Source organism: Hydra vulgaris, chromosome 08, assembly GCF_038396675.1.
Source record: "Hydra vulgaris chromosome 08, alternate assembly HydraT2T_AEP".
NCBI lineage: Eukaryota > Metazoa > Cnidaria > Hydrozoa > Anthoathecata > Hydridae > Hydra > Hydra vulgaris.
Window position 1 is genome coordinate 40901624 of NC_088927.1, and position 72089 is coordinate 40973712.

The 72089-nt window shown below is 28.3% G+C and overlaps 3 protein-coding genes across 4 annotated transcripts; 1 reads left to right on the plus strand and 2 right to left on the minus strand.

Moving 5' to 3' along the window:
• The first annotated feature begins 26659 nt into the window (after positions 1-26659).
• On the plus strand, positions 26660-30642 carry LOC136083842 (muscarinic acetylcholine receptor M3-like). Of its 2 annotated transcripts, none has more exons than XM_065803721.1 (2): positions 26660-26818; positions 29214-30642. In XM_065803721.1, the coding sequence occupies exon 2, from the start codon at positions 29230-29232 to the stop codon at positions 30445-30447; it is 1218 nt and encodes a 405-aa protein (XP_065659793.1). In that variant the 5' UTR covers positions 26660-26818; positions 29214-29229; the 3' UTR covers positions 30448-30642. The 2 variants fall into 2 exon arrangements, with proteins under 2 accessions (XP_065659793.1, XP_065659792.1); XM_065803720.1 differs by lacking the exon at positions 26660-26818 and adding an exon at positions 27415-27513.
• Positions 30643-31437: 795 nt separating this feature from the next.
• Positions 31438-33192, minus strand: LOC136083297 (zinc finger MYM-type protein 1-like). The gene has a single exon (XM_065802699.1). The coding sequence runs from the start codon at positions 33190-33192 to the stop codon at positions 31438-31440; it is 1755 nt and encodes a 584-aa protein (XP_065658771.1).
• Positions 33193-65579: 32387 nt separating this feature from the next.
• Positions 65580-67062, minus strand: LOC105847122 (muscarinic acetylcholine receptor M3). Its single transcript, XM_065803723.1, has one exon. It carries the CDS (start codon positions 67006-67008, stop codon positions 65782-65784), a length of 1227 nt encoding a protein of 408 aa, XP_065659795.1. The 5' UTR covers positions 67009-67062; the 3' UTR covers positions 65580-65781.
• Between the last annotated feature and the right edge of the window lie 5027 nt (positions 67063-72089).

The window sequence follows — 72089 nt, forward strand, 5'->3', positions numbered from 1 at the left end:
TTTCCTTTAACGTGTCATTTGTTAAAACCGTATCCTGAAAATTTGGAGCTTAGTGAAGTTCAAAAAAGCTACATTAAAATACTTTGCGGAGCTAGAAGAGTAGTTGAAAATGCTTTGTAAGGTATGTATTTATTTTTTTTAAACTAAACTTTCTTTACTTGAATTTATCAAATGTGTCTAAATAAATAAATTTTAAATATGCATGAATACAAAATTAGAATAGTTTTAAATGGTTCGGATAGCTTAACAATGTATAATATGTTTATTCAGCACTATACCACTGACGGACTACTATTCTGTGTCGTCAAGCTTTATAAGAAACGGGATAACAAAATTTCCGGGTTGGGTTTCTATTGTCTAAACCTGAGCTAGCTTGACGCTCAGCGTTATTTGCATTTAGTTTTACCTCTCGTAAAATAATAAATATTAAAAATTAATAAATTATATAAAAAATGTGCATATCCAAAACTATTTGTCTCTAATTTTTATTTGAGTTTTACTTACTGTTTGTTTTTCTTTTATGTACCCTCAAGCTAATTTTACATGTGAGCGCTACAAGGACATTATGAGGAACATTTTGTTCCAGGAACATTTGTTCTGGAACAATGTTCCGCCAAACATCGCTAGTGTGAACATGGTATTAGGCGAGATGAAATTAATAATCGACAAAATGCTAGAAATGCTGCTAGATACGAAAGAATGCATTGTATAGCAAGAAGTAATACTATTCCAGATTATAATTATTTAGGAGAAATGAGTTACATTTGTCAGCATTGTGGTGCTTAGAAATTCCCTGATGAAATACATTTTTTATGTTGCCATAATGGAAAGGTAGCTTTGTTGCAACCTTCACCGTTTCCACAAAATTTATTGAAAAGAAATCATGCAGATGAAATGCCAATCTAAATTTTTTAATCTAATGTTTTTATCTAAATTTTTTAATCTAATGTTCAACCCATAAATCATGGGCCGCCATGTATTAGAATATGTGGTCAAGTTTTTCATAGTATAGGTAATCTTTGGCCAAATCAAGATGTTCCGCTGACATAGTCAACTATACATCTATGACCCACTTGCTGCAGTAAATTTTAGAATGCAACAATGTGGTAATGAACTTTGCTTAAATGATTTAATGTTTCGATTGCAAACTATTATTATTGAAGAGAACCCATATGCTCTTGCATTAAAAAACATGGCTGAAGTGGAAGATGAAAAAATTTGTCGAGCAGCTATAGAAGGTTGCTCAGTGTCAGTTGTAAAAATGTCTTTACTTGAAGGGCAAGATAGACATCGCTATAATTTCCCTTCACATAATGAAGTTGCAGTAGTGTTTGTTGGTGAAGATGGTGCACCAACTGCTTCCAGGAAAGCTGTTATTTACCCAAGAAGTCATCCTCTTAAAACTATATCAAGTATGTCTGCCAACTTAGATCCTATGGTTTATCCTCTAATTTTTCCAAGGGGTGGTGCTGGTTTGCATAATCAATTGGTTTACAACCCTGAATGTGCTACATTGGTTAGAAATCTTGTTACATTAACTCAGTATTACAATTATAAACTTTTAATTGGACAATTTTTTTCTTCACTCTTTTATGTCAAAAAACTGTTTCAGCAATATGCTGTTGATGCGTATCTTACAATTAAAGGCCAGCGCTTTGCTTTCAACAGAAATAACCAAAAAAAACAGAGAAGCGAGCAGTATGATGCCTTACACAACATTGAAATAACCTTAGAAATGATCATAATGTTAGACCAAGGCGTGTTGTAGTTTTGCCATCAAGTTATGTAGGAAGTCCTGGAGCTTTCAAAGAAAACTTTGAAGATGCAATGGCTATAATTAAAAAGTATGGTAAACCAGATCTTTTTATTACTTTCACTTGCAACCCAAAATGGCGCAAGATAACTGAAAATTTATATCCAGGTCAGACAGCAAATGGTAGCCCGACTTGGTTACTCGAGTATTTAAACTCAAATTAATTAACCTTCTCTATGACACTTTTAAGCACGGTGTATTAGGGAAAGTTGTAACACGTGTTGGATGGTCGATATTAGGCTTAAATAAGTTATTAGAAGAAATACTATCAACTTAAAAATAATTGATAATTTAGTGAAATGATTAGAACTAGGCAAGCTGAAATTAATTGTCATCAAAATATAAGAAATGCTGCTTGGTAAGAAGATTTACAGGATGTTGTATGATAATTCCAAAATCAATTTCCTGTCTTTATTTGCTTAATTTACTGATAATGTGGTTTAACCTAGAATCATAGGCTTCCATGATTTAAAACATGCTGTCAAATTTTTCATTGTGTAGGTAATCTAAGGCCAGATCAAGATATTCTTCCAACTCCATCAACTGTATATCTTTGCAGCAGTGAATTTTAGAAAGCAATAACAACGCAATCAACTTTGCTTACATAGTTTAGTGTTTCATTTGCAAACAATATTTAGTAAAGTTGCAGTTGTATTCCTGGTGCTGCACCTGATTCAAGGAAAGTTATTTACCCAAAAGGTCATTTAGAAGTATTATTGAGAATATAAGCTAGCTAAGATCCTACGGTTTTTTTTTTTTTTTTTTTTAAGAAATGGCATATAATTGGGGCGTAATCCTGAACATGCAACATTGGTTAGAAATCGTGTATCTCAGTTTTACTATAGTTTTTTAGTCTTTAGTTAGAAAAGATCACAATTTGTAAGATTCTTTAACGTTTATTTGTTATGTTGTAAGATTGTAATATTATTGGTAATATGTTTAATGATAATAGTGAAATTGAAATGGATAATATTATGCTCGAAAAAGTTATTAGTGTAAATGGTAATAAGCGACTTGAAAATAAATGTTGTCAAATAAAAAAGATTTTGAGTAGGATAAAATAGAGTAGGATAAAATTAATCGTTGTTGAAATGTAAGAAATGCTGCTCAGCGAGCAAATAAATTACTTGCAAGATTTCAATGTCAAGCAGTGTTAATGTCTGTTAATTTGATATTACTTTAGATACTTGAGAACAAAGCAAAGTGTGGTTTTATTTATTTATAGTAACACATATGTATTTATAGTAATATATTGAGTTATTTATAGTATGTATATTCATAGTAATATTTTGATTGATAACAGTTTATAACAACAATTTATAAACAAACAATTAATAACGTAAATGATTTTAAATTTTTTTATTATTTCAAATATGATTATGTTCTTTTTTTTTTTTTTTTTTTAGTTGCCTTTGTCACTCACTTGATTAGTTTGCTTACTGTTGAAACATTGTTTTAATTTTGTAAATTTAATATGATGTGAAATTTACTCTATTAATCATAGTCAACAGTGAGAGAAGCCGGAACTTAATTAAGAAAAGATGAGAATTTATCTTTTAATCAAGATAAAAATAATTTTGTTTACTGGTAACACAATAAAACCAGTTACTATTGCATGTTTTTTTTACTTTTTTAACATGCTACTTTGAAACAATTTCTTTCTTTTTTCCCCCTCTCTCTCTAAGATGAGAGGGAGAATTAATAAAACTTATGTAATTACTGAGATCTTACGTATTTTTTAAATCCACAATCGATAATGACCATTTATAAGAAATATCTTACGAGTTGCTTGCTATTTTATGATATAATTGTTCAAATTAATAACTATAATTGTCCCTTGATTGTTCAAATATTGTAACAAATAAAATCTTTTTAGTTTAAATTTTTTAGTTAATAAGATTACTTATTAAGTTGTGGTGTTATTACGTTGTGTTGTTTATCCTTTTTGTAATTTTCTCTTTTTTAATTATTTTGGAGACACATAGTAGTGTATGCTTTCAAATATCTTATGCTATGCGCTACTGTTACTGTGTTTTGTGTTGATAGAACTAGGCTGTTATAGCCTTTTTTTTGTTCTTTATATTTTCTGTAATATTATTATCCTAATTCTACTAGCAATAAAATGCAAATAATACTTTTGTAATTAAAAATTGTAACTTTTAATTGATTTCTTTTTTTAGGTATTTGCAGGCTTTACTTAACTTTTCTTTACTGGTACCTGCTGTGTTGAGATTTTATGAAGAACTTAATTGATGTTAATGCAGCCTTTATGTCTAACTATAAAAAATGACATTGCTGGTAGGGAATCAAACTTGAAATATTATTTATTGATAAATTTGTATTTAATTTTTTAGAGAACATATCAAGTTATTAATGTGTTTTTATTGTTATAAATGATTTAATTACTAATAACCCGTTATACGGGTTGCTTATTGCTAGCAATATATTTAAAAAAATTATTTTATATGATAAACATATTAAATTATTTATCTATTGCAAGTTATTATAAGAAAATAAGTATAAACGGTTTAAATAAATTTAAATAATTCGGGTCTTGATTTTACAAAAAACCCGAAACCTGGATTTGCTCACTGGAATTTAGTTTCAACCTTTTAACGATAGATTTAACCAACCTAATGGAAGCTTTACCCCTTACCGTGACGCTTACGCAGAACTGATTGTCTACTTAGGGTAAAGCGACCAAATTCCAGCCACATTTTAAATTAAATATTTCTGTCTTGGTTTCTGCGTTATGTTTATGTTGTAAATGCGACTTTTTTGAGACTGTTGTGAACTCAGCCAATAAAAAAAACATTTTAGTTGACGGGTATTTATAATAGAAGAAACACCATAACAAATACTTATCTCAAAAAAAAATTATTTTAACTTTAAAATATCATAAAGCATCCAGTTTAAAGCTTATAAACATTAAATATCTATTACTTAACGAAATGTTATTTATTTTAAACTAGAAATATATTTCTTAAAAAGGCAATTTTAGCTTTATAGTTATGCTGAGTCACTTTTATAGATTATATTTCTGAATTAAATGCACCTGGTAGAAAGACCAAAATCCGGCCAAGTATAAAACTTATTCTGGCCAAGGCCGAAATTAGGTTCACGAGTGTCTAAAAGTAACTCATACTTGTAAGATATTTATATTATTAGATTTTATTCTTTTAATATAAGTACTTTATGTTACATGTGTGTCCTAAAAGTTATCAATCTTAAATATATGCATTTATTTAGTTAAATATTTATATAATATTTTTGAAATATGAGGATGATGACTTAAAAATAAACAAAAGTCTAATTAATTGAAAGATATCATATTGTTTCGTGTAGATTATTGCTTATAAATGAAATTATATTAAAAAATAATCTTTAAATGAAAATTTTAATAATTTATAACATTAACTTTTCATTTTAGAACCGCTGACAATAAAAAAAAAAATCATAATAAGAAACAATGTCATCTAACTCGAGGTAAATATGTAAAATATAAAGAGGAAGTATTACTTGAAGCTATAAATAGTGTTATTTGTTTACCTAAAATGTCTGTTAGAGCTGCTGCTAAATTTTTTAAAGTACCCCGAGCAACTTTGCAGAGCAGGGTAAATGGAAAAGTTAGGACTGGTGCAAAAACAGGAAGAAAAGGTTTAACACCATTTGATCTTTAAAAAAAAGTTACTTGATTTTTCAGATAAAAGAGCTAGGATGGGCTTTGGTTTTGGAAAAGAACAATTTATAGTGCATGCGGGCAAGCTTGCCAAAAAAATATAGATATTCTATTAAGAATGGCAAACCATCTAATAAATGGTGGCGACTACTCATAAATTGACATAACCAAAAAAGTAACTCTTCGACAACCAGAATCAACAGCATCAGTTTGTCATCAATGCATGAATCCGTTAAAGGTGACGATTATTTTACCACACTTAAAGAAGTTATTAAAGACTGTCAGCATGAAGTAAATGGAACATGGATGAGACAGGGCTGCAGCTAGACTTTAAGACGCACAAAATTGTTGCTGCAAAAGGTACTAAATATTTACATATGAGAACAAGTGGAAATCGAGAAATGATTACTATAATTGCTTGTGTGAATGCAGCATGAAGAGTCTTACCACCTCGTGTAATTCCAAAAGGGAAGGCAGTAAAATCCCTTCAAAGTTTTCAAGTTCTAGATGCCCCTGAAGGAACTAATAGTCTGGATATAGACTGGAGTCCAAGTGAATCTGGATGGGCTAAACAAGGGACTACAAAACTATAGTCTGGATATAGACTGGAGTCCAAGTGAATCTGGATGGGCTAAACAAGGGACTACAAAACTATAGTTTGAGCAAGTTTGAGCTTATATTTTTAAAAAACATTGGACCACAACGTCCACAAGTTTTAATTTTAGATGCCCACAATTTTGTAAAGTTAATAGATATGGCCAAGCAAAATGGAATTGAAATTGTTGAATTACCAGCTCATACTAGCAATTGGCTTCAACCCTGTGATCAAACTGTACTTAAGCCATTCAAAGTTTCATATAATAAAGCAGCCTAGGATATGATGTCTATTTACCCTGCGGTTATAATAAGACCGATTTTACAGGACTTTTAACCAAAGCCTGGAATTAAAGTATGACAAAAGCTAATACTGAATCTGGCATCATGTGGAATCTTTCCATATAATCCTTCAATTATTCCGGCTGAAGCTTACTTGCCAAACTATGTGTATTCTGAAGACAGGTTTGCGACAAATCTCTTTGATTAAATTAAAACAATGGATAATACAACAACAGTTAAGTAGAATAATCAAACAACAGGCAACAAAAAAGTACCAAATATTGAGTTAATACAACATCTAATTCCCAACCCAAAATTTGCTATAGAAAATGATCATCACTATTTACCTGAAACAATAACCGCAGTATAAATTCCAGAACATAGAAGTGATGGTTTAGTGGTACTAAGTATGAAAACCATAGAACTAAAAGCTGCAAGTAATGAAGCTGCATTTACTAGTAAGTTTTAAGGCAGCTTTAGGATTATGTCTGACTCTGAAATTGAACACTATATTGATCAGCATGAAATTGATTTTACAGTTTCAACTCCTTTAAAAACTAGATCTTTTGCCCCAAATTTCCCTTTTAAAAATTCATCTTATCCAGGAGATGGAGATAATGATATTTTGCCATATTCAGATCTAATTTTAAAAAGTGCAAAAAAGCTGAGAATTCAGACAAGTTTTTTGTGCTTATATCTAAGGAAGCGTATGAGTCACATTAAAGCAGATGCAAAATAACGCTCAAAATGAAACGGAAAAAGAAATGCGTAAACTGAAAAGACTACAAAACTTAAAAAAAAAGTAAGCATAGGTATTGTCAAAATATAATCCTAGAAAAAAACTGTTGCTATAAAAACGAACCAATAAAAGTATAAAAAAACAGTGTAATTTGATTATGTTGTTATGAATTTTTGTTCTTAGTGTTTAAAAAAGTCTTTTATAGAGCTCACTGAATTCTTTTTTTTAATGTAGACATTATATTCTTTGCAAATCTTTTAAAACAGTAGTATAGGTTTCCGGTGGGCACGGTACGTTTTTAAAACGTTTTTTAGACCTTTTTATACGGTTTAAACCTAATAAAAACGTTCAAAGAACGTTTTAAAAACGTACTGTGCCCACTGGGTTATTACATTGACATTAATTATTACATTGACATTAATTATCCTGATTTACACATAATAGGTTCTTATTTAAAATATTAAACCTAGTTTTGTGTTTGGTTTTTATTTGCATTAAAACAATTTACTTTTATTTGTTAACAATATTTATACGTTTATTTTTTCTTGCCGATGGACAAGGTGGTGCAAATCCTGAAAGCATTTTTTTTTTTAGGTTAAGGCATCTTTATTAAGTTTAGCCAAGTTTATTTATTGATGTATACTTAGTATTAAGTTAAGCAATCATTTTCTAACTGATGTTTAAGAACATGTTTATTTTAACTTTAAACTAAACAAACTTTAAGTAAGTTCAATTTTGCTAAAACTGTTTTACTTATTGCTTATCTGTCAACCGGCTAAATTTGTAGGATTATAAAAAATAATGAATCAATATTTACTAATACAATTAATTTTTAAATATTTTAAATGCCAACCCATAAAAGTATTGTTAAAAAGCTTGTTTTTTATATTGGCTGTAATTAGGTTCATTCCGCATACGTCTGGCTGATATTTGGTCATAGGGGATGTATTTTCATCTAATTTATATACTTTTTTTCACCATTGTTTTTTCAAACGATTTTCATTTAAAATAATTGCTGTAATTATATCCTAAATGCTGAAAGATTTATCTTTCTAGAAATGCATAATTTTCATATAGATCATTTTGTTAATATGTCTGTAAAAACAATTTTGTAAAGATACGGCTGGAATTTGGTCACTTTACCCTATTTAACGCGATTAATCTTAAAATTTAAAAACAAAAGAAGCCATTTAACCACTGACGTCAATAGTAACAATTTTATATAAACTATAACCAGGGTTCGCAAAAGCCCAGATTTTTTTTAAAAAACCCGGCCCAATGGGTTTTTTTTGGGTACTTTTGGGTTTTACTGGGTAAATTTGAGTTTTTTTTTTTTTTTAATTTGACATCTGTTAAATTTCTTTTTTGTTTAATGATATTGAAAGTTAGTGTAATTTTCTACTTTATCTAAAATATATTTTATATAATGTTATTCAATAATTTATAACAAGAGTTTTTTAGATTATTTTGGAAAAGATTTTTAAACGTAACTTAAAACTGTCATAACCAATGAATTGGTTTTAGTTCATGGTGACCAAGCTCCAAAATATAGTACAGTTTTCAAGTGGGTTACTTTATATAGAGATGGTAGAGAGAGTCTTGAAGATGATCCTCGCTCAGGGCACCATCAAACTACGTATACAGTGAATATTGAACGTATGCGAGCCATTATTAAGAAAAATTCGCATGCAACACATGATATAATTGCAGCCCTGACATCGATAAATCGTTTTACAATTAACAAAATTATTCACAACGTACTTAAAAAAAGAATATTAACATCACGTTGGATACCCCACGAGTTAACCAATCAAAATCGCAAGAATAGAGTTGATGCATGTAAGGAAAATTGAGCCCTTTACATAAACGGCCCATGGAAACTATGTGATATTATTACAAGGGATGAATTGTGGTTTTATTTAAGACAATTTGGACGCAAGTTGGCTAACACTAGTTGGGTCGGTGAAGGTGAAAGTCCAAGAACTATAGTAAGTTGCGAGAGGTTTCAGCCAGAAAACATATTCTACATCTTCCTCAAAACAACAGGTGTTGTTCATTTGGGTTGTGTTGAAAAGGGAGACTCCATTACTAGCGAGTATTATATAAAAAATTGTTTGAAACCTCTTATATGCGAAATAAAAAAGCAGAGACCTAAAACAGGCATTCAAAATTTCAAATTTCTCTATAATAACGCTCGACCCCATGTAAACTCAAACCGTCACAAACTGTCTAAACTAAGCTGGAATTACAATAATTCGCCACCCACCATACTCACCAGACTTAGCTTCATTCGATTATTGGCTATTCGACTTGATAAAAAAAAATCTTGATGACGATACTGACGTCGAAAGTCAAAAAACTCGCATAACGAAGCTACTTCAAAGTACACCCAAAGAAGAGTGTAAAAAAACGTTTAACAAATGGCTTGAAAGGATGCAACTTTGTATAGATTCAAAATAATGATGAACATTATTTTGAACATTTAATAAAATAAAATTAAAAAAACTCTTTTTTTCATAGGGGAGTTGTATGAACTTTCCCAACGACTTAAGTATTTTAAGTTGCTTTTTAATAAACAACTACATTTACACTTGAGTCACAAATTCAAATTATGCAAATTAAAGTGTAAACTCGATGTCCATAAATATTCTTTCTCCCTCAGGTTTGTTAACTGATGAGTTAACATTATTTAGAATTACTTGCCGCCTGACGTCGTTAACGCCAAAAACATCAAGAGCTTTAAAATTAACTTTATAAACTTTGAAAAATTTTCTTGTGAAAAATTTTCTCACACAATAAAAAGAAGCTATTCAAATACGGATATTATAAATCTGTTTCCTTTTGCAATATATTCTGATTGTTTGGCAAAAGTATATTCTAACAAATATTTTAAGTGAGACATCTATATTGAGTAAATAGGGCTTTGTGGTTATCAACTCCATAACAATTATAACAAGAAGTTTATTGGTTAAAGTTTAAACAAAAAGCAATCCTATTAACAATATTTCAAGAAATTAACAATTACTGTAACAAAATGGCCGATTTAGGATTGGGGAGACCGGGGCTAGTTGGTCGCAGGGGTAAGTTGACGAACTGTGTTAACCTTCAAAGCCTTTTATCAGAAAGTGACAAAAATTTCACAGAACCGTCTTAATTGATCATTTCATCATTCATTATAGTATTGTTAGGATTAGCGCATGGACAAAAACGTAACTTTTGGAACATCGCTTCCTTTTTACTTTACAAATAAAATAGTAAGTCGTATGAAAAAAAAATTATTCTAAAAGTTCCAGTCACAATTAGTTTACGAAATCCACTCAGATTTTTTTTAAAGTTGCCGTTTTTCAAGATCTATAGACTGTTTATTGAAAAAAAGTCTTTTGGGATAAGTTAGCAAAAAATTTCACGGGGTAAGTTGGCTCATAGCATTAACTATAAAAAAAAAAAATTTTATAAAATTAAATTCTATTTTTTTTTAATTTTAACAATATTGAAAAAATTTATTCTTACAAAAAAATTGAAAAAAAATTTTTTTTAAGTTTTTTTTTCGCAGATAAAAAGTGGGCAGCTGTTTTGGCTGTTATACGGACTAATATTTGATACCAGCTAAAAGTATTATTATACTTTGGGATAAAACTGTTGCCAAAATTAATAGTAAAAAAAGTTTCTATTAATTTTGCACTTAATAGTACATTAATAATCATTTTCATAGTTTGTGCCAACTTACCCCGAGGTGGGGTAAGTTGGCGCAACTTTTTTTTTTTTTGAGGGCCTAAAAAGGCCCCAAGAACTTTTTTTGTAAATGAATGCAAATTTCATAAGTTACCCAAATTCATACTCTTTAAGACTACACTTTAATATTTTCAAAAAAATGTACTGTTAAGGCTACAGAGCTCATTGAGTAAAAACCGTGCCAACTAGCCCCGGTCTCCCCTACTCGGTAAAACAGCCGAAATACCAGTTCCCGGGGCCAATCCGGGTACCCTACACATCAATAATTGATTTATTTTATATTATTATTAAGTATTTTTTTTATATATATATGAAAATGTTAATAAGAAATGGGAAAAAGAAAGCTGAAAATGCGAGAAAGTAACTGACGTTTCAATTGAACTTAAAAATTTGAACTTAAAATTCAAATGAGCAAACTGTTTCAGTTATAAAGAGTTGAGAGAGGCTTGTAACCACAATAAAGTAGCCTCTTTAACTGTAGTGGCCTTCTCAGCCTTGGGAGGTAAGTAACATAAAAGATAAAAAGTGACTCAATCTGTAAATATATTTGAATAAAAATTGTGACAATGTATTTCCGAATAATGATTTAAATGTTAGTAAATCTGCTCTGATAGCTGTTATTGTTGGTTATAATAGTAAATAATAGTTTAGTTAATAATTAATTTAGTTAGTAATGTCATAGTTATAATGTTAATGTTAGTTATAATAGTTCATAAAATTGTAAAATATCTTTACAAAAACCTAATAAAACCCAGATTGCCCGGGTTTTATTGAGTTTTTTTAGGTGGATTTTAATAAGTTTTATTGGGCGGGTTTTTTAATGCCAACCCTCACTATAACGGTTAAAAATTATTGTAATATTTGACAAGCTGGTGATGCTGGTATCCATAACCCAGCAAAAGTTTATATAATAAAATTATTAGTAATGAGAGAAACTTTATTTATTGATGTTTTAAAAGTAAAAAAATACATACGTTTCAAAAATATAGTGATAAATAAAAAATATAAGAACCAATGATTAACACAGTCTGCAATACTGTATCGATGTGCTAAGTAAATACTTTTCCAAGGAAATAATTTTTGTGACGTAATCGGCAGTCTATTTCAACTTTAATTTTTCTACAAAGTACCAAGGTATTATGGTTCATCAAGGAATTCCAAATATCTCTTGATACCTGGCTTTTTGTAATAATTTGTCACATTGACAACCTGAAAATAAAATGACAGAATTGATCATTCTTTTTATTGTTATAATTTTTATAATAATGATTCATAAAAAAGTGAGACTTAAAAAAAAAAAAAATGCTGTTTTGCAAATATTTGCAAAATACATTTAAACTAGTAAAATATACACATTCTGTTCTGTACGGACATTCAAACCTATTGCTGTCTTGAATAATCACATATTCACCTCTGTACCAATGATTAAACTTCTGTAATAACAATAATAAAAATAATAATAATCATAACAATAATAGAAACAAAAATAATCACAATAATAGTAATAACAATAACAATAATAGTATCAAACTATTATTATAATTAGTAAAATAAATATATACATCTAATTTTGTTCAATTTAATCTTTGAAAAGAATTTTAAGTGAAATTAGAGAATATTTGTTACAATAACAAATAAGACTATTTAATTGTTACTTTTTGATTTTCTTTTGTATCAATATACTTTTGATTAACATTAGAATCCCAATCAATACCTTGATGAGAGTCAAACCATTTTGATGACAAAACAATGTAAGGAGTATTAAAAAATTCTGGGCATGTTTCCCATAACACTGTGTGCTTGTGGGAAAATATATCTAAAAAACGAAACAAAGTTATTCAAAAATGTATTTATATATTATTAATTTCATTAAGCTTTGAGCAGTTGAAAACAAATTTTTAAAGAGAGTGGAATCATGAGGGCATCTGTCTGAAATGTCACTAAGAATTTCTGCAATAAACTAGCAATGTAACCTAAAAAGTTTAACAAGTTTATTAATCTTTAGTTCCCTCTAAGACTCTCATATCTTTTGAATTTGAGTTGCTTACTTTTAAGAAGAGTTTCCGAATACTTGTTGCTCAACTGCTTTTTAATAAGATTAAGAGATTACCAGTCTTATCTCATCCATACACTGTTTAGTCTTTTTTTAAATAATTTTCAAAAATAAATTTTGGTCTTTGACCCAGCATAATGAGCATAATGTAAAGAAAAGTTTTTAGATTTAGTGAAAAAATGTAGCATAATCAGCTCTTTTGGCAGGAAAACCATAGAAAAAGTCATTCAAAGGTTTCATGAACTTTCCTGATTGAAAAACCAGTTTTAAAAGCAGCTTGGATTACATGGAGGTTGCAACTTTTAGTTTTAAGAAGTTTAGGAAGTTTGCTCATGCAGCTTTTTAATAAGATCAAGAGGTAACCAGTTTACTTACTACCAACCATACACATTTTCCATTCAATTAAGGCCACCCATACATAGTTTTTCAGATTTATGCAATTAATTGTTGCCAAAATCATATAATTAGATCCATTTGAAAATTTTGAAAGGAATCATTCAGGCGTTTATCAAATAAAAAGGCACAAAAAGAGATGACCTGATAATTTCTGTTAAAAGTGTAAATAATGCTCAAGACTAAAATTAATAACCAAGTTTTTTTCAGAATATAACTTAAATTTTTTTTATAATGATTAAACAATAATATATTTGAACAATCTTTTGAGTTAAATGATTTTTAAAATGGCAACCTAAAAAAGAATTTCTGTTTTTAATTTTATGATTTAAACGTTTTAAATTTTAATCATTTTAAAACAAAAAAATAAATTAGTACAAAATTAAAAATTCCTTGACTTTCCTCGATTTTAAACTAAACCAAGCTTTCCCCCGATCATATTTAAGTTTTCCAAACTTTTCCTGACCTTAACCCCGAAAAAAAAATTTGTTTGTCAAAATATTTTGGCCAAATAAGTAAAAACAGAAGTTTTATTTGAATTCTATTTTTTTTTTCTTTATTTAATTTTGTTGTTCTCAATGAAAATAAAATTGTAAATCATTTAAAAATTTTTTTTTTTTTAATACTTAAAATTTGCTTCTTAATTTGCTTAGAAACAATTGTATTTGTTTTCAATTTGTTATTGCTTTCGTATTTGCTTTCGATTTGTTAAATTTATTAAATTGATTTAAATTTATAAATGATTTGTTAAATTTGTTAAATTTATTCTTTGTTTTTAAAATCTGTAACTAAAATACAAAATTTAGTTGATTACTAGTTAAAAAGAAAATAAAAATTTATCTTATAATTTAGTTACGAAATAACGTAGCAAAAAAACAATTGAAAAAGAAATTACATATCCTATGCTCACTGAGTTCTGCATGTATATGTTTCAAATCATACAGTTATGAAGACATTTTATGTTTTTTATATAACAAGGAATTTTATTACTTTCCATTGCTCATTAGAGGTTTTTTTTCTAATTATCTTAATGTTAAAAAACAAAAATGTTTTGATTATCGAAATGTAAGTTTAATTAGCAATCGATCTTTTATACTTCCTGTTTACTTTCTAAAGTTTTAAACATTTGATATGCATAGAAGTATAATATTTGTGCGGTTTAAGAGGCAGATTACTTCGGTACAAAGTTTACTATGCGGTTTAAGAGGCGGACTACTTCGGTACAAAGGAAACTCGTATCAAATAGCACTGCTGTTACAATGTTTCCTTTTCGACTTGTAAATACATTAATTTAGTCGGTTATAAGCATCGGCGTTACCGCACCGGCGGTAAAAAAATTTCGGTAAAATACGGAAAAACGCGTAATACTCATTTTTACCGCCCTGAAGTAAAAATGAACTTTACCGCTTTTTATCCTATTTAACTGCACTGATGCAAGGTAGTACCAGTGGAGTTAAAGTTCACTTAAAGTAAGTGATTTACTCTTAATATAATTAAGTATATTTTAAACCACTGATCTCAAAATATAACTGGATAGCGTATTCTATTGTTTTTTTGAGAAAAAAATTGAAGCCAAAATTGGCCTCCCAAGATGGCGGCGATCAAAGCTTTTAGCGGTGAACGATGTACACCTTATAAGACTTTACAGTAATATGAAAGAAAATAAATAAACAGAGTTTTGAAAGAAAAACAAAACAATGAAACAAATTTATAAAAAGTTTAAAGAAACGGTATGATTAAAAAAAAATTAGACAATTAAAAAAATTATTAAATTAAATATTAAAGTTCAAAATATTTGATATACTTTTTAAGTGCAATTTACGATTAGATTAATATTTTTGTATAATTTATGTACCTTTTAGTTTTTAGTTACCCAATGCAGTATGCTAGAAGGTTAATGCAGTTGTGTTATTAACCTTCTTGCACAAGTAAAGACTAAAATGTCCTACCACCTTATGCAAATACAAGCTGCCAACAATTTATCACAATCTAAGACGCGATGTAAAAATGCAAATTGAGAGAGACATCCCGCTTTGCGAAATGGCAGCTTTCACGACAGATGGATTGCAAGAAATGGTGATCCCTTCGTCTCCCTTACATTGCATTATGTTACCAAAGACTTAGAACTCAAAAACTTGTCTTTAAATTGCCAACACTTTATTGGGAGACATACAGGGGTTTTGTTTGCAGAAGGAATAGACCACATAATTTCTTAATTTCCTGGTCTTCAGAGGGAAACCTTTACAAATTGAGTGTTACTGATGCTGCAGCCAACATCAAGGAAAACAATCACGGAAAGCAAAGAGATCAGTGATTATCTAACCTGTGCCGATCATTTGCTCAACATTTGCTTAACAAAAATCAGAAAAATCAGAAGGAATTAATGCTATAATTAAGAAATGTAAAGGGCTTGCTCAAAGGACCCAACAAAGTTCATTGGACTGGCAGGACATCAAGATCATTCAGCCAATAGTAACAAAATGGAATTTTAACTTTATGATGCTCAAGTCAATCCTCAGATTGAAGGCTGGTTTACTGGTTGCTTTCGAAACTCTAAACAAACCAGATCTTCAAAGTTTGATTTCAGATGATTTTTGTTGATAATTATCCAACCACAATCCAGTTCTACGAGTCATTGGTTGATGTTCATACTTTGCTAGAAACATCAGATCTTGACGAAACTATGGATCCAGTGGACCTTGAGTTTTTGAAAAACAGGATTCAGGTTTCAGCGCAACGCCCTGGGACTTCACAGTCAAGCCAATCAAAGCTCAAGCCACCCTTGATGCTTGAATTTGAAAAGTATCAGATTATGACCTTAACTGAAAGAGATGTGGATGCTTTAGAACGGTGGAAGCAAAATAAAAATGAGTTACCTTTTCTAGCTGGTCTGCCAAGAAGTTACTTGCCTAAACCTGTGACTTTTGCTTCATTAGAAAGAATGTTTTCAGTAGGAGGTCGATTAAATAAAAATTATTTTTATCAGTATCATTTAAGAAGACCTTAATATTTAAAGAAGTTTGAGTTGAATATTTAAGTAAAAACAGGAAATAAATTTTTTACTTCTTTATTAATTTATTAAAAGTATCAGTAAAAAAAAATATTAAAATAGTAATTTTGTTATTAGTTATTTTTGAAAACATAAAAAAAATTTAATAATTCAAATTTAACCCTTCAAAATAGTGATAAAAATAAACAATAAGTTAGAAAAAAAATAGGTTTATCAATTAGGTAGAAAATTATTTGATCGAGGAAAAAAGGTAATAAATTTATTAGTTCTGATGGGGAGTATCTGATGCAAACCCCAACGCCTGATACCAACGCCTATGCGTGTATATTTGCATTTCAAATATGTTTCATGCAAACTTTCTAATAAATTCAGTTTTTAAATCAAACATAAAAATTGCTTATACGGATTCTACTTGCAAGTAAACACTCTCTTCAAAGTCTCATTTTATTTGCAAAATAATTTTCTGTTGCTAAAGCTTTTGTAAATGAGATTTGAAGGAGACTTTGTTTAAATATTGATACACTTTTTTACAGCTACGCATATAAAAGATAACAATCGTTACAATAACTTTATTTGTTAACTTTACAATAAGAACGCGAATACTCGCAGAAGATCATGAGATTATCGAGAATTTTATTATCAAGAACTGCCTTTATTTATCTTGTTATCGAGAGCTGCCTAAACAGAGTTTAAAATAAAAAATAGTAGTTTAATAATACATAAATAATTTTTTACACACATATAAACATACAAACATTTAAATATATATAATTACATATACATATATACATATCGTGTATATATATGTGTGTGTGTATGTGTGTGTACATGCAAAAACACTTACATACAAATAAACATAGATATAAATAATATACATAAATTATATATACCATTGCAAACTTATCATTATTATACATATAATTCACATGAATATAACAGATAGATACATAACATTTGTTCTACAAAGTAATACATAAACCAGTCAAATTCAAGTTTACATAAAAGAATTTGAATGTATAAAGTAAATATTTATATATACAATTATGAAATAAGGACTCGCTTGTATAAAATATAAGATGTACCTAAAATAATACATCCATGCGTCCTAAATATATATTACAAAATCAAAAGTTAAGTAAAGAAAGTAAATTTATATATTAGTTAAGATAAAAGATTTCGTATATATAAATTATGATAAAAGATTTTTTAAGAGTATTATTACGGAAGCGATAAAATAAACTTAGCCATAATTCAATATTTTATAGTTCTATATTTTTCTACATAAGAAATACCAAAAATATTTTTATGACAATTAAATGTCTATAAATTACGTTTTTTTCCATAAACTGTTAAAAATGATCCTAAATCTGGAAAAAATGTCTAGTTTTTTTGTGAATACAATTGAGGATTTTTGTTAAAAAAATTTTAGTTTAATGATAAATGCAGTATATTTTAGGCTGAGATTAAAAAAATAAAAATCAATAATAGTTAAATTTTATTAAATATGATAATATGAGATAATACATAAAATACTTTTTTAAATGTTGCAAAGCCTCATCTCAAGTTCTTTGCTGAGAGGAAGGGTTTCAGCTATTTTTTATGGGTCATCTCAGCAAATGCTTTTACTTCCTGTTCAAAATGTTTACTTCCTGCTTGAAAATCATCACTAATTTCTTATTTTGTTAAAGCTTTATATAATTTGAGTTTATTTTTCTCTACAGCTGCTCTCTTTTCTTGGAACTCGATTCCTTCAACAACCATTAAAATAACAAACAGAAGATTTTGTGAAAGATTTTTAGTTTTTTCTAATCATATTCAATAAAGTTATCCGTTTTGCTTATGTAATATAATTGGCATTTTAAATGTAGTTTTGGATGATTTTTGAATTTTGTCAAGACATTTTTCTTTTAATGTAATTATGTTAGCGCAGTTTTATTTTCTAGGTAAATGTGACTTTTTACCAGGGTTGGCACCCAAAAACCCAAACCCAAAAACCCACCTTAAAACCCACCAAAAACCCAAGAGCAAAAACCCACCAAAAACCCAACCTAATGGGTTTTTGGTCTTAAATTTTTTTTTTAATTATTATAGTTATAAATTGATTTCCATTCGCACTCAATATTTGATGCTGCTCAAAAATTGTTCTAAAAATAAGAAGTTTAGTGAATTGTAAATGAGAATTTATTTTATTTTGAGCAGTAATATTCAAACTTTGAGGTTTAAAACAAAGTTATTTAACAATTTAGTTATCAGCAGTTGTGCATCTTGACCTTAATGTATGCAAATTCGTACAAGCACTGTTGCTTTTCCTCTTCCAAAAAGATTCCTAATAATTGCTCCAAATAAATCTAAAGGATGAAAAAAATCTTATAAATGACTAGTTAGACAAATGTGCAACTGTCGTTATAATCTTGAAAAACTTGCAGGCAATTTGGGAAGTTTACCTTTGTTTCTATAACTCTCCACCAATTTGTTCCTGATTTTGTGCTTTTTACACTATCATTGAATAAATGTGTTGGATAACAAATCTTTTTTTAGTTAAAACGTTTAGTAGCCTGGAATAAATTTAGAATAGGCTTCATTCAACCACTCCTCAGCTTCTTCTTCTTGAATTCTATCCAATATTTTTTCTAAGTAAATAAGTAAATAAGTAAAGTTATAAGAGTAGTAAACTTAAAATAAAATCTTTTATATGTATTTATTTTAATTTAATCAGGTGCAAGTTTTTAATTTTTTTCACAGTTTTACTGTTACCTTTATTATTTTTAGTTATATTGTGGATCTGTTAAATTGGCCAGAAAATGATACGAAACCATTGCTATTTGAAAACCTTTTTAAAATATCATCTTTGTATCATCTTGGATACTATACGCAATCATGAAATCATTACTGTACTCCAATCATTTTTAATTAGGGTAACATCACAATCATCATCAAGATAATCTTTCATTATATTGACTACTTCTTTATTTATCTTTACTAAGAGTTCTAAGATATCTGTTTTCTATTGGGGGGCTTGCGCTCATGTCTAAATATTTTAAACAGCTTGGTAGTCAAGTCAAGATTTTCTACTATGTTAAATGGTATGCTTATTAAAAAAACAACTTGCAATTTGCAAATCCAGTTTATTCCTTTGATTACTTGTTGTTGTAGTAACAAATTCAGAAATGGATGTTTGCCATTGCATCGTCATTGCAGTTGAATGAACAATTGACGAATAAGAAGAATCACTAATAAAGCTTAAACAATCTTGATCATTATTTTCCGACTGGTTAGACTTGTTTGATGCTCTAGATGTAGATGGTCTTGACTCTGAAACTGATATATCACTAAATACTTCTTCGGAATTATTAGCGCATTTTTTTCTTTCTTCTAAATTAATCAAAATGGATCTTGACTCACTCTTTTTTTTAATTATGCTTTCTTTGCAATAATTAAATATTACTCAATTTGGTTGATCACTTAATACGGTCACTTCATTCCACCCACTAGCCTGATTTCTTCCATCTGATTGATACTTTGACACGTTAATGTTAAATGAAGACCTATAATCTACTTATACTTTAAATTTAACTAGAAAGATAACTCAATTTAAAAATAGCTTTATATTAGAAAAAAATGCAATCTGATTATTAATTAAGCTTTTGTATAAGACAGTATAACTTTAAAAAATGAAAAACTGCTTAAACAACTTATCAAACTTTGTTCTAAAGATTTATACCAAACTGCAGTTAAAACCCAAAAACCCAATAACCACTCAAAAACCCAGTTGGGTTGGGTTTTTGCTAACCCTGCTTTTTATTAACCATTTTGCAGTTTCTCTTGCCAAACCATGTAACAAATAACTCATTATCGTTTTTATACTTCACCGCGTTATAAGATTTAAAATGACTCGCATATCTTTTCTTAAATGGTGTTTTATTTAAAACGGATGGAACTTTTTTCACACCTAATTAGTAATGCTGCTTAATTTACTAATTTAAAAGATTTTAAATGATTTGTTCTGAAAATTTTCTGGTAAAGTTGTAAGTGTTATCTATTCTACTTTCAAAGTATTAAATGTGCAAGCAATTACACTTCTGTTATTAGGATACCACAAAGTATGATCTCTTATGTACAAGCAACAGAGATAATTTCAACAGAGCAAAATTATAACGAGCAATTAAATAGAAGTAAAACATGCATGTTCAAATGATTCTTTATGCTAAAAAGCAAAAGTTTAATTATCTTCGCTTATTTTTCGTTACTATTTCTTAATTCTGATCACTTTTATTAGCTTTAAATAGTTTTACTGTTTAAAAAAGTAAACAAAGAGTTCACTACAATTTCAACAAAGAGTTCATTTCAATTCCTTTCATGTTATAGTCAAATTTAACGAACAGTTTTAGTTTCAGTTTGTTTCTTGCATTTGTTTACATTTGTTTTTCTTTTAAAATAACTTTGACATTTTTATGTTTATAAATTGTTTTTGGTGATTGCTTTTATTTCGACCTCTAAGATTTGTCGCGTTCATTTACAAAATGTTTTCTTGCAGAAATTTAGTAACTGTATATTTTACTTGATTGAAGTAGAGTTTATCATTGTTATCAACGGAATGGTTTAATCAGTAAGTATTTTGGTAAAAAGATCCATTTAATTAACTTCCTTTTTTTAAACATATTTTATTGCTATTTTTTATATTTTACATATGAATTGCTTATATACATTCCGAATTATTAAAAAAATAATGGATACACTTTTTCAATGTATATAAGCAATTCATATGTAAAATATAAAAAATAGCAATAAAATATGTTTAAAAAAAGGAAGTTAATTAAATGGATCTTTTTACCAAAATACTTACTGATTAAACCATTCCGTTGATAACAATGATAAACTCTACTTTTTAAAATTTAATCTAAAATTTCCAGTCTAAAATTTCCATCTTCACCATTTCTAAGCTCTAGGCATCTTTCACGCCAACGATAAGTAAGGAGGCGTTAACTATTTATATATATATATTTATATATATATACCATGAAAATTTACAATTGTTTCAATTAAATATATATATATATATATAATATATATATATATATATAATATATATATATATATATAATATATATATATATATATATATATATATATATATATATATATATATATATATATATATATATATATATATATATATATATATATATATATATATATATATATATATATATATATATATATATATATATATATATATATATATATATATATATAGTAATACAATCTTAACTAAAGATATAAGTCAGTATAAAATAAAACAAACTTTTAAAAACGACAAATTTTGCAAACGCAATTATTACCATACCAATTCTTGAAATGTTTTTTGAACACCTCAAGACTTTTTGCGGGCATGGTCTCATTATTTCGAGTGTTCCAGAGCGAGGTGGCTCTATATAACGTACAGCATGAATCATTATATATGGAGCCTTTAGAAGGTAGAATGAGTTTTTTGCTACAATGGAGTTTATACGTAAGATTTTTTATAGTAAAAAAGTTTTTCATAACTATTGGTTTCAGACGATTAATGGATTTAAAAGTTTCGATCATAAGAAATCTCAAATTTCTTACATGGATTCTTGAACTACTATCAAAATTTAGTTATTCATCCAGGGACAAATCAATTCTTTTATAGACTATATGTAGAGTTTTTTTATGAATTCAATTTATTTGTTTGTCATCTTTTTTTAAACAAAACATTCAAATTAGAGGACAATAAAAAAAGTTAGACAAAATAAAAGCATTAAACAGCAAAATAGATTTACCACGGGATAAAAAACTTCTTATACGTGAAAGAGCAAAACATTTACCATTAGCTTTACTGCATAACTGTTTAATGTGTTCCCAAAACTTTAGATCTTTATCAATTGTTATACTAAGTAGTTTTACCTTATCGGAGGCAAAAACCCTTATATTCCCTATTTTTAGCGATAGAGTTTTTGTGTGTTTCTAGCCAACTAAAAGAAATTGGAACTTATCTGGGTTAGCAACCATCAAGTTTAACTGAAACCAATTGATGGTTTATCAAACCCAGGCTCAATAAAAATCAAATTTTTTTAATATAAAATAGTTTCAAAAACTTTAGAAAGGGCTGGTAAAATACTAATTGACGGTAATTCGACTTATCAGTTGGGTCATTCTTCTTAAAACATGGTATAACATCAGCCATTTTAAGAAAAGTGGGGAGTTTACCATCATGGATACTATTATTTATGCAATCTGTAAGACTATCCCTAAATTGAACAATATAAGGTTTTAACATAAAAGTTGGTCTATCACCACTAGTCTTTTTCTTATTATTCATTGACCCTATAATTTTTGTAATATCATCAAATGTGGTTTGACGGAACTGGAAACTATGTGTACACGTACTTATTTTTTTCTTTATGTTTATTATACTAGGATGATCAATATACTTTTTGATAGCTGCATCAACTGGGTCTATAGAGCCAGAGAATAAAGACGAATATATGGAGTCTGTACTACTAGATGGCACTGCAACGTTTATGAAATAGTTATCAAAAATATTAGTCAATAAAGAGTTGTCAGAAATGAGCTAAATATTTTCAAATAAATCTATGGTAGCTCCACGGAAGAGTCTAACTTTAACTTTTCCTAACTTATGCATTTTTATTTCGTTAATTCCCATTAAAACAGAGTCTCTACATAACAAGGTTGTTCCTGCTGGCCATTTATAATCGTCAGTTATAGTAAGGATAATCTTTATCAACATTGCTTACTTGTTTTTTATTGTTATCGTAAGGATAAACTTTAACAATATTGCTTACTTGTTTTTTTATAATTTAAAAAATCGGAATGCATTTTTTTTCTGATCGAGAAATGTTGGTTTTAATATTTTTAAACTTATAATTTGATTGAAAATTTATTTCATTATAAATAGAAACTGTTGGTTTAGCTGGTTCAGAAAATATTAGAATTTTTAAAATTTGACTATTTAGAGTTTAACTGATGACGAACTTTAACTAACTCGTTACATAAACGATTTTTAACATCAATTGTATTATTAACATGTTCATTTTGAAGGAAGTCATTAATAGTTCATATCGTCATTTCTTAAATTAATTAAATTTTTATTTAATGGGTCGTTAAAACTAATATCGTCTAAAAAGTTTATCTCATGAATCAATTTATGAATTAGACACGGTTAATTTGACATCAAACTTATTAACAAAGACACCAATAATTTTCCTTAATTCTGATAACTCTTCTTTTAGAAACGAACTTCCTTCTCTTAAATTTTCTTCTCTTAAATTGAAAGACTATATTCACTACTTTTCAAGTTTTTAAATTCGTAGTTCAAAATTTTAAGCTCAGATTCTAATGTTTTGATTTTTTTATAGTTGGTAATACAAAGATCAGACGCAGATTTTTCTACAGGAGTTTTAAGAGCTGTATAAGACTCCTTGCCGTTTTTAAAAGAGCAACTTAAAATATTTTAAGATACCAGTATATTTAGAAAGTCACTCACTTGTAATTTATCTAGTCGGTTGTTGAAATTTTTTAATACTTCATCATAAATAGTATCCATATTTGCTCTTTTTTTCCTTTAATGAATAACATTTATTGGATTTTATTAAAATTGTCGCATGTTCCATTCTCAAGATTACTTTTGGTTCCGAAAAATCTTGTAAAAAACTTTCAAAATCGCTAAGAAACTTATAAGACTCTTTTACCTTATCAATATCATTAAATATTTGTTTATTTTCTTTAAATAATTTTTCCTCTATAAACTTAGCTGCCATCTTTAAGCGGTCTACATTAAGTTATGTGACAGTCTGTGACAATACCGTTAGGTCTTCTTGGGGACAAAACCTAAGACAAAAACTAAAATTTAAAAAAAAGATTTTGGAACGTTTAGTTTTAAAATGCAATACTCTGTATGTCAAAAATTAATCGTCTATAGTAATCACACAAATGTTTTTAAGATTTTTTATACATTATAAAACTTACGCAATGAAACATAAAACTCAGACACAAAGATTATGTAAAAAAAAATTTTCTATATTCATCTAAAAGTTTATTTTACCAAACAAAGTTGTAAAATATGGGGCACCCAAAATCCAAGAATAATTGTTGAAGATCAAATGCACCTACTTCTAAGCGCAGTATGATAAGAAATAACTTCAGAAAGTATTATTGGACTACTTTTTTGTTTAAAAACAACAAACAAGTTACAGTTAATGTGAATTACAATGAATTTAAAATGAATTGGTATTGAAAGGAAATTTTTTACAACCAGAGGTAGAGAACAGTTCAAAATTATGGATCCAACAAGATGAAGCCTTACCTCACACAGCTTGTGAAACTATGGATTTTCTGCGCAAAATATTTTGAGATCTAATAATATTGTGTTTTTCTGATTTTAATTAGCCATCTCGTTTGCCGATTTATTTTTTGGGGCTACCTAAAGAGGTCACCTATTTCAATATGCCAAGAACTATCAAAGGCTACCTATGTCAAAATACCAAGAACTATCAAAGAGCCTAAGGCTAAAATTATAGAAGAATTAAGGGCAATGAGACCTAAAATACAAAAAAATATATATATAGAAAATGTTTTAGAAAGAGTAGATCATATCAAGTTTTAAGTTCACTCCATTTCTCAAAAGCCAAATATAAGGCTACTGCAATTCTTGCTACTATGTATACATATTATGACTATGATTATGTATACAAAAGGTTTAACTAACGAGACAAGATCTTGTCCCGTGTTCTTTTATATGTTTAATAAAGTAATGAGAAACTATTAGAGATTCCCGTAACAATTATAGCCTTTTATTTGGTGGTACCAAAAAAATTGTTGGTGACAAAAAAAATAAAAAGTTTAAATTCCGGGTTGAGCTTTTTTTAAATATGAACTAGAACAGACTATCGATAGCAAACAAAAATTCTTAGTTTTTTTGCAAAACTGTCAGTCATAATGCCATAATATTTTTTCAGTAAGTTTTATCATGCATCACAAAAAAAATATCTCTAAAATAGTTACGCGTCATAAACACCACCCATTAGCAATAACCATGACCGTAATATCTTTTTTAGGTGTAAAAAAAACGTATACATATAAAATTACGTTACCTATATTTAAAAAATCAATCGGTATTTTAAAATACAAGCTATATACTTGTACCAAATTTATACTTGTACCTAATTTATACTTGTACCAAATTTATACTTGTACCAAATTTAGCACAACATAAAACATATTCACAACGAACGCAAAAGTAACATATAAATGGAAAAAAAGTTATTTTGTAAAAGCAAATTTTATCCATTTGAGGTATACTAGACTAAATAAAGGAAGAAGGAATCAGATAATGGTTTTAAACCGTATTACAGTTTTTGAAGTATATTTCCAGCGACAAGTCAAAATAGCGCCTTTGCGGTCAAAATGGAAAAATTTGAAATATAGTTGCTAACCCGAACCATCATCAGCCTTAACAGAATCTATGTTACTAAAAAATTTATTCCGTGAAAAAGAACATAATTTGACTTTGTTTTATATATGTTCGGTTTAACCTAAAAGCTAACTTTATAAAAAAATCTAAAGGAGAACAAGTTTCGCTTCTAAATAACTATTTATTTTTATTATACTTTTAAATACAGTATATATATTTATTTAGCTCTTTATAATTATTTATTATAAATAATAATAATTACTAAGTAATTTATGACAAACAATTATACTAATAATTGTTATAACTAGTTATACCAATAGTTGATATAATCAAGTCTGTTAAGTAAATAGTTTTTTATATTTTATTTAAAAGTGTTATTTTTACAATACTTAATTTTTTAAAAATAAATTAGGAGATTTTTACAACACTTTCTACAACAACTGTTTACTCCATCGGAAATGACGCCTTTAAATTCCTCAACAAAATTTATTACTACGCAAAAATAACCGATTTTTGCGTAGTAATAAATTTACCGATTTATGTTCAAGTTAAAAGTGAAGAATCGGCGAATTCAGCTTTAGGATTTTTTTTCTTCAGATAAACAAAGTTTGCATGTAACAAAAAAGAAAATTAGACAAATGGAGAAAACCTTTATCTGATAAAGAAGTTTATAAAGCAAACTTTTAAAATTTTGGTAGCACCATCAATAAACTATTTAGGTTAAACTGACCAATCAAACCTCTGTTGATTTATATTTTTCGAAGCGGCATTTTTTTTAAATACTTATTTCGATTGTAACTTTGTTTATAAATAAATATTTATAACCGAACTATTTTTTTGTTGCATTTTTAAATTAGTTTTTAAACATGGTAATAGTTGTTTAAATATGCTCTATTAAATAATTTTAAGCAATATACAAATACCTTTTAAATTATATATTTCATCGTAATTTTAATCATGATGGCTTAATTATTAAATTTTTATTAACTGGGAACAAGTAATAATTATAACAAGTGTTATAAGCGCTAAAGATAACACTATTTAGGATCCTGTTTTGGATTCAGGATTTGAGGTAAAAATCTCGTCAGTCCTGACTAGTAAAATATATATTTGTTTTTTATAATTATGTTTACTGTGTTCTTAAAATATTTTAATATTTTTATATTGAATTTAATATATCTAAAATATTTAAATATAGCATAGCAATTTTTTTTAAATAAATTTTCATTAAAAAATTTAGCTAAAAATATAAATCCGAATTTTTTTAACATATGAATTCACGTAATCTTATTATATCAGATTTACGGTAATAACAGATAATTTTTCTAGCGTTTTTTCATTAAAGTTGCACAAACATTTCACTTATCTCCCTATAGTATGATACTTATTAATAACATTCGTTAAAATGACCTTAGTACTGTAAAAAATCTACTTTAGTATTTTTTGCATCAAACTATTTAATGGTATCGATGTAATAATGTATAGAATTGATAACACATAGCAAAATACTATTATATCTTTTGTATATGCAGTAGAAAGTGGAAAGAAGTTTTTATAGTTTTATAAAATAAAGAAAATAAATGTCGCGACAACTTGTTATAACACAGTTTGTATAAGATTTTATATATATATTTTTTTTCATAAATTCTTCATAACAATAGTTTAATTCAATCATTTAAAGACAATCCTTTTTGCATAAACATTAGGCTGTCTAAGATTAGAAATCAAAAAGTTGTCTACGATAATGTTAAAGTAAAAGATTTTAACGTAAGAATGTTTCTTAGATATACCAACAGTACTTAAGTATCAAAACAACTAGTTGTAGTAACTTACACAAAAATATTTTAATAAATATTAATTCTTATAAAACCGTAAGTTTATGCAAGCTTTTTTTTCCGGATTAAAATTACTTGGCTCGATGTTTCATAAAACAAACCTGTTTAACCGAACAGGTCTTTTTAGTTAATTATTATTTTTATTTGTCTAATAAATATGTTTTGATTGCTTTAGAGAAATTTATCAAAAAACTTTGTTGAGCGCTTTAATATATGTTTTGTTTTGTTTTAATTGATTAAAGCTAATTACAAGCAACTAATGATTCGTAGTTAAATATTAAAATTTTACTTCGAAAAAAATTTTCAAAAAAAGTTTAAAATTTTTTTTATTATCGAGTTTTTTTAATGCTTGTTTTAGCAGCTGCTATGGTTACAAACTTTATTTTGACAGCTGACAAAATTTTAATTGTTTGCAAAAAATTTATTGCTTTACACTTATTCTATATTTACATAAACAGTGGTGTTGCGAGGGTTAGTAGCGCCCGGGGCCTAAATAAAAAAAGTCGTCTTTTTAACGTAAAAAATTAATTTTTTTGAGAAATTACTTTTTTATAAAAATAGGCTTTTTTTCTTTTTTGCATTTTTTTTCTGGATGCAAACAATTAAAGGGCCTTTAATTGTTTGCATGCAGAACAAAAGCCCCATTGGCCCCCGTCTTGCCACGCTACTGTTCACATATTTAATTATTTTATACAAAACATGGTTTCTTTAAATCCTTTATTAAAATTTGTTTTAAAAATTTTATTTTTGTTGTATTCCTAATAAATATAATGCTACTATCATTTTAAACAACTTAATTGTGAACGCCGAATTTAAGTTTCATCGTTTTAAATAAGTTTTAGCATAATTGACATTAGTTGTTATTTCTAGATTTCATGTGATTTGTAATCCGAGCATTTGAAATCAGATATAACTTTTGCTTCTTAAACTCCGTAAAAAGTAGACGCTTTTATCCCACATCTTAGCGTATTTTTTTTCAGTATTTTTGTATTTTAACTGCGCGCAAAATAACTTGAATAGGGAGGAGTATAAGTAAACTTTAAAAATTAAAAAATTTTAAAAAATAATTAGTAAACAATTAGAAAATTAGTTGAATAAAGACAACTGTTTTTTGGTCATAAAAATAAAGTTTAATTATAACATTTTTCATTTTTATTTTTCGATTCAAAGACATAAATTGTTTTTGAGTGTTTTTTGAGAACTTTTCAAGTTTGAAGAGAAAAAAAAAATTTCTATGTGAACATTTTTTAAGTTTAGCTTCCTGTTTTCTTTTTAATGCTAGATTAAAAACTATGTTCTTGTTTTTCTGTTTTTAGTTAAAATTTGAATAGAAGTAAAGGTAATGGGGTGAGGAGGGGGGGGGGGGGGATGTTTATGAGTAAAACTTGAATACTTAGTTAAATAATAAACTTTTAGTCTATGCAATATTTATTAACGTCTGACTTTTGATGTTTAGACGTTGACAATAAGTTCCAATGTTTGTCGTCATGACGTAGCTTTTATATTATTTTACGTTTTAATTTATTTTTTATTGCATAGTTTTCAAATAAGTATCTTTTCAAATAATTGTTATTCTAAGTTAACATTATTTAGTTATATAACACTATAGTAAAAATTTTCCCTTTTTTTTAGATAATTTGATCCAACAATGAAATCTTCATTGTACACGTTGTTAAACAATGCCTTTTATACTGCTAGACCAACATCATTTTTTAATAGTACTACACCTAGTTTTGTCAGCTCATTGCCATCAGTTGAACCGATGTCATATTTTATACCCGCAATTATTGGTGGCGCATTTCTTAGCATTATAACAATAGCTGGAAATCTTTTGATTATTTTGGCTTATTTTAGAAACGAGAAAATTAGAAGCATATCAAACGTTCCAATTCTTTCATTGGCATTTACAGACATGTTTATTGGATTTTTACCAGTGAACATGAACATTATGGAAATGTCTTTGGGGTTCTGGCCTCTTGGAAAAGAATTTTGCAATGTGGCACTTGTTTTAGACTACGTTTCAATCCAGTCTTCAATAAATCATATTGTTTTAATTAATTTTGATCGGTATCTTTCAATAAAATCTCCAATGAAACATCGATTACACCAAAAAACATCAAAAGTCATTATTAAATTATTTACAGTGTGGTTAATAGCTGTAATAATATGGGTACCATATATTAACATTTATAAACATAAGGTTAGAATCAGCAATTTAGACGATAAACAATGCTACAAGCAGTTTTCCAAAGTTCAAGATTTTAACTTTAAAAGATACGCTTCTATAACAACATCAGTAATAGGATACTTTTTACCGCTCGGTATTGTAATTATAACGTACTGGAAAATGTATTTTATTGTACGACAACAACTCTATGAAGTGCCTAAATTTTGTCATGCTCTAAATGCAGAAAATAAATTTTCTGCAGAAACGACTAAATGGAAACAGTCACCTCCATTGTCCGATGAAATTCCAGATAATGCTGCCGATATGCAAAAAAATCTAGATTTAATAAAGAAACGAAAGAGAATACTTAGACATAAAAAAGCTTTACGTATGATTGCAAGCATAATATCAGCTTTTGTAATTACTGGGTTACCTCTCAATGCACAATGGCTTTTGGTTGGCATGTGCCCAACATGTTATAACAAAACATTATTTGACATTTGTAACTTTTTAACATATCCAAATTCTACAGTTAATCCGTTTCTTTACGCATACGTAAGTCGAACATTTCGTCTTGAGTTCAAGAAGATATTACTCTGTAGCTTTTTTAGAAATTATTTTTCTGAATCTGAGGAAAAACACGTCAATTATCGTGTAAACTACAATGCAAAGGAACTATCAAGAAGCGAATCGACGTAACTTACGTGAGTGTATTCATGTGAAAGGAACAATCACACGACGAATCGACTTAACTTACATGAGTGCATTTATGTTATAGCATGAAATTTAATTGAGCAAGCAATTCAATTTAACTCACGTTATAGCATGCAACTTAAACGAAAACAATAACTCATAAATGTATAAACATTTTCTGAAACGAATCAAAAAGTGTTTTACTTTTTCTCAAAAAGATTAATTGATTTTGTTTTTGAATTATAAATATTTTATAATTTTTTTTCATTAAAATTTAGTTTTTAGTTTTAAACTTTTTAAAAAGATTAAATATAGTTTTCAAGATTTTTTTCTTCCTTTTTTTTTTTTACTTAAATGTCAAATTTTACATTTAACTAGATATTGTAATTTTAATTTATGGCAAGTCTTTAGAAATTGGATATTGTGTTTAAAAAAAAGTTGAGAAGTAACTATCGTTTGTTGGTGAAGTTAAAGAGTAAAATATTTAAAAAATTTTTTAAAATAATTAATACATTTAAACAAACTTAAGTTTGAATTTAAAATTATTTAAACTTAAATTTAAATTAGTTTAAATTTAAAAAAAAAGGCAAAATAACACTCAATGGAGCCTAAGAGGCATAAAACGTGCTCACAATCTACAACACAAACAGGCCCGCCGTGAGCCTTTGCGGCGCCCAGGGTCAAAATTTCCCAAGCGCCCTACTGAAAGTGAAAGCTGATCTAATGATCCATAATTCAATGCATATAATAAGCCATTTGATAACAAATCAAAGAGGATAAAAGAATATAGAATTTTTTAATTTTAATTAATGAACATTTGAACAGTTTATTTCTAGATAATTGCAATGGTCTTTTGACTTGGTTATACACTCATACATAAAATGATAAAGTCGACACAAGAACATGATAGAAACAGACCAAAGACAATCATTAAACACTATTGGATGTTAAGAGCAAAAATTTGTCTAGAATATAACAGCTATTGTTGTTTCAACTTCAGAGGAAATTGATCTTTCGAGCTTTACTCATGGCGAATTTGGAAATCACTTCACCGTAGCACAACTTTTTGGCAAGATCATGCTCAATGGAAATAACCAGAAGATTCGTGAGTTGTTCTTGGCTCATTGTAGACCTTAAAGCTGTCTTAACTAGAGCAAGCTTACTAAAAGATCTCTCGCCTTCCGCAACAGAAACAGGGATGGTGTTGAAGATGCGCAGCAAAATGCAGACTGATTTGAAGAGCGGCTGAAGACCTTTCTGGTATATTCCATTCAATAACGTCATGGAAGTGAGAGATTCTTTTGGACCAAAAAGATTGGATCGCTTCAGAGCATTGAGGTGGCGGACCTGTTCAATAAGTTTCTCTTCCTCAACATCGGTCGCGTAGATTTGTGCCAAGACCTTGCACTTCTCCTCCAATTGGATAGGTGCTTCAACACTTTCTTCTGATTCTTCTTCATTTAACATAACAAGAGATTTCAATGACCACAAGAACGAAAACATATTCTTCGTCTTCTCAGCAGCTTGGAATCTATCGCTGACCTGCTGAATAAGAGTATCAAGAGCGGTATTGAATACGCTCACCTCAAACTCTTTTGCTTCGTCTTCATGGAAATGAGCGGTGTTCCTCACCTCTTCGTGAAAGGTCTTCCTTTTTTTCGTCCTCTTCTTCACAAATTCTGATTGAAAACCAAAAGAAGCAAGACCAGATGCTATCAAACGTGCCTCATTAAGGATGCTGGTCCAAGATGATCTCAGTCGATTTAGATCTTCAATAAGAGTCTTAATGAGTTTCATCTCGTCGTCCAAGGAGATATTTTCTGATTGGAGTGCAAGGCTCACGTAGTTGATTGATTGAAGAGTATTATGCCAAAAGGTTGTCATTACGATGAACTCGAATGAATGAACCCACTTCTCCAGAGATTTTACTTCATTCAATTGATCAGCTGTGAGATCAAAATCGCGGAGCTTTTTCAAAGATTCGAGGATTTCCCTGGATCGCTTGACTAACAGCTTCACGGCCTCGATTCGCGCACTCCATCTGGTTTGCGACGTTTGATGAAGGGATAAACCAGTGGTTTCAATCAAGACTTTCCACCGACTAGGGCTTCCACTGAAAAGATTGTAAAGTGACTGGACTCGGCCAAAGTAGTTCTTGACTTCAACCGAAGATTCAGCAGAATGAACACCAGCAAGGTTGAGACTATGAGCGCTGCATGGCATATAGAGAGCTTGAGGATTTTTTTGCAGTATAATCGCCTGTACTCCTTTGTATATACCGGACATGTTCGCTCCATTGTCATATCCTTGACCTCTGCAGTTTTTGAGATCGATTCCATTTTGTTCTAAGACGTCCATAATAAGCTTGGCAATGTCAGCACCTATCTTTTTTTCAAGATTCTCGACCGTTAGAAAGCGCTCCTTCACGGTCCATTTTTTGTCAGTACCATAGTATACAAAGCGGAGAACAAAGGTGATTTGCTCGGTGTGAGAGACGTCCGGAGTCCCGTCCACAAAAATGGAATAGTAGATGGCCATATGAGCTTCGTTGAGGATGGCACCGTGAACGATTCCTCCGCACTCTTTGATGAATTCATTTTGAGTGCTCCAGCCCAAGTAATGGGCATTCATTTTGTTACCTTCTTGTTGGGAGCGGGAAACTTCTTCTAAGTGTAGTTGGAGAGTCTTGTTGTGCTTGGCCAAGAGCTCTAGGGTAGCTAGAAAGTTGCCATTGTTGTCTTCTCCAATCATTTTTGATGAACCTAAAAATTATAATAATAAGACAGATTTATTTAAAACAATAAAGAAGCATTTGTTTTATTTTATGATGATTCTATGATGATTTTATATTATGATTTATGAATATTATAACATATTTATTTAAAAGAATAAAGAAGGATTTGTTTTATTTAATGATTTCCAAAATATCTAGTTAATCTTATAAATATAAGCTAAATAGATTTAAAGATAGTCGGTATCACAATAGAATAATTGTAAATAGATTTACCTATGAAACTAAGGTTTTGTGACGCTAAAAAAAGAGTAACATCTAAGATGCATCGTAGATTTTCACACCACCTGGCTGCTTCATTTCTTATCAAGTTTTCAAGAGCTACATCTATTCCGCTTTGATTTTCTAAGCTTTCTAGCGCCGTTTTCCATTCTATGTAAAAGTTTCGATGCTGGGCGTTATTCTGGTGACTTTTGACTTTCTCAGGTAGCTTGTGTCAGTTGCAGCTTATTCCATCATTCCATCTTAGAAGGTGCGACTGGTGTCCGATCCCAAAAGATTGTTTGCTTCCAAACAGAGAACACGGAAAGCAAATAAATGATTTCTTAGATACACTCCAGACCAGCCAATCTCGGCATGTCTTCTCCCCGTTGAGAGAAGTTTTGTAGAAAATTGATTCAGGAACCTTCTTCTTATTAGAATCTTTCGGGAAAGCTGAAGGATTTCGAGGAAGCCCCTGTAGAAGCACAGAATCTCTTTCCACTTTGGAAAGATGTGCTGCCCACAAAGCAGGATCATTGGAAGGAATGGTAGCGATGGGTTCTTCTGTTGGCAACACCTGAGAATAAATTTTAAAAAATCTTATTTTATTAGCTTAAAAGTTTATTAACATCATTTCTTTTAAAGAGGTAGAACTTACCAAAATATTCTCTTCATTCACAGCTACCATTCCGATTTTTGATAGGGGCTCTCCCGAGCTTTCAGAAATGTCAATGACATCGTTTTCAGTTCCAACCTATAAAAATAAGTTAAAAATTTATATAACATTGAATTATTCATATGGGAAAATATCCTTTCACGGGAAAACTATTTACTACTTGAATCGATTGACTTGGCAGGAAAGAGTTTGAAGCAGTAGGACTTTCATCTTCTCCTTTTTTTGTAACTGTAATACCACAGTCTTGAAGAGTGCGTTTGTTCTTTTCCTCATTCGCAGTTCTTTGAGCAGCATTCTTTCTTACTTGACAACCAGAATCTTTCTTTTTAAAACCAGACATGTTTTAATTCTTTTTGGAAACAGCATCCGCTCATTAGCAAAGAACTGTTTGAATTTCTTCTTAATTGGGTCTATCAGACTATCACATCGATATCATGTGTTTCAAAATTGTTTCAAATTTGAGAGATTTTAAAAATTAGAGAAATAAATTTAATGAAATTGTTTTAATATTTTATATCAATATCAAACTACTTGGATTTAATCTAATCTCTTTTTTTAATAAAGTAAAAAATTTCCGTTTTTAATTGAATGAAAATCTCCGTGCACTAAAGTTATTTTAAACATTTAATTCAGCGGGTTGTTAAATTAATCATTAGTATTCACTTTATTTGCGAGTTTCCGCTAAATAAAAAGAATCGCTTTATTTAAAACTAATGTTTTGAAAGTAATGCTAATTTCTTAGTTTTAAAGCATTAATTACTTTTTTTATTTAAAAAGTCCAATTATGAAGCACTTCATTACAAAGTTGAAAATTTAAACTAAAAAAAATTGACCGGCTAAAAAAAAGCAATTGACCGTCTATTATATGTTTTAGCTGGTCAAATTGACCGGCTGTTTTTGATTTCTTATTTTCCACGCTGCTTCCCAGTACTTCATCTTTTTTTTAAATAAACATGAAAAAAAAATTATTTATATTCGGCTTCGTGCGCCCTGTCAACCTAACGCCCGGGACAAAACAACCCCTCCTCACGGCGGCCCTGAACACAAAAACAACACCCAACATAGGCGTACCAAAGGTAACTGTTTTCAGGGGTGTAAAGTTTACACACTTTAAAGACATACAGTGTAAACGACAAAGTTAAATCATATGATATAGGTACAGCAACATTGTGATTAACTACAACTTGTTCTTGTTTTAGTAATTACCTGTTTAAATTCTTTTTGTTCCAAACTTTACTAAAGACAAAAAAATTAATTTCTTTAATACACTTTAAAAACAACTTTTTAAAGCAAGTAATAACAATAACGAGTATAATTGATAAACATTGTACAGTAACTTAAAACAACTATAAAAATGGCAATAAACCCCTTATTAAAATTGAAAAAATCATTTCGTTAAAAATTCATGTTTATATCTATAAAATCATAGTAGATTCCTAATTTTTTTTTGGATTGCAAAAAGAAAAATTCGGCGTTTACATCTTTGTTTAGAATAATTCAATTTTTATCCAAAACAACGCTTTGATTTTTTCTTTGCTACGCATTTTTCAAAAAAAATCATACCACAAAATGCAATTAAAACACTTTTATACTGAGTCTATAAAACAAAGTATTGTTTTTCGACTATAACTTCTTACTTTCTTTCGACTATTACTTCTTGTTTACTGACTTGATTTATGCGCGTTTATCGCGCACAAAACAACTCTTTGTCGCATCAGTTAGTTAAATCTACAAAAACCTCAACCTACTAATATCTTCTACAAAAAAGAACATCTACTAAAAAGTAAAGTCATTATCAGTTGTCTTACTGAGACCTAAATTGTTTTCAACCGTATATAGTATTTTTTATTTTCGACTAAATATAATGTTTCTCGTTTCGACCAATTTATTTTTCGACCGATTTTATAGATTTTCTTTTTCAACCAATTTGAGATAAAGTAATTTTTAATCATTTTTAGGCGATATTCCTTTCAACCCGTTAGCCTATGTTTTTTAACATTTTTTCTTTACGCTTTCAAGTCGTTTTTTTTAAAATACAGTAACAACAAATCAATAATAGACAATTTTAACATCTCACTTAAATAGCCTACTGCCTTGAGCTTCAGTACATACATTTACTATATAATAGCCTGTATATATACCAGTTGGAGTGTGCCGCTACATCGACAAAGCGTTTTGGCTGGGGCTGCAATTATTTCTTTTATTATTCTTCGTTTTTTTCTTCTTCTGCCATAATATATATATATATATATATATATATATATATATATATATATATATATATATATATTATGGCAGATTTTTACGCCATAATATATATATATATATATATATATATATATATATATATATATATATATATATATATATATATATATATATATATATACATATATATATATATATTTATATATATATATATATACCGAGGCATTGACCATTTAGTCAATCAAAAGCCATGGCACCGATGCATTGGCAATTTAGCCGATCAAAAGGTCAAATAATGGGGTATAGGGCGACGAAAATTTTTCAGCAACCGTTTATAATTTATGCTTGAAATTTTGGCTGGTGATATATTATATGTGTTATTGTGTCGTGGACTAAAAGATTTAGGTTTGGTCTAAAACTTAATAAAACAATATCATTTTTGAAAACTTGGGCGAAAATGGGGGTTATTAAGAGCTTAAAATCTTTAAAATGTACAAACTAGATAAGCAGTAAACATTATTCTAGTGTATGTTGTAAATACTATCACAATAAATAAAGGGAGCAAATTTTAAATCAATTTGTTAATTAGTTTTGAAAATATCTCTGTCGCCAGCCCAAAAAACATGATTTTAAGAACAAAGCAAGTAAAAAAAAAGGTAAACAAAGTTCAAGATTTTTCCCTTTTTTACATTACACCAACTAATGTTTTATTTAGTTTTTTATTGATCACAAAATCTCTATTGATTAAGTATTTTTTCTTGATTTTGCTTTATGGTTACATTGCTTTTCTGCTTCCGAGACAAATTTGGTGTATTTACATAAACTACAGTTTTGCCCATTATTACTAAATATCATTTACTAAACTCATGAAAAAAGTTTAAAAATTGTTGTCTATATTAGAACTTAGAACATCTGATCCTACTTCAATACTTAGAGCAGTTATTTCAAAATGTATATAGTTTAGACATCTCGAATAGTTTGATTTAGCGATTCTCTGGAACTCTGTTTTTTCTATTTAAACATTTTTCAGAAAAGTTATAAAAGGAAATGACTATAAATATTGGTTTGATAGTGTACACAACAGTTACAATAAAAAAATTCAATTATATCATTTTCCAGCCAATTTTTTAGATTGGAATTTGTACCATAAACCTTTTGATGGGCATATAAAACTGGTTGCAATCTTTTACCATCATTAAAAATCTACAAATTAAGTTAAAATCTGCATTTATATTTTGAAGAATTCTTTTTTCGACAACTTATTGAAGGAGGATGAGCCTGGCACATTTTCAATTGAATTTCAGTAGCGATTCCAGAGCGCAACAACATTTCAACAAATTTCAAGTTCTATGTTTAATTTATTCAGTGTTCAGTTTTTAAGACCACGTTAAGAACACCCCCTCTTCCCCTCATTTTGAGGGGGCCACAAACTTTACATGTTCATAAAAACTGAACACTGAATAAGTTAAACATAAAATTTGAAATCTGCTGAAGAATGCATAAGCACTTTATAACCATGAAAAAACAAATAATTCAACTCATAGCCCTCACGTTTAGAGGAAGGGGGAGGAGGTTGCTAAGATTTTAGGGCTTCTTGTTCCCTTTCTCGTATTACAGTAATTTTTTTCTTTTTGTGAAGAATCTTTTCGTCAAAAAAAATTAAAAAAATTTGGAATATTTTTTTAATTTAAAGTTGGTTATTTCAAACACTTAAAAATCTTCCTACGTCACCGTGTATATATATATATATATATATATATATATATATATATATATATATATATATATATATATATATATATATATATATATATATATATATATATATATATATATATATATATATGCATTAGCATTAGAAAAACCGTTAGAAAAAACGGTTTAAAAACAAACTCTTTTACAAATGAATTAAAAATTACGATAGAACGTCTTCTAACGTAATAAAAGCTATAACTATTTAGTCTCCGGTATCAAAAGAGGACAGTAGAAATTTGTTGGAGTGTCGACACTTAGATAATATTTTGTTCTTTTTATTGAGCAGGTTGTTTTCTTTGTGATATAAAATTATAAATTTCTCATGAAGGTAGAGGTTACAAATTTTGGATGTTCTTTTAATAGGTTTACAGCGTTTTATAATTTCCACTTATTGTGGCTTTATGTTTTTTCTTTTAAAATCCAAATCTCTTTAGAAAGCTCGGTATTATTTTTGTATTTCACAGCATTAAAAGATTTTAAATGATTTGCGTATTTAAGTTTGAATGGTGTCTCGCTGATACCGAAATATATTTTTTCTTTTTCTTTAGGATTAGAATTTTCATCAAACACAGTAGCCTGATAAACAATATTATTTAATAAACACTGACTGTTTAATGGGCAAGCAGTCTTTGCAATCCAGTTGCAAGTTCTTGCATTCAAATTTGTATTACTGTGTGAAATCTTGTGGTTTTGTGAACTAAATATAGACTTTACGTTTTGCATACTGCTATAACTAACTTTGATTGAATTTTTATTAAATATTTTGTGAAATTTATGGTTTACCGGAAAGTGCAGGTCAACTAATGTAAGTAAACAACTACCCATTTTTTTGTTTCCGAATTCTGACTAAATGGAGGGTTATACCACATAACTTTTTGTTTTGTTTTTTATTTTTAGTCAAAGTAACTTGAGGTTGGCATTTCAGTTTACAATTATAGCCACACTTTTTTAAAGCTTTTTCGTAAGGTGGGATAGCATTATAAAAAACAGATTAATTTACTGACGTGGCAGATGATCTAAATTCAACAGTGCGAGGGAGTCTTTTGATAATATTAGATAGGTGGTTTGAATCAGAGTAAACATTATTCAGCTCAGTGTCGACGTGGCATTTGAGCTTAATTAAAAGAATTTTAATTAAGGTCAAATGTCACGTCGAGAGAGTTGACTATTTTCATATTGCATTGGATGGAAATAAGAAGATTGTTACTTTTAAAAAATTTAAAAAAATGGTTTTTTGATTTTTTCCATTTGCTGGCCACTTTTGTTTTTAAATATTGCTAGCCCGTCATCACGATATAGACCAAAATCATCTCTATTATAATACTGCGAAAGTCAGAATAAAAGAAAAATTCTTCTAACTCACATGCTTCAGCACCTTTGTAAGCGCCCATTGCAACATCAAAGAGTCCAGCTTTTTTCTTTACCACGCATCTTTGTTGTTAAAAAGTAAAGATTTTCTTGCGTGACTTATTAATGTTTTGTATTCAGTATTTATTAGATGTTTTTCGGCAAAGTTGATTGCATTGTAAAGCATTTTTTCACTTATTGAAGGATAAAAATCATTGATGTTAAAAACTAAAAATTTGTAAAGATGTTTATCCTTAATTTTTAAAAACAAACTAGTGACATTTGAGAGCTTTGCCTAATAAATAACTTACGTTGGAGTTCATTGTTAACTTTTGGTAAATAATTTTGCTTAATCTTCCTATTTCATTTTTTGCTGATTTCAAAAAACATTCAGAAGAACCGTTTATCTTGATTTTATCATAAACATCATCATGGTTTTGCAAAACATGCTTGCCTTCTTTATTAATTTTACCTTTTAATTTTGGGTCAGCTTTCTTGCAGGTGGCAGTAATAGTATTTTTTTTAAAAGGTGGTTGTGTTCTTCTTTGGATAACTTATACATATTTGATATATTGTTGGCTTTTATATAAGTTTTGTTTGATATTAGTTCTAATTTTACATCATTTTTATATTATCTCGAAACGTGTTTTTGACTTTCTGAACTTTATTGTTTTAATTAGAACTTCTGAACTGTATATATATATATATATATATATATATATATATATATATATATATATATATATATATATATATATATATATAAATATATATATTTTTATAAATAACATTAATATATATATATTTTTATAAATAACATTAATTTCATTTATTTAAACTGTAAATTTGGAATGGTAGATTTATTTTTATTATAGTATATAATTATAGAAAGATGTTTTTTGACAACGATGGAAAACTTAATTTTATCGATGTTTTAAGTTTTTGATAACACACACTTATAAAAAAGTTGCTTATATACTAGAAGAATAAAACAAATTTGTTTCATCAGTAAAAACTATGTTATCAACCTTAGATTAGATTTTATGAAGGTTGCTAATGCAAAGGCGTATCTATAGAGAATGGGGCAATGTAAATGATTGCCTCCTCCTAGATTTGGAAAGATTTTTTTTTGTGTAACTTTATATATTTAACGCAGCATGTTGTTCGAAAGCAGAATATAGAATAAGGAATATATTTAAAAATGGTATGAAATTATACTAAAGTTGTGTGGTACAAATTTGAAATCGAACAGTTGGAAATATATATGTCAAAATATGACGTAAAATCATAGTTACAAAGATGAAGTATGTAATTAATAATATTTTTGTGTTTCATTGATTCTTTAGTATTTTTTTGATTATTTGTAAGTTTTAGGGAATTTTTGTGTTAAAATACGTAATAATAATTAATTTCAACACCTCATAAATTATGTAATAAAATTGTTGTGTAAAATAAAATATTACAAATTATAAAATCTCCAATACAGATAATAATGTAAAACAAAAAATATTCCTTACAGCCATCATTGAATGAATCATTTTTATATTCACTTTCCTTAAAATCTCTAAGAAATCTTTTAAGTAATCTTCGCATTATCACTCAAAAGTTTATTGACAACCTAATGCGGTGGTATTATTGGTAGAATAGTTAAATTCAAAACTATTTTTGAGACTCTTCCGTTAGTTGCTATATATAATTTGTATGTATTTTGTGCACAGTAACAGGCTTATAGTACCATCTATATAGATTAAGAAAAGAGTTTTAGTTTTAGAACAAAGTTTTTTAATTCATTTTAAAGAATATCACAGTGCTTTATTTTTTTATCTTCGATACGCGCAACAATAAAAAATTAAAACATTAAAATTAAAAAGATTTGAAAACATTAGGACTTATTCATAAATGATGATATTAGCCAAATTTATTAGACGCGGTCCGCACTCTAATGTTTACGATGAAGGGAAAGAAATTAAAATGGTAGCTTTTCAGTTTGATAAAGTATCAACAAGTGTTCCACATCTTAATATTTATGCTTTTTCTAGCTAGATTTTTAAAACGCTTTAATTGTATTGTGCTTATGCTTTATGCTTTATAAAAATTTTAAATCAAAAGATTCGAATGGTCTGCTCAAATACTATCGTTTACCAAGAACAGAAAGTGTACAAAAAACCTATATGAAGTTGTTTAAAACAAGTTTATAAAAAGAGAGATTTAATACAAACAATTTGCCAGAAATACAAACAATTTGCTAGACATTATTATTTCAGTTAAATAATAAGAAAGAAGATGCAAAAAAAACTGACTAGCTAAAATAAAACTTGAATCAATCATAAAGAAGAAACAAAAATAAAATTCAGCAAAGAGAAAATTATATATATAAAAATTATAAAAGAGACCGTTTATATATACAAATTCAAAAATAAAATTTTCAAAATGTTAAAATTGCTTTTATCTCGAAAAAATTACAATGGCAAAAAAAGTTTTTTATAAATTTTCTTAATGATTTTAACATAAGAAAACCAGATTGTCAAATTTGACTTTTAACATAACAAAATTAAATTGCAAAACTTGATTTCAAGATAATTTCAGTTTTTCATTTTCTTTTAATCATATATTGAATTTACTGTTTCTTCAACAATTACTAATAATGTATTAATTTGTTTAATTTTAAAATGTTTGATGTATTGCATCTGTACACTCAATCTGTAGCTGGCATTAAACATAAAATTGAAGAAAATTTTCTACTTGTTGTTCATAGTACAACACAATTAACAGAATCTTGAGTTTTCTAGTCTAACAAACTTCTTAATAGATCTAATTTATCAGGGCTACAACCATATTTATTGTTGGTTAGGCTAATAAAGTATAGGTATTTTTCAACTTTTGCTTTAGAAAGAAGTTTTCAAATAATTCACCTTTATAAAAATTTTCTAAATGGCTTAGGCTTGGTGTAAAAAACATTCTAAAAAACATTCCAATATAACATAACTTTAAAAGTTTTCCAAAAAAACCAAGTAAATTAGATAGTCAAGCAGCTGTAACTTTATGTTTTCTATAATTATGCTACTTTTTTGTATTTTGTTCTATGCTTATGTAATTAATACCATATCAATTTGGAGCCATGCGGTTACTAAGGTCAATATTTACAATACCAGTATTAAAAAGTTATCTATTAATAAGAAATATGCTATGCCTTTTAAACCATCATATGTTCTTTGTACATCAGTATTTTTAGTCTTATTTCGAATGATATTAGTGACAATTTTGGTTTTATTTTTAAAAGTGTTAGAAGAAGTTACTTCAAGTATTATTATAACTTGAATTTTCCGTGAGTTTATTAATATAGAAATCAATGTTTTCAATTTTATTATTATCTATGTAAAGTATTATTGGATCAAATAATGAGGTATTAAAACAAATATAATCTGATAAAACAAAGGCAGTTCTTTGTGAGTATTTATAACATAAATGTTAACAGACAAATAATTTGCGTTCAAATTTCAATTTTATTTGTACAAAATAAACACGTTACAACTAAACAGCCATTTCTTAAAAGTGTTATTTCAATTTTTAAACAATGATACATCTGTTTAAAAATAGTTTAGTTCTGGATATGCTGATATAGCTATTGTCATCTTTTTTATTTAGAACTCAGTTAATTTCAAAAAATAATTACACTTTGTAACTGTTCTGTGCAAGAAAGAGCCTAAATTTTTTCTTTTATAGTTTTCATTGTATTTAGTATTTTATCATTATTGTGTTTTAAAAAACACAAAAGTGAAAGTAAGTAAACACAAAAGTGAAAGTAAACCCAGTACACAACCTACTAGAACTAACAGGACAACTTCAATGTTCTATTTTAGGAATAAATCAATTAAAAAGTAAAACAACTGAACTCAAATAGTCAATATATAATTTTATACTCATAGATTTAATGCATGTAACATTTAACCAGGTAACTATTTTATTTTGCAACTTTGTAGCATTTTTTATGTTTTTTCAGGAAGACGCAGTTCCCTTCCTTTTATGGTCACAATATCTGTAAACGATATCTTTACTAATTTTCTTATCGTAAAACATCTTGTTTGATGACCATTCAGCTGTATTTTTCAGCATTTTAAGAGATACTTCATTAAAAATACATGTTTGCTATTTAATAACAATATTCAATAGCCTTTTAGGCTTCCTTTTTTTCTTTTAGCTTTAAAAAACGTAAATACATTTGCATTTTCTTTCGCAATTCCTCGAAAGTATTTTTTTAATCATTTAGGTTTTTAATCATGATGAATTAAGAGCTAATAGTAGCAGCGACAGTATTGTTTAGTTGATTTATTTTAATAACAAAGTAACCATTTTTACTTTTTCCCTACATCGAAATAATTTCGAGAACAGGCCTCTGAAATGAATTTGGCTAATGATGGTTTGTAGCAATTTAAATATAAGCAAAGTTTTCTAACTGCAGTGACTCGAATGCAAGTATTTTCCAGTTACAACTAATACTCCTACGGAACAGAAAAACGTTCAATAGATATTTTTGATACGTTTTAGAAGTCATATGTTGTAGCCACATATACAAGTGAAGTTTGAAATTGCCACAAAATAACTTTGTGTGTATTATATAAATACCTTAAAGTTGTACGTAAAGTTGTATTCGTTTTATCTTGTCATTGAAATATTTGAGATCAAATACTTAAACATGCATGTATTATATAGATATTAAGGATGTACGTTGAATTGTTTTCGTTTTATTATGTTACTAAAATATTTGACATAAAATACTTAAACATGGGAATACCGTCATGCAAAAAATATAAATTAAGATCGCTTATAAATAAAGATCGATCTATAAGGATCGAGTTCAAAAGAACTCGAATATATAAGCAATTGACAAAATAACTTTTTTGAGTTTATTTTTGAATGAAAAAAATTTCAACTTTGAGAAAAATCAAATTTTTTTTGAAACTATTTGGTTCCACTATTAAGCTCCGCAATATAATATAAGAGCTCTTCCAAGATATTTGCGAATAATGTTGATGAATAAGATTGTACATATTTGTTTTTCGGTTTTACTGCATATAAATTATGAAAGGATATAGGCATTATTTACATTATTTTACATTTGTACGTAAAGCAAAGAACATTAGAAATATTTAGTTGATATATATATATATATATATATATATATATATATATATATATATATATATATATATATATATATATATTAAGAACATTCATTTCCAATAAAAGAGGTCTGACATAAGTATGACGATCATCAAAGTTTATTAGACGTGTTAGATGATTCTGTTGCCGATAAAGAGGATCATTATCGGCAACAGAATCATCTAACAAATATGTACAATCTTATTCATCAACATTATTCGCAAATTTTGGAAGAACTCTTATATTATATCGCGGAGCTTAACAGTGTTATTTTGCTCTACCTCAAGCAATATTCGCATAGTTTACATGGCATTAAAATAAGCGAGTAATAAAGTTTGATTAATGCATGTCTATTTACAAAATTTCTTACTTTATACCAATATTTCTGAAACTTAATTCTAACCATGAGCGAGACTAGGTTTTTTCAAACCGAGACGAGACCGAGACAGAAGTTAATACTTCTCGTGAAACCGAGAACGAGACGAGAAATTAAACAATTTTCGAAAACAAGTTTACTAAAATCCAAGTAAAAAAAAAAAAATGTAAACATGGTTTTGACAAATAGACAAAAATTACATTTGTCAAATGTAAACAACTTTTTCAAATATTAATTCAGAATTTTTTTGCCAAACTTTTCCAACAAGACAATGTTTTCTCTGATTAAGATGATTTGTTCTACTTTCTCTGGGTGTAAGTTGTGTCTGGATGATCGGACGACATTTCGACCTGAGCTAAAAACTCTCTCTGATTTAGTTGAACTCGCTGGAATAGCTAAAATTTGTCTAGCTAATGAAGAGAGTTCTGGCAATGTATTTGAATGCAATTTCCACCAATCAAGAATCGGAAAGTCTTTTTTGGCATCAGGGAGATATTCATACTGGCATATTTCGCTCAAAATAGGATTCAGTTCAGATGTTGGCTCTTGTGTTTCAAGTCTGACGTTTAACTTGTGCTTCATTTTTGAATTAGGGGACAAATATGCTGAATGGACTCCGGCAACAGGTTGGCATTCAAAATTATCCTTAACCTGTGAGGCTAACCATTCTTTTGTTGTTTGAAATTTTTTGAAGAGCTTCAAGTGAAGTCCCTTTAAAGCAGGATTTAAGTAGTTTGCTGCAGCACTCGATAAGTTTTCAGTGTGACAAAGACGAAATCTTTTCTCAATGCAGCTTTTCAAGTTTTTTGCATACAAGACACCGTTGCCATTTTTTCCATCCGCCTCAATAAATTGATCAATTTTGTCATGGATTAAATAAAGAGAATCGGCGACAGTGTTAATTGTTGGAATAGACTCAGCCGAACACGTTTTTGTAGCTTCTTTAAGTGGTGCCAAAATTTCTACTGCTCCCTCGATTGATTTCCACTGTGATGCACTGATGGTCTTTGAAGAAAAAATATCTTCATTTTGCACATAAGCTAATAATTGCACTCTTTAGATGTAGGACAGAAGCCATGCAATCCAGTTCACTATTCCATCTTGTGTCAACAGATTGGCGTAACTGTCTAAAATTGATTCCTTGAGCGTCTGATTCTGATTCAAGCAACTCAGCTGTAACTGTTGACTGGTGAGTTAAAGAAGCCAAATCTTTGCATGTTTGCAACGCATCATCCATTCCAGCAGTCATTCCAAATGACTCGAATTCTCGAACTGCACATTGCAAAATATGATTGTTGGACAAGTATTGGTCAAGGCGCTTTGACAATTTGACTGCAAGTTTCATGTTTCTTGCCTGGTCGCAGTACATTGGCAAATCAGTAGGCAAATTTAGTTCTTCTAAGAAAGAATCTAGTTTTCCTTCAAATAAGATACCTGTGTGTCTGCCTGGGAACTGTTGGACATGGGGTGTCCAGTGATGTAGTCTCCAATTTTCGTCAATAGCATGAAAAGTCTAAGAGATGTGGCTGTCCTGAGCTCTAGAAGTCCAAAGGTCAGAAGTAAATGCAGCACTTTTTAGATTTGGCGTAATCTCCGTTATTATGCTCTTCATTCCAGCTTGAACTTCTCTTGACCGAATTGAAAGCTTTCTTGAATATGTTGTTCTGTGATGAAGGCTCAGTTTAGGGTTTGCAACGTCAAGCAATTTCTTGAAACCTCTTCGTTCGACTGCTGAAAAGGATGCCAGATCAGTGCAAAAGTAATCCAGCATTGCAGAGTCAAACTATTTTTGAATGGAATTGTCTTTGTCATATTTGGACTTTGTTTCAAGCATTTCGACCATGGTTCGTTGTTTCTTCTTAGGAGGAGGAAGAAGAGAGTCGTCAGTTTTTTCAGAATACTCAACGTAATCTTGGCTGTGTTTTTTTTCGAGGTGACGATGAAGTCCGCTTGTGTTTCCATCTTTTGTTTTCAAAGACTTTTTGCACGCCTTGCATTCAGCACCGTCACTTATTTTTTGAAAACATCTTCAGGTTTTGTTTTTTCTTGGTGACATTTTTGATCGTTGAAATGAGGCAAGAATATTTCTTTTCAATATGAACAATATGTGTCAAGTTGAATTCCACTGGTAAACTAATGAAATTAAGTCGAAAGTGCATCATTTTATACAAAAAGTTTTTGTATTTAAAATCTAATTAAAAAATCTAATTAAAAATCTAATTAAAATCGCGGAGTCAAAATATTAATTAATTAAAAAAACAAATTATTAAGCATTTTGTAAATTATAATAATTTTTAATTTGGAAAATAATATAATATTTAAGTCTCGTTCTACTTCTCGCGAGAATTTTCTTTTCTCGTTTCTCGCGTGAAGTCCCATTTCTCACGAGAAACGAGAACGAGACGAGATCTCGCTCATGGTTACTTAATTCAATATTTTCTAAAACTTTGTTGCACAAAGTTTTCGGTATGATTTTAAGTTTCATAAAATCTAAAGCTCCTAAAAAATCAATTTTTTTAAACCTGAAACTACGGAAACTTTCTTGCACTATAAAGGTGACTATGCCCTAGAGTCAGAAGAAGACTTTTTCGCATTAGATTTAAGTTTTAAAGTTAAAAAAAATACTATTTTAGTATGTAAAATGGATATATGAAATGATTTATTTTTTATCTTTTTATGCTTTTGAGGCACTGTTGTAATTTAAAACTATTAATTGTTTATCTTAATTAATTGTTTATATTAAGTTGTTGTATTTAGTACTTTTTGTTGTATTTGTTGTATTACTTGTATTACTTGCTTTGTTGTATTGTTGTATTACTATTTTGCTGTATTTGTACGTAGTTGATAATGTTTTATGTTATGTATTATAGCTATTGTATTATTATCTCTCATCTCCTTGATTTTATAATTATTCATTACTGTTTACAAGCTATATTTCATCTAACAAACTCCATTTTTTTCTAAGATCATAAATTACTAAATATAACCAAATTGTTTAAAAATCATAATACCTCGCTATGCCATCTAAGACTATTCAATTTGGATCTCGTTCTGACTTTAAGCTTGACCAAACATTATCACACAAGAATCATAATTTACAATATTCTCTTGACACTACATCAAGTCCACAAAATTCAACTTCAGATCTAAATAATCCTCAAGATTCAATTAATTGTAAATACTATGACACCATAGATTTCAATAAAAAAGTTAATCCTAATTCAGATCTTTATATTCATCTCAACATTACTTTTTTACCATATCACATTGATGATCTCTGCAGCTTTATTAGCACTTTTAATACATTACCTTTGGCAATAGGTATTACTGAGTCAAATTTATATGTAAATGATTCAAATATAACAAGCATATCTATAAATGGTTTTAGCATTGAGCATTGTCCCACTGAGACTAAAAAAGGGGGTGCTCTTCTATATCTAAACTCTAATTTAAACTACATAGTTCGCAACGACCTAAAGATCTACTCTTTCAAATATCTTGAATCCATTTTTGTTGAAATTATAAAGCCTCACTTAAAAAATATAATAATTGGCTGCATATATCGACATCCGTCTATGAATCAAGACGATTTCATTAATAATTATTTAACTCCTCTATTAGATAAGCTAAATATTGAAAAAAAAAGTATTTTACTTATGGGGGATTTTAATATGGATATACTAAAATATAATGAATTAAATCCTATATCTAGCTACCTTGACTCGCTTAATTCTTTTTCACTACATCCTGTTATTACTCTACCGACACGCATAACAGCTAAATCACAAACACTTATTTACAACATCTTTATAAACTTTAATTCACCTGACCAAATCTCTGGCAATCTTACTATTTCAATATCTGATCATATGGCTCAATTTATCTGCATTCCAAGAAAAACTAATCACCCTAAAAAAAGTATATTTTACAGGCGATGCTTCAAGAACTTTAACAAAAATATATTTATTGAAGATGTTTCCAACATTAACTGGGCCCTTTATATTAAAAAAAATGATGATGTAAATCAATCTATCAGTTTTCTTTTAAAGACATTTGAAAAAATATTAGACCAACATGCTCCATACAAAAAACTAACTAAGCAGCAAATTAAACTTAAATCAAAACCATGGATCACCAATGGCATACTTAAATCTATTTCTATTAAAAAAAAACTATATAAAAAACACACAAAATGTAAAGATATTAGTACTAAAAATGAGCTGTTTTCTAAATTTAAGTTTTATAGAAACAGAATCAGCAATCTACTAAAAAGTAGTAAAAAATCTTATTACACAACCTATTTTAGTAAAAACTTAAACAATATTAAAAATACTTGGAAAGGGATAAAAGAAATCATTAATATAAAACCTTCCTACTATAGTTCAACTCTCAAACTTAAATTGAAAGAAAATATTATAACAGATCCAATTACTGTATCAAATATATTAAACAACTTTTTTGTTACTATCCAAAACAAACTTCAAAACAAAAACATACCTTCAACATCCAAATTTACTGACTATTTCAACTCTCCAAATTCTAATACGTTCTTTATTGATCCTGTCACAGAGAAGGAAATCTCTGGTCTTATTAAAACCACTCTTAAAACTGGAAAAAGCTTTGGTCCTAATAGCCTTCCTACATTCCTTCTTAAACTTATTCCAGACATAATTTCTAAACCTCTTAGTATTATTATAAATAACTCATTTCAAAACGGTTTATTCCCAGATGCTTTCAAAGTTGCTAAAGTCATTCCAATATTTAAGAAAGGTTCTATAATGGATATGTCTAACTACCGACCTATCTCTCTTCTTTCAAACCTAAGCAAACTCTTCGAAAAAGCTATGCATATAAGGCTCTATGCATTTTTGAATAAATTTAAATGCCTTTACAAACACCAGTATGGGTTTCGTGCTAATCATTCCACGACTCACTCACTTATTAAAATTACTGAGTCAATTAGAAAAGCTCTTGATAATAAAACTTTTGCATGCGGTGTCTTTGTAGATCTACAAAAAGCTTTTGATACAGTAGATCATTCTATCCTACTCAAGAAATTAGAATATTATGGAATCAGAGGAATACCTCTTAAATGGTTTATCTCCTATCTTCACAACAGATCTCAGTTTGTCTCAGTCGGTGACTCAAAATCTACTCAAATAAAATGTTCCAACGGTGTTCCTCAAGGCTCAGTATTAGGACCACTACTTTTTCTTCTTTATATTAATGACCTCAATAACTCAATTAAGTATGCAACTCCTTACCACTTTGCTGATGATACTAACTTGCTCATTATCAACAAATCTTTAAAAAAAATTAACAAATACATTAATCATGATCTTGCCAATTTAATTCAGTGGCTTCGCTCAAATAAGCTTTCCCTCAACTGTAACAAAACTGAACTGGTCATATTCAAATCTAAAAAAACAAAAATCAATAAAAATTTAAACTTTAGATTAAGTGGCCAGAAAATCATTCCTGTAAACTCAATCAAATATCTTGGAATTATAATTGATTCCAACCTATCGTTTGTATCCCACCTCAAAGACTTAGCCTTAAAATTGAGCAGATCAAATGGAATGCTGGCTAAAGTTCGCCATTATGTCAATCTGAAAGCATTGTTAAACATATATCATGCCATTTTTGGCTCGCATATACGATATGCTTGTCAAATATGGGGACAATCTCAACAGCAAGAAGTTTTAAGGATATCTCATCTTCAAAACAAAGCTTTAAAAATAATACATTTTTAGAATTACAAATCCAATCCTAATGTGCTTTATCTTACTTCTAAGATCCTTAAACTATGCGACTTTGTTCAATACTTGAATTGCCAGTTTGTCTGGAACCACCAACACAAAAACCTACCTCTTTCCTTCAACAATTTCTTCCCAAAAAATGCAAATAACCGATACTATCTTCGATCAACTGATAATCTCAATCTTGCAGTCTTAAATCATCGTTCTGTTACTTATGGATATAAGTCCATAAAAAACCAAAGTATAAAATCTTGGAATAACCTTCCCAATGACCTGAAAGCTCTCCATTCAATTTATGTTTTTAAGAGTAACCTATTCCATTCCTTCCTAATCAAATACAGTTTATAAATCCAAAGATATGCGTATCTATGTATAAGTGTTTGTGATAAGCGCATGTGAATAAGTGTGAGTGTATATGTATGTATATATGTATACATGGATGTGTATGTGTATGTTTGTATATATTTATATGTGTATATATATGTGTGCGTGTGTATGTAAGTATATATATTTATATATATATTTGTGTGTGTATGTGTATGTGTATGTGTGTGTATGTGTATATATATATATATATATATATATAAATATATATATATATGTATATATGTATATATGTATATATATATGTATATATATATATATATGTATATGTGTATATATGTATGGGTGTATGTATATATATGTGTGTGTGTGTGTGTGTGTGTGTGTGTATGTGTATGTGTATATATATGTGTATGTGTATGTATATATATGTATGTGTATGTATGTGTGTTTATATATGTGTCTATATATGTGTGTATGTAACATAATGTGTGTATGAACATAATTTTATATTCTGATATTTTCATAATTACTGTCGTGTAAGGTTTTTATATAACCAACTTTATTAATATATTTGATTATCTATTTGAGTTTATAAATCACAGTATAGTATAAATTACATTAACAAAATATGATAATAATATAAATCACAATAATAAAAGGTGTATGTGTGTGACTAATACTAAATGACTATTATTCTTTTTATGATTATTGTAATTATTTTTATTGTTGTCATTTTATTTTTATTATTATCATTATACTTTTATCATTGTATTGTTATTATTGTTACTACTACCACTCTTATTATTATCATTATTAGTATTTTACTCCTTTAACTTTTAATGTTTACTTTGTTACAGCTGTGGACGATTATTACTATTAGCATTAACAATATATTTAGTAGCTTTTATTTACAAGGTTTTTACTTAAGATTAGTACATGTACTATTTGTAAACTTCCATGAATGTAACAACTATTTCAGAATATATGAATTGATTGATTATCTAAAATGAAATTAAAAAACAATAACAAATAAATAATTTTAATTATTTGTTTCTGTCAAATATTTATGCGCTATTTGAAAGAAAAGCAAACTGTAATAAAAATGTACTTCGAAGCTTTAGATTTAACTTATAAGAAAACAGGTTTTTCAAAACATAATAGTTTGCAGTTTATGCGGTAGATTGCAATTAAAATATTTATTTTAAACCAAAATACTAAAATATTGTTTTTATCATATTCAAAATTTTATCCTCTTTGGTATATGTATAAAGCATTTAGTATACGTATAAAGCAGAAATTAAATATGGAAATGTAATAAAATGTAAATTAACAACATTGTTTATCTTAGCAACGCCATGCCAACCACAAAACTCATCTGTTGTTTATTATATGAAAAATTTACATAAGTGCAATTTCACGTCAGAAGATTAAAAATCATGTTAAAAATAAAGTATGACTGTATGCGTTTCTCAACATTATTTTGGTAAATATAAACATTGAAATTATATAGCTATGATTATTCTAAAAAAGTATTTTGCTGCTCACTGATATTTTATTCATTAAAAATATATAATAACAATAAAATTTAAACTTGTAAATATAGGCTAATTAGCTTAGCATAATACATCTAATTAAAAAATATTTTTATTTGTTTAAGTGTTTTATTTTGCACTGCGAGTCTTACTCTTCATTCTTTTTTCAACTCAAGGTCGTAATCACTCTTGTCTGTTGTTGTGTAGTTATTTATGTTTTAAATATTTCTTGTAACATTTACGCTAAAAGTCTTCTTGAAACTGTTAAAAATCAAGGTATTGTCGGCACATCTAATTAGGGTAACTTTACTGGTGTGGTAGCATATGCTGCTGATATCATACTTTTAGGTTCTGGTCTCAAAAAGCTTAAAAAAACATGTGATATTAATTGTATTAAACTAAATACCGAAAAAAATGAGTTCTTGATTTCCGGTAAAGCACAAATACAAACCAATACGATAACGATTTCTCGTACTAAAAAAAATCTTCAGAATAAACTTAGACATCTAGGATTAACATGGGATACTAAACATTCAACTTTTCTTTTTCTAAAAGTGAAATTCCCTCCGAAGTTAAGCAAACTTTAAAGTATGCTTCAGAGTGCTGGAATGCAAAAGAGCTAAGAGGAGTTTTTAAACAAACTCTGGAAAAACAAATTCTTAAGTGAAAATCACTAGAATTAACTTTCTTATTTTTTAAATGCACTTAATTACTTTTTAAACTTTTTTTTTTTTTTTTTGTTTGATATGTGTTGTTATTCTTTTTATTTTTGATCTTTAGACTTTTGTTTTGTGTTCTAAAGTTTGATATTAAAAAAAGAAAATTTCAATTCATGATTTTCAAGAAATAAAAATTAAATAATATTTTTATGTATTTATAAGAATATGTTCAAGCCAATAGCGCTTCATGCTACATCATAGATGTTTTATTATTTTACCACTTTTATTTTTGTTTATTTTATAAAGTTAACAAAATTTCTTATTTTTAAATTAAACTTTATGTTTAGAGAAATTATCTAGGGGTTTGGAAATAGGAAATATTACTCTTCTTCTCACCCCTGCTACCTATATAACTTGTTAGTAACATACAGAATGTATGTTTTTACGCAGCAAAAAAAAAAAAAATGTCATCATCAATAAATGATTTCATCAACATTTGAAGAATATGATGTCATTAGCAAATGGGCAAAATTTGATTCATGTTACTAATTCCATCCATCAATATAAATCTAACCCAATAAAACGTGTTTTTTGAAATCAAAAGAATTAAGTATTTTTGCACAACTAAATATTTTTGTGGTAAACTTTTTCAAAAATACTTTATTGCAAAAGCATTTTTTTCTCAAAGTGATAAAACATTTACCACATTTTTGACACTTTTTAAAAAAAAAATTTTTAGATTTAAATTCTGATAAAAAGATTTCACTAACGAATCTTATTGTTTTCTAAACTGATGTGAAACATGTAAACGAATTTATTATAATTATAAATAAATTGCAGTATTTATAAAGTGTTTTTATCTTTTTATTTTGTAAAAATTTAAATCACTTTAAATATTTACAACACTATTATTAAATTATTAAAATATTATTATTAAATTATTATTATAAAATAATTTTGACAATATTATTTGTTTTTTAAAAGTTGTGTATTACATTAACTTTTATTTTAATATATAAACCAGAAACATTTACACTTGAATTTGCAGAACAAAAACGTTTACATTTGAATTTGCCGAACAAAAACATTTATCTGACATCAATTTAACATATTTAACGTATTTATTTAATGTAGGGTTAGGTTTCTCAAATCTTACAAGCGCTAAAGTCGTACAACCGAATTCTGAACAAATTATGGTTACATGGCACAAACAAAGGCAACCAAATGTACAACTAAGTTTACTAAGTTGCTTTACGTGTTATTGTCTGTCGTATTATAAATTCCATCTACAAGTAAATTTATTTCAACTTTCTTATAATTTTTTGCTTATACTTGTTAGATATTTATCTTAATATTTATATTAATTACAAATTTTTTACACTGCAATATTATAAAGAAACTGTACTTCCTAAACAAAAAAAAAATACATTTTACAAAATACCGTTAAGTATAGGAAGCAATAATTAGGTATGCTATGACTTGATAAGAAGGGCTTTAACTGAACTATGTTTTGTGTTAGTGTTGAGGTTTATAATAATAATACTAGTTTTATTTGTTAAACAAAAATTTACATTTTCCATATGTTTGCTGATTATTTTAATTTGAGCATAAATTTTGATTTACCATCAGAACTAGAACATTTCTAGGTAATTATCCATATTAAGAACATGATTTTTGAGTTTCGACTTTAAAGAAGTTATATTGCCTGGGAGAGAAATCGAGGTATAGTTCGGAATCAATTTGTTGAATAAATATGGGCCACGATAAGAAATAGAAAATTGAGAACTTTTTTTTTTTTCAGGGGTACAATAAAGTTACCAGTTGCTCTTGTGTTAAATTTGTTGATATTAGATTGAAAGAAGTTTCCTGTGAATCGGTTTGGAACTAATCCTAGTTTGTATTTAAGCATGAACAAAATGTTAGCGTAGATATTAATTTGGTAAATGTTTAGTGCTTTCATTTCTTTTAATAGGGGTTTAGCGTGGGTCAGTTTGTTTTTATGATGTATTATTCTAGAAGCATGTTTTTGTCCTCGATAAAGAGATATTAATTTTGTCTTGTGTGTGCTTCCCCAGGCTATGTTGGCATATGTGAGATAACTATGTATAAAGAAAAAGTAAAGAAGTTTTAGGTTTTTTTGCGATAAAAATGGTCTAGCTTTAAAAAGTATACCAATACTTTTAGATATTTTAGTGTTGATGGCATTTATATGAGCTGTCCATAAAACATTTTCGTCAATAATCACACCAAGAAATTTAATTGTTTGTGTTCTTTCAATTTTTTTGTAGTCAATACTTAGTGTCGGTAGAATTAATGGTAGTTTGTTCTTCTGTTTCTTTGAGTGAAATAAAATATATTTAGTTTTTTGCGCGTTTAATGATAACTTGTTTGCACTGAACCATGTTTTAAGATTTTGAAGTTCAAAGTTGACTTTATCAAAGAGGTCATTGATAGAGGTAGATGAATAGAACAGATTGGTATCATCTGCAAACATTATACAATCGAGATTTGTAGAGGCTTTAGGAAGATTGTTAATGTAGATAAGGAATAATAAAGGTGCAAGAATGGATCCCTGGGGGACACCGCATTTGATTTTTAATAACTCCGTATTAGTGATACCGTCTATAATAACACATTGTTGCCTGTTATTTAAATAATTAGTATACCATTTATTAGTTTGATTTTTTATACCGTATTTTCTCATTTTTTCGAGCAGAATTTTATGGTTGACAGTATCGAAAGCTTTTGTAAGATCGATAAAAACTCCCAATACAAATTTTCCTTTATCAAATGACGAGCTAATGTTGTCCATTAGGTCTAAGGTTGCATGTTCCGTAGAATGATTAGTTTGAAAGCCGTATTGACATTCACTCAGAATTTTATTGTCTGCTAAATATTTATAAAGTCGGTTGTACATTATTCTTTCCAGGAGTTTGGAAAACACTGGAAAAATTGAGTTAGGTCTATAATTGGTTAGCAATGCCGTGTCTCCAGTTTTAAATACAGGTAAAATCTTCGCAATTTTTAATTTGTTCGGAACAACTCCAGTTCTAATTGATGACTTGAAAACATTAAATAAAGGATCTGCTACAATGGATAAAATATCATATACTACATTGCTGGAAATGTCATCGATGCCCGGAGCTTTGTTCTTTCTGACTGATTTTTTTGCTTCTTCAAATTCCTCCAATTTTAGGTCACTCTCAGAAAATGAACTAGTATGGTCAGTAAAATAGTTATTAAATGAATTGTTCAAGTTGTTTATCTTGGATGCCAGGTTAGGACCGATATTTACAAAAAAGTTATTAAATTTGTCGGAGATTCCATTTTCCGCAATTCTGGAGGGTAACATTTCGGATTTAGTTTTGGTTTTTCCGATAATATCGTTCATAATTTCCCATGTTTTTTTAATGCTACCATTGTGTTTTTGTAATTGTTTAGAATAATAGATTTTTTTTGATTTATTTTTAATTTTTTCAAAAAGGTTTTTGTATTGTTTATAGACAGTAAGATTTTTTTCTTTTCTATTTTTTAAATATTTAATGTATAGTTTTTGTTTTTTCTTTGACGATTTCTTTATTCCGTTAGTTATCCATGGACATTTCAAATATTTAACTTTTATTTCTTTTTCAATAATTGGAAAGTGTTTATTGTAGTGCTCAAGAAAAATATCAATAAATATATTATAAGCAGTATTTGTAAGTCCTCGGTTGCATTGTTGATAAACATTTGACCAATTTGTTTTTGATAAAGTTTCTTTAAATTTGTGAATCGAAGATTTGTCAATTTTTCTTTTATAAGTTTTAATTTTTGAATTATTTAATGAGGAAGAGTTTTGTGTAAGTGAGAAGAATATTGGAAAGTGGTCTGATATATCAATTTTAAATATTCCTGTTTTTAAAGATATGTCTAAAAATGAGTTGGTCAGTATATTATCTATGGCTGTAATTGAAGTTGAAGTGACTCTGGTGGGTTTATTAATTAATGAGAATATACCGAGCTGAAACAAATTATCAAAGAAAATTTTAATGTTATTATTTTCATTGTATTTTAAACAATCTATGTTCATGTCTTCTATGCAAAATATATTTTTTTTTTCATTGTTGAGTTTTATAAAGATTTGGTTCAGATAGTTAGAAAATTTGATATATTGCCATCAGGTGGCCTGTAACAAGTAGTTACTAGAACGTTTTTTTTTTATTTTTATTGATTATTTCTATGGTGAAGGCCTCATTGTCGGCATCGGAGAACGAGAGGTCGTTTCTAATTTTTTTTCAAGATCATTCCGAATATAAACTAAAATTCCTCTTCCTCTTTTGGGTATTTTCCTTTCAAAAGAAATCATGTGGTAGTTAGTAATTTGAAAGTTTAAATTTGCTTGAGAAAATTCGTCAGTACACCACGTTTCTGTAATACAAATCATGCTGAATGAATAATTACATTCTAAAAGAAAACTTTTCAATTTGTCGATATTTGAGTTAATACTTCTTATGTTTATGTGAATAACTGTAAAATCTTCATTACCTTGTTTGAATTGGGATTTAAAAGTATCAATTTCAAAATATTCTGTATTACAACATTTTTCTTTAAATATTTTTTTATCTGCGTGATAAAAATCGTTAGGTAAAATATTATTTGCGGTTTTAAAATAATCGGAGTAATGGGTTTCAAACTCTATTGTTTCGATTGCCATTTTGTCGGTTTACATAATTTAATTACAAAGATTGCGGATTTTTTTTTTTTTATTTTGTTTTTTTGCAAACACTCTCCTATTTACGAAATTATCTGACAAATATTTTATCATATTTGATAATAGCGTATTTACCTTCTTTGCGTAGCCGTTTGACTTCTTCCCAAAGCTTTTCCTAATCTCCATTGTTTCATTCGAGAAGTCTTCGTTAATGAAAATACCCGTTCCCTTGAGTTTTTTTGCTGATGTTAATGTTTTATTTTTTTTTTAAAAGTCTAATAATTTAATAATCATGGTTCGTGGAGATTTATCTTCTTTTATTTTCCCGATACAATAAGCTCTTTCAACTATTATTTCCTCGGAGATTCCCAGCTTGTTTATAAATATATTTTTAAGCTCATTTGCACGATCATTCCAAGTTTCAGTGGGGAGCTCAGTTAATCCATCAATTCTTAGGTTATTCTGTCGTGAACGTTTTTCCAAGTAATTAAATTTGTTTTTTAAATTGCCAATTTCGATGTCTAACAAACTGTTTGTTTGTAATATTTTATTTAAAAAGTTTTCTTCCTGAAAGTTAATACTTTCCTTTAAATCACTGATGTCTTTTTCAACAATTACAAGTTTCGATTTGTTTTTATTAAACTCGTTTTCAAGTTTGTCAAGTCGATCGGTTATTATTTTTAAGTTCGCACTTAAAATATCGGTAAATATCTTTTCCTGATTTTTTAAAAGTATAGCAGTTTCAGTTAAAATGCCTTTTTTTTGCTCATCAAGTTTGGTGCTTATTAGTTTTTCTATATTTTTCATCATAACTTCCATTTTGTAAATAACTAATCGCTCGATAAACACGTCTTGCTCGTTCAATGCCGCAAGTCAAAAAAGTCAAATAATGTTTTATTTAAACGGTTATAAATTTAAAATAATATTTTACACAACTTTATATTGTTCTTTTACTTTTATTTGCTCCACGACTTGAGAAATTATTTTTATTTTTATTCGTAATAATAAGATATTTTTTTTTAATTAAATTTTTTAAATTTCATTTTTTAACTTCATTTATTCAGTTTCGTTTTTTATTTCATTTATTCAATTTCATTTTTTATTTTATTTTTTCAATTTCATTTTAATTTCATTCGTAAAATTATGATTATTTTTACGTCATAATTAAGTCAAGTCAATCAAAGCGAATTTATATTAGATGAAAATATAATGATATGGGCGAGGTAAGACGAGGTGTTATAAGACGGTGTTTATAATATTATAAGTGTTATAAGAGGGTAGGCGATATAAGACGACGTGTTAATGTCAAATTTGGAAGACTTAAAGATATTACTGAAAATTTGGAGGTGTTAATTGCACATGTTATAAATAATGAATCGAGTTTTTTCGGGGTTACTGTAACTGATATAAGAAAAATTGTTCATCAATTTGCAGAAAAACTTAAATAATCTCATCGCTTCAACAGGGAAAAATAAAATACAGAGAAGAAGTGGTATTAAAAATTTATGAAGAATAACCTTTGTTTATCTTTGCGTATGTCAAAGATAACATCAAAGGCTAGGACCAGTACATTAAATAAAGATAATGTTTATGGACTTTTTGATAAATACGAATTCATATAAGATGAACACAAGTTTACTTCTAACTAGATATCTAGCGCTGACAAAAATTATTTGTCCACTGTTCCCGAAACATCCGAAATAATTGCTCACAAAAGTAAACCTCAAGGTGATGTATTGACAAATGGCGAAAGAGGTTTAAAAACTACCAGTGAATTTTTCACCAACACATATAAATTATTACTTCCCATAGTAACATTTAGACGGAAACAATTGCTTAAAAAAAGGACCCAGCCAGCAATAGCAAACGGGCTCCGTATGGTTTTTAGCTGGCCTTACGGGAACGGAATTTAGATTGGCGCGAGTTCTGGTTTCTAGATGGGTCCCGTATGATTTAAAAATCACGAAAAACTTTGGATCTGGTAATAAAAGACTCAAAAGTCTGGGATTTTGACGGGTTTCCCGTTTGGGGCCCATTTAAGGTAAAACAAAACTTAAATAAATATGCGTTAAGTGATCGCCATTAAAAGTTCAAACTTTACGGAGAAAACTTGAATAAATATAAACAGCATAACGGGTATAAATTATAGTTATAATTGAAGAAAAGTTAATTTTTTCAATTTAAAAAAGTTTTTCTATAATTTAGTTTTTATCTTATATATAAGAATTATGATTTTTTGATAGAATTTTATCAATAGCATTCACGTTGGTTAAGTTTTATGAAACAAGGAAACCCACAGTGTGTGTTTTATTGTAATTAATTTGCGCATTAAATAAACGCAAGTAGTAAAGTACCAGTTTTTATAATCATAAAACATTTTTATTATTCAACTTATATTTCAGAGGAAGTCTTTTAAAATAATTAGTCAAGAAAAGATAGTAGGTGGGTAAAAAATGATTTTAGTCAATGTGATCACGTAATTCAGTTGATATAAAATACCAAATAAAAAAAGATAAACAATAACTAAAAGACTTCCCGTAATGTCCGTAAATAATTAAAATTTGGAAAGTATCTGACGTAGGTGGCTTCTCAATATTTTTGTTGACATGTATTAGCACATGTATTACTTGAAGTAGAGTTTGCAGTAAGACTTGATAAGTTATTTAACTTTTCAGCCGAAAAAGGCAAAACTTTCAAAAAAATGACATCAGTGGATGTTAAACCAAACAAGTTTGTTAATTTTTTAGATTGTGCTCTATTTCTTGCTGACTTTTTTATATAATACTTGCTGTTGTTGGAACGCAATGCAAAAGTTATTTGCAAATTTCAAGAAATGAATTTTACAAGCAAGTTTCCGAGAAAACCCCTAAAATAGCTATAAAATTCCAAGAAGTTTTTTATATAAGTATGTATATATATATATATATATATATATATATATATATATATATATATATATATATATATATATATATATATATATATATATATATATATATATATATATATATATTAGTAGAAAATCACTTAACAAAACTTTTTTTCCATTTTACACTGTGTTTCATCAACAAAGATTCATCAGAAATTTTCTGATGAATCTTTGTTAATGAAACACAGTGTAAAATGGAAAATGTCCAAGTTGGTGGTTAACTGAATATTGCAATGATTTTTAAATTTTAAATTTTATGAAAATTTAAATTTAATTATTTAATTTATTAAATTTTAAATTTTATGAAAATTTAAATTTTAAAAGTTTGGTGAAATAAATGCCTGCACGGATTCAATTTAATAACTTTCTTTTCATAGCGTATTGACAAATAACACAACGATCTTTCAATTCCATTACTGTATTACTGTATTGCTGGTGCATACAAATGCTAAATTTGATGTTAATAACTTATTAAAATGCATGTCCAAGAAGATCTTTTATAATGACCTTTAAGCTTACAGTTTTGTAACCAATTCAATACTCACTCATGCGCAAATTGGACACACTCAGCCCAACCTTCTCTGAGTCTACAGGTCTTACGCTTTTAGCCACATGATATGTAGTGCCCCAGTTCTTACCTCTTGCGGCAAAAAAAGAGATACAACATTTCCACAAAAATGCCTTACACATCATAGGAGTTAATGCAACCAACTTGAGCCGTTTCAATATTTGTTTTCCATAAAGGAATTACTAGACAAGACCTGTATTATTATCTTTGTCCTTTATAAAATCCTTGCTGGCACATACCATCTGATAAACATTAAATTACCTTGCACCAATAGCAAAAACCCCAGCGGGTTCCCATTCGCTCTAAATACTGCAATCACCACTACCTATCAGCAATCCTTTATTCATAAATATTTATGTATTCTTTGTGATGGTAGAGGTCAGTGACCTCTACCGCCCACAAAACATTGGCGGCTGCACTGCCTTTTTAACACAAATGATCAGTTCTTTTTCCTGTGTTCTTAGCTAACTTTTACTCATTATTTAACTATAGATAAAATTGTACGATTCACTATTTGTAATGCTATTCAATTTTAAATAAAGATTTGTAAAATAAAAAATTATACATATATATATATATAGGTTTTATTATATCTAGTAATATTATATGTATGATGCTTTATTTTTTTTTCCATTTTATTTGAGAATATTTCTGATAATTTGTTATATATGAACAATAACTGTTAGCATTGTTTGCATGCTGATGATTAAAATTGACTAGAAACAACCAGAATGTGTCTGCAGTTTTAATAAATAATATGAAAGGTTTGTAATTAATAAATAATTCTGAAAGGTTTGTAAATATAATTATAATAGTAATAATATACAGTCTTGTTTATTGGAATGACTGGGTGACTCATGCAGGGAATTTTTTGAGATAACCAAATTAATGGTTAATGATGATATTTCCTCCGAATATTATGATTAAAATATTGTGAGCAAATAGATTTTTTATCTGAAGATTGTTAGGCAAAAATCATTAAAGTCTTACAATACATTAAAGTATAATATAAAATAAAATATTTTTTATACAAAACACATCCAAAGAAGTAGTTTTAACAACGATATAAAAGCTTTTTATTCGGAGACAACCGTGAAGACAGACAATACATGATTACAGAATTGTTTCGAAAGTTGCTCAATAAAAATGTAATTGTAATGTGCCTTTTATTCGAAATAATTAAGCAAATAAAATTGTATAGTTTCTCTTTTATATTTATAACAATTTTTAAGTAGTTTTGCAAGATTTGCAATAGTTCCCAGACAGGCGAACCCATCTGGGGCCCAGATGAAAACTGCGGCCAAATACCGCCAGGAACCTGGAGGGCTTCTTATATGGGGCCCATACGGGTTAATAGTGTGGGATTTGTTTGGGATCTGTACGGGTAACCCAGCGGGCAAACACATATGGGCGCCGGATGGATACCGCCGCTAAAAACCAACGGGATCCTGAAGGATTACCCAGATGGGGCCCAGTTGATGACCCGTACGGGTCCTACACGTTACCCTTATCACAATGCTGGCTAGGCTGTTACTGGCAGACTACTGAAAATTTAACTCAAGTAATTAAGTAATTTACATGTTATATAATTTATGTAAAAAAAACAACGAATTACTTTTAAATGTAAATAAATTATACATTTTTATATGAGTTATGTAAAACTCAAAACGCTTAAAAGTAATTCGCGTTTTTTCATCAAATTAAGTAAAAGTGCCATCCCTTTTTATCGCTGTTTTAAATTTTATAGCAATAATATGGTTTATGCTTATAACTAATGATCAATTTTTATTGATACCGCGGCATTCTATTGTTTTTGCATTTTGCGGTAAAATCTTTATTGTCAATTTTTGAAAATTGTCTTTATAATAATATACAATAATAGAAAAACTAGCATCACTACAACAAATTAAACGTGGAATTAAAATGCAAGCGTTTAATTTTAAAATATAACGCTCGTTACCTCGGTGACTTTATACAACAACAACTTTTAAGTGTTTAAAACGTAAATTACTACTTTTCATATTGAAAGAGGAAAAATTGAGGCACTATAAACAATCTAAAAAAACAACTACTGTGTTTCTATGGATAAATTTTGTTTCATCGTTATTGATGCTAAAGGCACATAACTCCTTCGTTTAATAAACGATAGACCCAGGCATCACAAGAAAAAGATTTTTTTTTTTTAATCTATTATCAGTAATTGTTTAGATTCAGAATATTCTGTATCTTAACTTAACTTGAAAGACTCATTAACCAGTTTCATATTATCTATATCTTTTGAAAAATGCGGACCGTGCACAAAGACGTGTCAAAATTTAGAAAAACTACGCAACTCAAGGAAAGGGGTTTAAATCACATCTTTATTGCATATCTTTAGGAATACGTTCAATAGAAGAAGACACTGGTACCAAACTTGTGGAAGCATTGGGGATAATAGAAAAATGATCTAAAACTCGATTTTTACGGAAAAGGCAAACCAGAACTTTGATCATAGATTCCATGTACAAAATTAAATTCAAAAGTTTACTTTTATAAAGTAACAGGGGTTGTGACGGTTTCTCTTTCTAAAGTCATCTCAAGCAAAAACTTTCTGAGGAATCTTAATTTATTTCTGATGCAAATTTATTTATTAGTTTCTTGGTGTCTACAGATTAATTGATGACATAACTGGTGCATTTGTTTGGAAAAACCTGGCTCTGTTAACTGTTTAGTTTCATTGGCCTATATTCATAGAACTTTTCAAAGAGACTCTTGAGAAAGCTAAAACCGCTGTAGATGAAATATAGAACCAAATAACTCTTTACGGCCATTTATAAGTAATAAAGATGGTAAAGGACTACAACTGAAACATGAACTTTTTCCAACAACGACTGATAGAAAAGTGGCTTGGACATTAACGGATATTCCCTGTACATGTTCCATTCTACATGTATAATATGTGGAGCTACTCTACGACAAATGAAAGATTTGACTAAAGTGGCAGCTAGGTCTGAAAATGATAATTTGTAATACGGATTGCAATACGGACTGTTTATACTACATTCCTGCATTTGTTGTACGGAAATTATTCTATATATTTTCTACAACCTGTCTTTCCCAACAATGTCAGTATCGTCTTTCCTAGCACGGTCAGTGTTGTCTTTCTCAACACAGTCAGTCACAAATGATGAAAAAGAAATAGGATAGGCAAGAAAATAAGATTTTGGTAAAGAAACACTCTCTCGAGAAGCTAGGTTTGTCCTTTATAAACCAAAGCATGTAAGTGGTAACACCAATAATAGTAACACTGTTAAAAGATTTTTTCAAAATGCTAACTCTTTATCTGATTTTTAAATTTACGCTGTTTTATAAACAAGTCGTCACTCCTTAATTGGTTATCAATTCTAGAAAAAACTGTTTATTTTATTTAAAATTTTATTATTTAAAATTTTATTTAAAAATCTTTCATCTTAGTGTTCCTCCTTAATAGTATATAAAGTACAAATAATAAGGAACGACAATCTGTTTATAAAACATTAATAACTTAAACACATGGGGAGTTTTTTCCTAGAGCATAAAATAAGTTAGATTAGCAATTTTTCTACTTATGATACCTATTTAGTTCGTTTAGGATCTCACCAAAGTTCTTCATCAAATTTTTTACACTCAAAATCCAATAAAGCATTTATCAAGCATAAAGATATTGTTGAATACCTAACTCTAATGTGGGATTTTTTATAACCCTTGATAAACCCTTGAATTATTTACAAAATATATCTCATGCGGAATTTATAATTTAAAACTATTGTTTTGTGGAGGTGAGTCCTTATAATTGTTGTATTACAACAAAAACTTTAAGCCCTGATCTATATATAAAAAACAGGTTAACAATAAAAATTGTTTCCGGTTGTAAAAGTTTGCTTCAACACACCAATGTGAAACCTTATGCGTTAAATTTAAAGTTAAATTTTAATCAATAAAATAAACTCATCTGAAACAAAATAATAAACACCAACATAAAGTCAAAGCTCCGTTAAGCTTAACCGAGAGATGTGAATACGGCTGCTGAACTATTGTATGTATAAACGTATAAGAAACAAAATAATGCGGATTAAATAAATCAAAGAGTCTTTTATCTAAAACAAAAAAAAAGAAAAAAACTTAGGTCCACACTAAAAATACTTCATCATGTAAATTTTTGCTTGCGCAAAATAGCCATTTTTTGAGCTATTCTACTTTAGTTTGCGCCATTCAAATAATTAATGACTATTAATTGAAAGCCAACGTGGTTTCCTCTTATTTTTTATTAGATGGACAATTAAAAAAAGCAAAAACAATAACAGTTTAATGCTGTTCAAAATATTTTCCAGAAACAGTTTTCTATTAAGAAGACTCGCTTACATCAAAGTCTTTAATTTTTTGTTCAGTCGGTCGTACATAATCGGAATTACTTCTAGCTTGCTGTTCAGCTTCTCGAAGTCGTTTCTTTCTAAATAAAATTCTTTTAAACTGCAACCGAAAAGTCCGACTTACAAAAGCGTAGAGGAACGGATTTATTGTTGAATTAGGATAAGTCATAAAATTAAAAATTGTAAACAGCGATTCATCATAACACTTTTTACAAACCCCATTTAAAAACCATTGAGCATTAAGAGGTAACATAGTAACAACAAATGCTAAAATAATGCTTGCAATCATCCGTAATGACTTCTTGTGTCTAAGTAAACGCTTTTGTTTTATTATTAAATCAAGCTGTTTCTTTTGATCTTCGTGGGTTAGTTTTATAGAGTTTGTTGAAGGTACTATATAGCAGCTAATTCCAATGGGGTTAGGTGAACTTATGGAGCAGCAAGCAACGTTACTTCCTTCCATAATTCTTGAAGTTTCTTGGGATGGAAAAGTACAACGATTTTGAGTTGATTCCTTGAGCTGCGACCTAATAATATGATACATCTTGAAATAAATTACCAAAACAATACCCAGGGGCATGAAATAGCCCAGAACAGAGGTAATGATAAGAAAGATAGTTTTAAATGTAGACGTGTTTTGACCTGAAAAGTTCTTGTAGCAGTTTTTGTGCTCAAAATTATCTCTATAAACATAGAAATAGCTGTTTATATAAGGAATCCATATTAAAAAACTAAAAAACCATACAGCAAATATTCTAAAAATAGTTTTTGAAGTCTTTTGCTGTAACCGGTGTTTCATTGGAAATTTAATTGATAGGTAACGATCAAAATTAATTAACAGTATATGGTTAATAGAAGTCTGAACGGATACGTAGTCTAATGTCAGCGATATATTACACATAACATGGCCTAAAGGCCAATTCCCTAATGCTGATTCTAATACGTTAATATTCATAGGATACAATCCAATAAACATATCTGTAACCGCAAGCGAAACTATTGGAATATTTGCAAGCTTTCGAACTTTTCTGTTATTGTAATATGCTAAAATAATAAGAAGATTACCAAAAATGGTGATCAGACTTAAGAGTCCTACCCCTGATAAAATAAGAACACCTTTTACGTACGAACTGTTATGTTGAAATAAACCAGAATTTTTATCACAGCAGCCATACGGTATTGAGATATTGTAAAAACTCATGTCAAATGATGATTTGAATATTACCGTAATATAAAATTGCTTGTGCGTAATTATAAATCTAAAACAGTTTTTCAGTATACAAATATATATATATATATATATATATATATATATGATATATATATATATATATATATATATATATATATATCATATATATATATATATATATATATATATATATATATATATATATATATATATATATATATATATATATATGTCTTAAATAACATTATTTATTATTTAATGATATAATAAAACATGAAAAACACAGCAAATTAAAAATCTACGCTTTTCTAAACTCAAAAGAAAAACATTACTTCAATACTTTATTTTTATTTAAAGCTATTATTTCGGTCTTTTCTTCATTTCTATTCGTAAAAAGTTGCGAAAAGCAATGTTTTCAAATACCATTCTTTAAATGTATGGTTTTATTATTACATATTATAGATATATTTATAATATCTGTTAACAATCTATAGAAAAAATATAATCAAATTTCACATTTTTGACTTTAAGCTTTGTAGCGATAATGGAAAGGGTAGATATTTATACTTGTTTGTATTTAATTTTAAGAACTCGAATTTACCGTGCCTTTAAAACTCTATTTACATTTGATTTAATTTTTATAAATGAAATCATTTTGTTGGCTTTATAACATATTTATTATATTGTTGCGAGTTATAAAAAAACTGGGTAAAATAAACACAATCTGCATATTGCGACTTATAGTATGTTGATATTTTTGCAAACCTTTGTTGATATATTTTATAACGACCTGCTTCAATAAAAAAATAAGTTGATGCAATGAGATTTGTATGTTATGTAGGAACACACATTTTTTCCTGTTTAACACAGTGTCAGAAAACTTATTAAGGAAAATTAATTTAGTTAAAAAAGTAATTTTTGACTTAACTGATAAGTTTAACAGAGAGATGAGAATACGGCTCCTGGTGTACGTACGCACCGCTGCATCTCTATATTTTTGCATACGTATTAGTTTAATAGTTTCGATAACATTTAATAAATACTAAAGTTTTAATATATAAAATTATTAATGCAAAAAATGCTAATTAATAATTATAAATTATTAAATACATTTGCGGTTTTTAAGTTTTTTTTGAAATCTTTTCTACAAAACTTTTATTTTAATCAGTTTTTAAGTGTTTCGATATTAATTTGAACGTCCAGGTTTTTCTTACTTCGTTTTAACCAAAAACAAAGTAAAAATAACTTTGACGTAATAATTAGGGGAAAGGCGCCTATGATGGCATACTTAACTTTGAAGCTTCATTATTCAGTATCCTGAAGACCAATAATAAAAGTTTTGATATGGATACATTCCTTGTTACATCTAGAACAATAATTACCCTGGAAGTTTTCATCAGTTTTTATTTTTTTTATAAGTTATTCTTATTGTAAAAAAAAGCACAAGTATGCCATCATAGGCAACCACTGCTCCTATGATGGCATAGGGGAGGATGGGGCTAGTTAGGATCGAGGGTAACTTAATGATTTCATTTAACCTTAAAGTCTTTCCTCAGAAAAGCCAGAAATTACTCGAAACCATCCTAATTTACTATTTCATGCTACACACCAGCATTGTAAAATTTTGCGCATGCGCATAGGATATATCGCGTTTTACGTATTTTTTGAACCAAAAAAAAATTTTGGAGCATCGCTTTCTTTTAACTTTACTTAATAATAAGTTTTTCTTATAAAAAATAGGTTTTCCCAACTCGTCAATATTTCAACACCCCCAACTCGTCAGTATGCCATCATGGGTAAAAGTCATCATTTTCATTAAAACAAGCTGTGTCTGCTCGGTTCAAAAGATAAAATTAAAGTAACTATTCCATTAAATGCACAAAACTTGAATATAAAATGCATGAAAATTTCATTTCTGCACAGTTAATAGTAAAATCACAATCTTAAATATATGAAGGAAATAAAACTACAACAGCACATCCCAAAATCGATTTTTGTTGATTATAAAAACAATTCTTGTGCACAAGGGACGTTTTTTCACTAAAACTAATGTAAAGCCAGTATAGTCATGTAGGTCTAATCATTTTTTTACCAAAACCAATTTTAATGGAAATATGACCGGTATGCCATCATAGGCGCTATGCCATCATAGGCGCCTTTCCCCTACTTCGGTTTTGGTTGAGTATTTTTTTTTTCTTTTACAAGCTTTATACAACTATACAAAAAAGATTTGAAATGATAATAGTATTTTGGTTGACTGTATAACTAAATAAGTAGATGAAATTTAATATAGAAAAATGTTCATCTCTACACCTAGACAACTAAAACAAACTTTATGTCTATAATTTGTACAATCAATTGAAACAAATAAAGCCTAATATCAAATCTACTAACTCAGAAAATGATCTAGGAATACATATTTGTAATAATTTACTATTCTCCGAATTACCTCAATGCAAGTTAATAAAGCATTACGAATAATAAGTCTAATAAAAAGATCCTTCTTTTACCTAAACTCATTTTCTTTATTCTATTAGACTAGACTGTTCTCAGCACTAGTTTGACCAAAGTACTGAGGATCTATATATAACCCTTATCGACTGCGGATCTGTATATAACTCTCGTCGACGGCGGATTTGTATATACTCCTCATCGACTTATAAACAAACAATATTCTGATAATATACTCAGAAGAGAATCTTAATTAACGTTAGTTAGTTAACTAAATTAACGTTAGTTCATGGATTACATAACTTTTTATATCACTAAAGGTTTTTAAAACTAGTATTACAACCATGAAATACTGACTAATCAAAAGAGATTTAATAAACGTCTGTAAATGGCTAAACAACTGCTATAAATGCCTAATATTCCTTCCGAAAACCGTTATCAATTCTATTACAAAAGGAAATACATTACCATTTAGCATATCGTCAAAACTTTTTCACATTGCGAGTAATAAACAAATGGAACTCTTTCCCAGCTGACGTCGTAAATAAATCCCTGAATTATTTTAAAAACAAACTAGACAGTTTCTTAAAGAAGGAAGTAATAATTATTTCGTGTATTTAATTGTATATTAATCATAAATTTTATCATTGATGATTAAATATACGAAAACATACCAAATGATTATGTATTTGTATGACAGGTTGAAAGAAAATTTATGCTTATACATGTTAAGATTTCGTTAAAAATTTATTATGAAAGCAAAAACTTTTAGACAATCATGAGATCTTGTTACCGAAAGTCGCAATAGTTAAGTTTTTTGCATAATGTATACATGAATCAAATTTTTAAAGTACCAAACTAAATGATTGAGGTTTTTAAAATGCTGAACCCTGTGAATAATCTGCATAGGGTATTAAATAATTCTTGTCGCCTAATGAAAATCTTTGGTATTAAATCTCTTTTTATTTAAAAGCCAAAGAATCAATGGATTTTATTATCTATTAATATTGAAATCTGTTCCTGATTGGGGTGTGTGATAAAGAAGTGAACATAATTATTAATCAATCAACTATTAGATTTATACCCGTTTGACAATTATGTACACTTTTAAAAAGCTTATCACCTACCTACCAACCCTCCAACATTTTACCTTGTTTTGGATTTCAGCTGCTATGATTTAAAGTTTTGTACTATGATCAGTTAAAAGAAATTGCTTTTATATGCTAAAGTGCTTAACTATTTTTAATTGACACCACAGACTCAAGTAGTTTCTCTGACATTACTGCAGTATGCCTCATTTTTTTAACTTTATTGATGACGACAGATACAGCAGAACAAACCCAGTGGGCACAGGACGTAAAAAAGACGTCTTTTAAACGTCTTTTGAACGTTTTGGACGTTTTTTAAACGTTCAAAAGACGTCTTATTTAGGTCCTGTGCCCACTGGGAAGTTTTTCAAAACTAAAATTAATCAAAACATGTTTAAAAAGCATGTCACAACATCGCCTTTGTTCTTTGACCTCTATATTAATTGAAAAAGCACTATCTTTTCAACATGGTTTAGATAAAATGGTTGAACGATTTGCAAAGGAAAAGGGGAGAAAAAAATTTTTAACTATGTGTAATAGAAATTAAAAATACATATAAGTTTTAAATAAATTTTATTTTAAATAAATTGTTTTTTAGTGAATTTAAATCGCAGAGCTTATATATAAATCGAAAAGTAAAAAAAAGTTATTTTGTACAGATTAGAAAAATGTAAACATATACGAAAACATTAATCAGATGACTGAGCACATAGTTTTTTCCAAAGTTGACCAAAGCTGAATGATATTTTGAATCAGAGTTGTTAACTCAACTTTTATTGTATTTTCCTAATGGATTATTAACATCAAGATTGTGAACTAACCATTTTGGTATTTTCAAATTGTATATTCGGAACATATGAAGCTTTTTTAATCCATATTGTATATAACCTCTATAATTTAAAAACAATTGTTTTGTTATCTTTTTTACTTTTTTTAACTAACTTCGCCAAAAATGAATAATATTTAACCAGAAAGTTTACACCTTCTTTCATGCCTATGTTGCATATACAGCCAGTGCCTGCTTTAAACCTAGGACCTTCAGTTATGAAGCCAGAACTTTATCCAATACACAACGGCTGCTTATTTAATAACTATTTGAGTTCCTTGCATAAATCGAAGCTCTAAAATTCGTGTTTTCTTATCTCTTTTTTATAAACACTTAAAATGAATTTTTCCATAAATTCTGAATATTATTTGTACTCTGAACAAAGGAGAACATTAGTTTACATTTGCAATTAAGTTTGCATTAATTTGCATTAAGTTGCAGGAAGTCGTCCACAATATTGTTTAGTTTCTTTCTTTCATTTTGAGCTTTTTTTTCCTCTTCCAATACTAAAATAAACAGCTGATTTCCATAAATACTTTAGTTTTTAAAAAACTGTTTTTTCATAAACAGAAACAAAGTTACATATTAGAGTTAATTACCAAAACCAAAGTAATTAAACCAAAATTAAGTTTAGCACTGAATGAGTTTCATTTTTTTTTAATGTTTCTATTTTTAAAACAAAAAGACTATATTTTTCACTTTTCTTTTCTAAATTTGAAAAAATA

Bases quoted from the DNA above. Each gene is read 5' to 3' on its own strand.
- LOC136083297 (XM_065802699.1), bottom strand. From the start codon at position 33,192: ATGATTGGAGAAGACAACAATGGCAACTTTCTAGCTACCCTAGAGCTC.
- LOC105847122 (XM_065803723.1), bottom strand. From the start codon at position 67,008: ATGAGTTTTTACAATATCTCAATACCGTATGGCTGCTGTGATAAAAAT.
- LOC136083842 (XM_065803721.1), top strand. From the start codon at position 29,230: ATGAAATCTTCATTGTACACGTTGTTAAACAATGCCTTTTATACTGCT.